Source organism: Nilaparvata lugens, chromosome 7 (assembly GCF_014356525.2).
Source record: "Nilaparvata lugens isolate BPH chromosome 7, ASM1435652v1, whole genome shotgun sequence".
NCBI classification, from domain to species: Eukaryota; Metazoa; Arthropoda; class Insecta; order Hemiptera; family Delphacidae; genus Nilaparvata; species Nilaparvata lugens.
In genome coordinates, this window is record NC_052510.1 from 27,572,005 (window position 1) to 27,640,796 (window position 68,792).

At 33.8% G+C, this 68,792-nt stretch overlaps 2 protein-coding genes across 11 annotated transcripts; one reads left to right on the forward strand and one right to left on the reverse strand.

The window, feature by feature from the left end:
• The first annotated feature begins 8,511 nt into the window (after positions 1–8,511).
• LOC120352349 (small VCP/p97-interacting protein-like) lies at positions 8,512–21,123 on the forward strand. Of its 2 annotated transcripts, none has more exons than XM_039432428.1 (2): positions 8,512–10,021; positions 20,147–21,123. In XM_039432428.1, exons 1-2 carry the CDS (start codon positions 9,836–9,838, stop codon positions 20,162–20,164), a joined length of 204 nt encoding a protein of 67 aa, XP_039288362.1. In that variant the 5' UTR covers positions 8,512–9,835; the 3' UTR covers positions 20,165–21,123. The 2 variants fall into 2 exon arrangements, with proteins under 2 accessions (XP_039288362.1, XP_039288361.1); XM_039432427.1 differs by lacking the exon at positions 20,147–21,123 and adding an exon at positions 10,363–11,918 and having other exon boundaries at positions 9,577–10,021.
• A 251-nt stretch (positions 21,124–21,374) lies between these two features.
• LOC120352348 lies at positions 21,375–58,132 on the reverse strand. Of its 9 annotated transcripts, none has more exons than XR_005571792.1 (5): positions 57,521–58,132; positions 27,827–28,066; positions 26,697–27,280; positions 26,474–26,574; positions 21,375–21,653 (listed from the first exon to the last, which is right to left on the reverse strand). XR_005571792.1 is itself a non-coding variant. In XM_039432425.1 (3 exons), exon 3 carries the CDS (start codon positions 27,276–27,278, stop codon positions 26,721–26,723), a length of 558 nt encoding a protein of 185 aa, XP_039288359.1. In that variant the 5' UTR covers positions 27,279–27,280; positions 27,827–28,066; positions 57,521–58,132; the 3' UTR covers positions 26,693–26,720. The 9 variants fall into 9 exon arrangements, 1 of the variants encoding a protein (XP_039288359.1); XR_005571790.1 differs by lacking the exon at positions 26,697–27,280 and adding an exon at positions 33,939–34,451 and having other exon boundaries at positions 57,521–58,089; XR_005571786.1 differs by lacking the exons at positions 21,375–21,653; positions 26,474–26,574; positions 26,697–27,280; positions 27,827–28,066 and adding exons at positions 37,935–38,073; positions 44,275–44,374; positions 45,675–45,846; positions 47,683–47,812 and having other exon boundaries at positions 57,521–58,073.
• Positions 58,133–68,792: the final 10,660 nt, after the last annotated feature.

Below are 68,792 nucleotides of genomic sequence, written 5' to 3' on the forward strand. Positions count from 1 at the left end.
TGTTATTGGTACAGTGTTCTAGTATATTTCTAAAGCTTCAAAATGACATCTGGTTGGAGGCAGTCAGTTCATATTCCACGGCTGGAGCGTCATCGGAAAAAGAGAGAAAAGTACTGTTTACAGCTGAAAACACGCTTTTTCCACCAAATGCCAATCCCAACAATTAGGAAATCTTTTAACTCATGACTCCTTGAAGGTACAGACTTGGGAATGGTATCAATCTCTTTATAATAATGTGTAGAAAGAGATTATCCATGATGGTAATCTCAAAAATGTTTATCATCATAAAAAAATAAGATGGCTGCAAAAATATGCCGATTTTTAAGAAATTGTCCGTAATTCTAATAATGTCGTGGATATCGGATCAGTTCAGCCATGTGGGAGCTCCAAAATAATCATACTACAATATCCGAAAGATTTATCTAATTCCAACAACTTCTACTATGGTTAATATAGATGTCAACCAGATGTCATTTTGAAGCTTGAAAATATACTAAAATGTAAACTTTGAATTCTTTCTTGCCTAGAGGACTGGTACATAGAAATTTCAGTCTGTTTCCACTGTTCCGATGAAGTTAAATTCTCTTTCTGCCTGGCATTCATTTGTATCACCTTTTAACTTATAGCTCAGCAAGCACAAGTGAGCAGCTTATTTTATAATTCTCGTATTTTGACTGTAGTGCTCTCAATAATGAAGAATTTGAAAATGATTAGAGCTTACACAAGACAATCATCCCGTTGTTCTCAAGATTATTGTTTGTGCTTAGGCCTAATGATTTTTAGAAATTATTGCTGAGGAAATCGAATTTCTTCAATATTTAGCATTTTCTCAATTGATTGACAACCGGGAGTATTGAGTATCGGATTGACATTGAATTATTATCAAGCTAGATGCTAGATTATCATCTATATAGCAAGATTTGTGAAAATTGATCAGCTATCAACAACTTTCAAAACGTTTGAGGCTTGCAAGATTGTCAGAAATCATAATCTAATTTGTTAGGCAACAAAGAATTCAAAGTTTCTATCTACTGCAGAAGGAAAATTCATAAGAATTTTGGTGATTAATGATGTGTTAGAAAATTCATCAAATTTGTTCCGCTTCGAACTATATTATTTTATTTTATCTGATATTATCAGATTAGCTCATTTACTTTAGATTACCAGTTTACCAGAGATTTATAATGGTGTAACAACCGAAACCGGTATCTCGATTTTTTATTAATTTGTGGTTTGACAATATCTTTTCTTTTCATTTAATATAAATTACAAAATACGTTCGCTTGAATTCTAGGTTATGATAGTTGAAAATGATACTAATTCAGTATTCAATTGATTGACCAAAGCATAAATACTGGAAGGACTTATTTGAAGAAAGAGGGAAATAAAGAGAAAGAGGGTGCGAGAGTCAGGTTCTCTTCATCAGACAAACCCATGAGTTTGTGAGCGGGTAAAAGAGAGTAAGATAGAGAGATAAAGAAATTATAAAAGATAGCAAACGATATAAGATAGCAAATGATAGGGATTCAGAGAGCTTGTACAAGAGAGCAAGAGAGTATTGGAGGGTGCATACAAACTCGGCAGTAATGGTCAAAGGAATTACAGAATTTCATGGGACCCTCAAAAAGTGCTATACAAACTCGGCAATTTTTGTAAAGATTGAGCAGGGACTACATAATACACCTATTGTATTTCGTGCTTGCTTGTAGAAACCCTTTCCACTCATCACCACGATCCTTCCCATGAAACGCACATAACACCACTCAATCAAGTGATCTAACAAATAATTATTAATCTCGAATCGTCCTTTCCAGTTTTCAAGAAGATTTCAACAACTCTTATACTGACAGATAACAATTTCTATGAGATTTACAAGGTTCTGTTGAAATCAACACTACAATAGAACATTACTCCATCATTTACAATGTATAATCCTATATTGTTAGTTATAAGATTGCTATTCTTAGTTTATCATTCATTAATTTTATAATATGGAAAACTGATATTATTTCATATGATCTTGTTGAAGAAATATTTATATCTTTTAGGAAATAATTACATGAATGTGGCTTATGAAGTAGGAAATTAAATACGAAGACCTCGATCAACAAGTCACAGATAGGGCAAGAAATATTTCAAAATCAATTAGTTTGATGCAAGAAATACATTGTTTCTACATGGGAGATGGGAGTAGTAATTTTAATTGAACACCAACTAAAATTCATTGCATACTGATTCTCGATCATGACTCTTACTGAATGATTGATGTAAATGTGACGGAGACACTGTTGAAATTAATTGGATCATTCTATATTCTTCACCATGCATTCATTAAACGTATGAAATATATATTCGATTGGTCATTCTTCATAATATTTAATGTTTGATTACCGTGGCTGGCCACCCGTAGCCATTAAATGCTATAAGATAAATGAATGTTTTAATCTTCTGATAATAATAAGTCCTATTACGAAAATAGCGTACTTTTTTATACATTTACATCCATTGAGAGTCGAATACATCTTAAATCGAAAGTTCGATTGTCAAATTTGTAGGGCCCTGACAAGGATAGCCGAGTTTTCATACCTGAGAAAAATAGCCGAGTTTATATAACACTCAAGAGGGATCTTTCTCTTAAAACTGCCGAATTTGTATACTAAATTTGTGAATTTCTGACCGCACTGCCGAATTTGTATACACCTGTATTGGGTTAAGAGACCATGTGGAAAGTAAGAGAAAAATAGAATTGAAGATCATCTACCAGTTATACTTTTTGACTAAGATAATATTATAATGGAATCATTAACATTATATGGTACCATTTCATTTCCGTGAAACTCTTATGTCAATTGGGATAGTAATGAGGGTAAAATATAGATATGTGTAGTTTTCATCTACATTATTATTCAATCTGTAAGATTAACTATTCACTCCATCCATAAGAAATCAAGTTATATTGACTGGAATCATTGATTATAATGGTTGAAAATACTATTGATTTTATAGACATAGATCACTATAGAGTTATATCCGTTCATGGAATTATGTTGTTTAATGTCATTTACTGATGATATGATCATCTCCACTGCATCAAAATGAAACATAAACACAAACTCAAGGAAGGAAGAAAGAAAGAGAGACATAGTGAGAGAGAGAAACAGCGAGTGAGGAAGCCTGTGAAGGAGTAGTGGGCGGAGAACTAAGTTTAGAGAATTGCAAATGAAAGGGAAGGTATCAGTAGTCAATAGTCAGACGCACCAACTCCCGCGAGAACTACTCACGGTCAATCGCTCATACACTGTTGCCAAATCTCCGGTTGCCATTTGTACGGTAGAACCGTTTTTGTATATTTCTGGAAAAATATACATGAGTGATGACAGCCCTATCTGACGGTAGAACGCTGAACTAAAATTTATACATTTCATACATCTTCCCAACTTATGGCAACCAGAAAATTTTTTTTTATCATTTTTTATTGACGTCCATTTACTTTGAATACCCTTATAATCGATTTTATCGGGTTCTTTGAACCTTGAAGATAACTGAATAATTTTGTTTAGGCGTTTTTGAAATTCGGGAGATGAGTTATAATGGAAAAACAAGTGGCAACCGTATATGGCTGCAATAAGTAGGGGCTGCCACTTGTAATGGCGAAATTAGCATTATATGATGCCACTTGTTGAGGAAGATGTACATATATATATATATATATATATATATATATATATATATATAAACACTTTAAAGTTTTATAATATAAATATAAACAGGATACACACAACATGGATAGATTAAAAACACTTAAAACTTACATTTTAGTAAGTATTTAAGTAAACACTTGAACTTACAAATGTAAGTTTTTAAGTGTTTATCTATCCGTGTCATGTGTATCCTGTTTATATTCATATTATATATATAACCTGCCTCTTCAAATGCATCATTCCAACATTCCCAACCCCCCCCCCTCATCAGTTACAAACCCTCACTCTTGAACCTACCACCACCCTGCCATATTCCGCCCTCCTTACCCAAACGTTTGCCCCAACAATCTACATCTCCTTCAATCCATCAAGAAAACGTTGAAAATCCCACTGTCCTCAACCTATCCTCAAGAAATCTTTCACCTACAGATCAAACTGTCCTTAACAAGGGTCTCTCTTTTGCCCCAACTCCTAAATTTAATGACATAAACCTTCTCTCTGATACTGTCCAGTTCACTAGATATCTTAGATGGCAAGTATACTTCAGTGGCAACAACACTTCTGACCCTTCTTGCCCTCTCCCCTCGACTACTTCTGACCAAATCATCAAAAAGTTTGCCCCAAATCCAATCATGAACCCAATTCTCTCACAGTAAGCCACCCTGTTGAAATCTTCTGCAATTTACTTCTGAACAAAGTCAGCTCTAAAAAATTCATTGAATCCCTCATTCCAACCCCCAACCTCACACCCCAAGAGTTCAAATCCATCAAAGACCTTTGCTCTGACCCCAGTATTTTCATCACCAAACCTGACAAAAGCTCAACTGTAGTCTTACTGAACACCACAGATTACATCAATGAAGCTAACCGGCAACTAACCAACCCTGAACAGTATCAACTCCTGCCTTCTGACCCTACTCCACAAATCCAAAAGAAAGTCTTCAAATTTATGATGCAATATGGTTCATCTAAAGGCCTCTCGGACTCAGACATCAACATCCTTTCGCCAGACTCTCCCAACACACCACACTTCTATCTTCTTCCAAAAAATCATAAAGAAGGCAATCCTGGTCATCCCATTGTTTCAAGCATAAATAGCCCAACTGAACGAATCTCTGCCCTTGTTGATTTCCACCTCCAACCCATTGTTGCCTCCCTACCCTCTCATATCAGAGACTCCTTCCACTTCATAGATATCCTAAAAACACAACCCTTCCAACTGACCAACAACTCCTTGTTACCATTGATGTAGCCTCCCTCTACACTTCCATCCCCCATTCTGAAGGCTTAAAATCCCTTGAGCATTTCCTTTCCTCACGACCCACACCCTCCACCCCTGCAACCACCTTCCTAGTAAACCTTGCCAAACTGGTGCTCACAAGCAATGCCTTCAGGTTTGAAGATGAATATTATCTTCAAACCCAGGGTACAGCGATGGGCACCAGGTCTTTTTGCACCATCCTAAACAAACCTATTCATGGGCCTCCTTGAACAGGATTTCCTTTCCAAACAGACCCCATCCCCCCTGAAATGGATCCGTTTCATTGACGACATATTCCTCATATAGCCTCATGGACATGATACCCTCTCCTACTTCCTCAATCAACACAACTCCAATATTACTCTGTCTCCTTCACCTGGAATATTTCTAAATCCTCCATCAACTTCCTAGATGTCAATGTAATCCTTTCCAACTCCAATACCTTATCCACCAATACTTTCACCAAATCCACCCACACTCAACAGTTCCTACACTTTGAGAGTTGCCATCCCTACCACATCAAAAGATCCCTCCCACGTTCCCTCTCAATTCGAGGCCAAAAAATTTTCAGTGATCCCCACCATCTTGACCAGTACCTTGCTAACGCCCCCGCTGTAAAACTTGTCCTATCACTGATTCTTCCATCTCCTTTACCAGTCCTATCACCAACTACACCCACCAAATCCATCAATCCAGTAATTGCATCTCCAAAAATTGCATCTACCTCCTTTCCTGCAACTTCTGTCCTGCCTTCTACATAGGTGAAACCACCACTGCCCTAAACCTCCAGATCAACAATCACAGGACTTCCTTTAAAAATACTACTTCCCTACCCATCCCTACCCATGGCTCTGAGCACAACAAGAACTTTGACCAATGCTTCAAAGTCAAAGTCCTTAACACCCTCCCTCCCACAGCCCCCTCCATAGATGTCAAGACGAAAGAATTGGCTTTTTTTTGGGTGCAAAGAGCACAGACAAATGGAGGCGCACTGATTGAAGGAGCAATATGGGATTAGTTGGTGGGTCATTATGGGTTACAAGCGGGAGATTTCAAATTTGAGTGGGTTATGGATAAGGAAAGGTGTATATTATGAATTGATAGAAAAGGGGAGATTCAAAATTAGAAATCCGAAATGAAGTAGAATAAAATTAGAAAATGGAATTATAGAGTTGAATTGGAATGAAATTTATTTTTATTGTCATTTTCATTTTTATTGAAAATTTATTATATATTTGATAGCTGTGAAATTTATTTGTATTCTAATTTTATTTCTATTAAAATGTATTATATATGTGATAACAGTTCCTACAGTTTGAGAGTTGCCATTCCTACCACATCAAAAGATCCCTCCCACGTTCCAGTACCTCAGTACCAGTACCTCAAAAAACTCCACCAATCCCACCTGAAAGGTTGTTACAGAAACAAATCTCCTCCAAAACAGACACTAATCCAACCACAAAAAATTCCCAAATCCCACAAACTCCAAAGCTCTGTAATACCTACTTCCCGGGAAACGAAAACCTCAAACCTGTCCTTAAAGATCTGTACCATGTCGTTCCCTCCAATCCCTCTACCAAACACCTTTTCCAGCAACCACCCAAACTCATTTACAAGCAGCCTCCCAACCTCAAACGAATTTTTAATAAAAACCAATCACTCACCTCTGATGAATTCCCAACTCCACCTGGTACCCTACCCTGCAAACGCCCCTGCTGTAAAACCTGCCCTATCACTGATCGATCCTTCCATTTCATTTACCAGTCCTATCACCAACTACACCCATCAAACACATCAATCCAGTAATTGCATCTACTCCTTTCCTGCAACTTCTGTCCTGCCTTCTACATAGGTGAAACCACCACTGCCCTAAACCTCCAGATCAACAATCACAGGACTTCCTTTAAAAATAATACTTCCCTTCCCATCCCCACCCATGGCTCTGAGCACAACAAGAACTTTGACCAATGCTTCAAAGTCAAAGTCCTTGCCACCCTCCCTTCCTCAGCCCCCTCCATAGATGTAAATACAAAAGAATTGGCTTTTATTTGGGTGCTTGGAGCTGCTTCCAGTCCTGGTCTTAACAGACAGCAATAGTACCATAACTATCAACTCTACACCAACTGTTCAATTGAATTTAAATAAATTTCATCATAGATAAGAAATTTCACAGCTATCAAATATATATGCAAACATAACATTCTGGTGACGTCAGCAAAGGTAGGGCTCCTACACCAATAAATTTGTTGATTTCAGCTGATCTATATCAGCTCGAGTTTTTATTGGTGTAGGAGCCTAGCTGCGCTGACTTCACCATAAACCACCTGTCTTGCACTATGGCTTTGTTTACGGAGGTAGTGATTGAAAGCAAAGAAAGGTCGAGAGAGAAAATACTTTGTTAATTTGTGTTATTAATTGCATGCAATCATAATTCACTACACAGCTGATTAATCTATAGTAGGTCCAGAAAGTAAGTTCCGTTTGGTAATAAAATTAAATTTTGTACAGATACAGAAAAGTTATTTATTGCACAAAATTCTACAATTCTCAAACTATTTTTTTTGCAGAAATTTTGCAGACATTTGTCATATCGTGGCACAAGTTTTTGTATGCCTTCTTGATAGAAATTTGCCGCCTGTGTCTTCAACCAGTTGGGAACAGTTTCTTCCAGCTTGTCGAAATTTCAGTTTTCCGGTAACAATTTCATGCATTTGTGATCGTGAAATTTGGGGAAATTCCATAGCGAGAGCACTAATTATTGTAAACCTTCGGTTTTCATGGATCTTGTCATCAATCGCGTGAACCAGTTCTTCTGTAACCAAAGATGGACGCCCACTTCGTTCTTCATCAAGCACATCACTACGTCCGTCATTGAACTGACGGACCCATCTTCTCTCCATTGAATCACTCATCGCACTTTGTCCATAAACATCGCAAATTTGCCGATAAATTTCACTGGGATTCACTCTCATTGCATTCAGAAAACGAATCACAGACCTGATTTCACAAGCGGCGGGATTTTCAATCAACACTGACATTGTAAACAAGCACAACTAAACGTATGTGGCTGACAGCGATCTCCAAATGGCGCACTTTTCTTCTCCTTGATACAGAGCGTCTACCGCACAAGTGCGGAACTGCGATCGCAGCGCTGTAGCGGATATAAATTGAAACTGAACTTACTTTCTGGACGTGCTATCGTATTATAAAGGAAAGAACTGGCTTGTACACGTACAGGTTAGGAAAATTATGTTTGATGCATCATCACGTCCAAACTACTGCACTGATTAATTTTGCATATAAATTCTTAATTAACCAAGGATGGTTCTAGGCCTATTTCAAACTTCAAGATTACACTTAATCAAGTTTTCAGTTTGTCATCTTTTAAAATAGACCCTTGCGGAGCACGGGTTACCTGCTTAGTTATGAATAATTCTGATTTTCACGGTAATATTGGCGTATGAAGGAAACTCCTTTTCCTTTTATATTATCCTTTAAATTCAAAATTTCAAAAAAACCTCATATACATTTACTCTGAATTTATGTACTTATAATTTACTGTGATGGTCAGAGGAGGCTGTGGTTTATAACTATGCGAGGTCTATTGTTGACGGAACCACTAGTTACGGTACAGAAATATTGGACTATGGAGGGAATTCCTTCTCCTTTTATATTATCCTTGAAATGCAAAATTGCAAAAAACCTATATACGTCGACACGCAATTCAAAAAGGAACATTCCTGTCAAACTTCATGAAAATTCATTGCCGCGTTTTGCCGTAAATGCGGTACATACATAAAGAGAAATGCAAATCCATCGACTCATTTTTGTGCTATTGAAATGACGTCATCTTTAAATAAAAGAGCTTGCCATCCATATACAAACCAATGATTTAGATAAAAAAGCAGCCATTGAGCAGTGCGTTGCCACTGGAAGCGCATCAGCACAATGGTCGTTATAGTTGAACTAGAAAATCTTCTGACTTGGAGGATATGCGGAGCAGAGAAAAATAGAGATACAGCTGCCGCAATGTTGCCGTGCCAAAGCAGAAGGCGTTCTGTAGTCTTGAGTGAATGTTCAACACTCCATGATACGCTTACCTAGTAACCTCTCTGAAAGCACTGAATCAACTGATCTTGTTTTGATAACTTGGCAACCGCGCTTGTCTCTAAGACTCTATTCATCACTGTAATTATTGGTTGAACTGGTTCTCCATCTCCCTCCATATCTCTGCTCTGCATATCCCTCCAAATCGAAAGTTCTTCTAATTCAACTAGAATTTTGTATGGTGTCTTCTCATCTCCCTTAACATCGTTGTTGGGGTGAGTTTCTTTCCTCAAAATACTCCTGCAGGCTTTCGTAAGGTCTTCCCACGCACGAGATAACTGATAATTCTTTAGTTTGTTCTTGAATATGGTGGTGTGATTCAAGAATTACAAAATAATTTAGATTATTTGACTTAGTCGATCAGTCGACAAAAAACATCTATATGATCATCTCATACTATTCATGAGAAGATTTATTACCAACATCATGGTTCTGCTTTCCTGTTCTGCTTCAAGCGAAGATAATAATTATAGCATGAGTTTGTGAAATGTAGTATCAATAGCAAAAAAAGAAGAAAACCAAGATTACATCTGAATATGAATCCTGAATCCTATTTCAATAATACGTTGAGGAATCAGGCCAAATTAGATCTTTCATAATTAAAGATAGAAATATATTATGAATAAAGTAATATTTAATATTCTAGTCCTAGGGACATAATAATGTTCCACAGATTGCAAATGAATATTTTCATCAAATTTGACAATAACCCTAAAGATGTGATATGATGTTGAATATTGTTGTACAGTTGGTAGTAATTTAGATAATGTTAATTTTCAAGGAAACGCGGAGAAGGCAGTTGGCAGAAGCTGCTGATAAACGCCAACAAGAACAGGAGAACAGAGGAATAAAAGATCCAGAAAAAGTTAAGCGAATGAAACAAAGATCTGAAGAAATGGAGAGACGGCAAGAAGAGGCAGCTCGCCATGGTGGCAGTGGGTCAGAACTCAAGGTAAAAATAAATCATTTTTATATTAAAATGTTAATTGAACGATTGTTAGCGGGTTCTTACTTTTTACTCAAGGCCAAAATATTTGTCTGTCTGTTTATATGTTCTAGGTACAATAAGTTTTGAATGATTTGATCAATCACCTTATTGCAGATCAAGCTCATTAGACAACAAAATAAATTCACTCCGTCCTTTTTCAGGATATAAAAAATAACATAGGTCTTTCTGTTTATCCGTATGTTCTAAGTAGCCTACAATAAGTTTTGAATGATTTGATCATTCACCTTATTGAAGATCTAGTTCATTAGACAATGAAATTAATTCACTCCTTTGTCCTTTTTCAGGATATAAAAAATAACATTGAAAGTCCATAAGAAAAAATTTTGATTTATCATTCAGACAGCTGCAAGCAATTTCTACAATTTTTCCATTCCTTTATAGCAGCTGATGATATTTGCGAGCTATCTCTCAGACTGTGCTTTATGCACCCACACATGATTTCAGCTGATTAATATGCAACATAATTTACAACTTTTAAATCGTTTATAATGTTTTTAGCTTTTAACAACTTTGAGTTTTTAATAACGTCTGTCTATTTTCTGTCTGTAACATATGTGTAATATTAATAATACTACTTGTGATAGCGGTTGCTTTGATGTTAGTATTATAAGTTCAAGGTTTTTAATTTTGATTCTGAATTATTTACCCATACGGAGTAAACTATAAAGTTCTACACATAGGCCTACAATTTTGAAAATTATTTGAAACAGCTTAATATTTCTATTCCAAAGATAATTTGATGGTAGGTTTCATTGGGTGTCCTATTCGGATGAAAAACTACTTTTCTGTAGTTGTGCTTGTGTACAGTTCACCCCATTTGAGCCTCCAAGACACACACATACAGATCAATAACACCAAAATCCACTTTCAAGGTCTTAGGGGGCTTCAAAACTGTTTTTAAGCAATACTTTTGTAATTTTGGTGGAAAGGTGAAAGAGCAAAGAAAGTGTAAAATAGTTATTTGTATATGTAGAGTGAAAAATACCACTTTTTCTCCCTGAGGGGAAAGATTGATGCCTCTGTTGTAAGTTACATAAATGAAACAGTTCACATTTAAATATCATAAAATTTACAAGTTCATTATACTTACAGTCTAGTTGAAATATGTCATTGTACCAAACCAAGATTGCAATGATTTTTCATCAACCCATATAAGATACATTGCATTGCAAAAACTCTTCCGTTGAGTAGAACTCTTTTGCTTTCAGCCAGTTACCTAAGACTCTACTGAATTTTTTCGATGGTAACTTTTTCACACTACTTGGTAATTTGTTGTAGAGAAGAATTTGCTGATACCTATGACTTTTAATGGATTTGTGCAGTCTAACCCTAGGTCTCACAACGTGGTCCTTTTGTCTTGTATTGTAAGTGTGAGTTTCAGAGATTTCATGATATAAATTATTATTTTTCTTAACAAAAACTAGATTATAAAAAATTTACAGCCATGGCAAAGTCATTATTTTGTTTTCCGGGAAAATATTCCTACAAGTTTCATTATAACTCAAATCAAGTATTTTTCTCATTGCCCTTTTCTGCCAAATGAAGGCCTTCTTAGCTGAAGGTGAGTTCCCCACAGTTTAACACCGTAAATGAGATGTGCATGGAACAGACCATGATAGATCATTTCAATGACATTTAAACCTTCAATTTTCTCAAGACAAAAGTAATACGAGCAAGCTTTTTACATACACTTTCAACATGATGATTCCAATTGAGTTTACTATCCATGAATATTTCCAGTAGTTAACCAGGCTGAAATAAATCATCGTCCACATTCAGATTACATTGATTATAAAGTGAAAAAATCAATTGCTCTGTTTTATTTTCATTAATAGTCAGCATATTAGCATCAAACCACAATTTTGATTCCTGAAAGTCCCAATCAAGTTTATTTTCAACGCTTTTCAAGTCAACATCAGCGTGAACCAAGGTTGTGACATCTGCATACAATACAGAGAATACAGAATTATTGAAGCTAAAATCATTGATAAATACTAAAAATAGAAAAGGTCCCTGCGGGACTCCTACTGTCACTTCCAGAAATGTCGAATTAATATTTTCACAGCTAACCATTTGTTTTCGGCCATTCAAATATGTTTGAATAAGCCTGAGCTGAGTACGATAAAATCCGAGCATTGTGTCAAAATTTATAAGTGTTTGAAATTTTGATCCTTGAGGTGTCCTTGAGCGCGCTTCTCCACTAGGAAATACTGAAATGAAGTGCATCCAACGGGTGATTCTCATAGAACATAATCTCATGAACTTATGTCATTGTGCGAAATATCAATGTGAGGACAATATAGTTGGTGATGATGGTTGGAGCTGAAAATTAGGTGTTTTTCACAATACAAGAAGCATTGTTGTCACGTATGGGTACGCGCCACCTTAGTCCTCCGACACACCCAGAACCTGACAGGAGTGAACAGCGACTATCTCATCCATCGACACCGTACACCAGCTACAGGGAAAGACTGTTTTGAAAGAGTCTCGAATTGGCGTGTGCGTTAGGCGCCAAAACCGGACACTTTTACATTCGTACAGAAACGACAAAGTCAGACACATCGAATCTCTGACACTTCCAAAACAAGACCGTTAGGTTACACTTCTTGGACGGACTGTACTATGCAGAGCTGTCTTCTTTTATTCAAACAATGGTCATTGTTTGATGAACCCCCATGTGTAGGCTATTCTTGAAAATACCATTGACAATTTATTTCTGAAACCTATCACTCATTTCTATCTCTCTTAGTAGTTGTCATGCATAATATCAGGCGATGACTTATCTTGTAACTGTATAATTCGTTGTATATCATTCCTATTTTGTGCAGTTGTCTCTCTTTTCTGCAGTTATTTGGAGCATAAATAATAGAGCTGTTAGTGAATTTCTTGACACAAAACAAAAATAACTTCACTTCATAGTTAAATTATCAAGATTAGTGAGTACACTAAAACCTCTCGATAACTCTATAATTCGTAGTTTTGCCATCAAAGGCACTGTAATTAGTATTCTCATAAAGATAAATACACTAATATGCCATTGTAACACTGATAACTCCAGTTATGAGTTCATTGAAAGCTCTATTGATTCACATATAATAATATAACTAGAGACACCCTGGGTTAAAGAAGTCGCTCATGAACAGGTATTGATCTCTGAAATCTTCTAGAAGTATGTCAAATTAATATCTATAACAATATTTTCTAATATCCATTCATAGAGGCTATATTATGAATTAATTATGGGTAATGATGGGATCAGTATCCAAGATACAATTTTTTCGTATTTTGTTCTATCAGCCACGATATTGCAGAGCCTGATATAATTATAATATATATTGATACTGCAGAGCTTGATATATATTCGTCACCCACCAAAATTTGTATTCAACGCCTGGTCCTGTAGGCTACAAATTATAGAGGTTCTACTGTGTTGAATGTAGTCTACTGGAGGGTGAATATACTCGAACATTGATTATTTTGAAGATAATAGTTTTTTTTAGTATTGTTTTTCATTTTGAATTTCCTTTCATTTGAAAACCAGCAATAGACCTTTGAGACAATTGGTCTATCTTTTCATATTCCCTAAAAAACTACCTGATTGTTATAAGCTAATTTTATTATGTGCTTCCTCAACATAGAAATACCCCTTTCTTGGAATATGGGGATGTAGAGGCATATTTATACAAGATAGAATTCCTGGAAGATTGGATATGTGAGCATGTTGTCAATGGAAATGAGTAGAATACTGTACAAAAACTTTGAAAAGTATAATAAAGTTGAATGAAATCAGCTTCAATTATTGTATGGTAATTGTATGGGAAGATTACGATACTTGTGAACTCTACTTAGAAATCCTATTATATTTAGCGAGCAATTTCTGTATATATTTTTATATTTATCTGGTTATTTTTATATCTGGTTATTTATGTCCAACGGATCTCGAAAACGGCTCTAACGATTTTCACGAAATTTGGAATATAGTAGGTTTATGATGTAAAAATTTGATTGCACTAGGTCTCATCCCTGGTAAAACTCGCTGAAGGACATTGAAAGGATCATTCATCCTTGGAAAAAAGCTGAGATTTCCGTCGTCTGTGGATAATAAAGTGAGTGAGCGAGTGCATCTGTGGAAAATCAAAATATCTCATCCCCGAAATTCGTAAACTGACGTATAGCCAGCTGTAAAATATAAACACGACCTCAAAATAAAAATTCAGGGAAGAAACAATTTTGGGCTGTGCCTGTTAGTCCTTCCACAATCATTTTGTTCTGTTTATCAATAAATAAAATAATAACGAGCGAAGCTCGGTGCCCTGATATTGGATTGTGAAACAAGATAATTGTACTGGAATGTATTGAGTAGTTCTGTGAACAGTAGACCTCACGCAGTTTTCTCATCCACAAGTATCTGATGTCACCTGTTTGAAAAGTCAACAAACTCAGTTCACGTTTGAATTTGTATTCCATATAATTCATCCAGTTCTGTGATAATCTTCCTATCTGATGAGAATTATTTTTTTACAATAAAAAATATCATAATCTCTTCAGCATTATTAAGTTCATTTGATTATTTTTAATCAAATATTAAATTAGTTTTTTTCAAAAGTGAGAATATTGATAATGATGGGCACGCATAATAATACCAATATCGGGGCACCGAGCTTCGCTCATTATTTATTTATAAACTATTGTCAAAAAGTACACAATTCTTAAAAATGATTGGGGAAGGACTAACAGGCACAGCCCAAAACTGTTTCATCCCCAAATTTTTATTTATACATTAATTTTTTTGTATGTATACTATGAATAGTCCAGAAAGTAGGCTATGTTACATACACTTCCATTCAGGTTCAATTTTCAGTCCAAAAATTTAAAAACAAAAAAGGTCTAATAAATTTAGATTATTTACAAGCAAATTGAATAACAAAATAACACTCACTAATCACCTAAAATTGTCAAATAATGAATAACTTTGAAAATTATGATATACTCTAGTTTAGAATGATTATCATGTCATGTCAACAAATCAGATTATTTTGATCAAGTCGATTAAAATTTCTAGATAATATTTCTCGCCGATTGATTACACAGCAGGAAATAATTCTGTCTCTCCCACACACGCATCTTCTGTTTCAACAGACGACAAAATTATCATCTGTTTTTCCAAGGATGAATTATTGTTATCCTTTTCATGTTGAGCAAGCAGATAAGCACTGCTGCTTTGCAAGCAGTTACAACACAAATGCACAGTACTGTCTGCAACGCAACGACTGGCATGATAATGGTACATATTTCGAAATCAATTTTACAATGCAAAATGAATTGAATATATTGAAAAATGAAGGATGCCAAAACAAATGTATTTTGCAAGATAAATGAGACGATGCGGTCCGGTTACTACGTACCAGAATGCTACGTAAATACTGGTTCTTTAAATTCAAATATTTCAAACTTCAAGTTTCAAATGCTCTGAAGTGGACTGTATAAAATGAATCAAATCTTTGAGTTGAATAATATATGCATTCAGGAAAACTACATGCATACCGTAGAACATAGAAAATCAGAAAATGTACTCACCAAATCCCAAATCCAATATGTCATAAATCAAATTGTTTACCTACTTCTATTTGAGGTAAAAGGTGGACAGTTGGATAGGATAGATGAGAGGAAAAGATAGGTGAAATTATGCAAACTGAAAGTGCGACTATTAAAGTTGGTTCCTTGCTGTTTCCCAGTTCTAAGATGAAATTTACTGACTGGATATTTAACACTAAGATTTGAATAGGAATAGAAACAAAAATCTAAACTTGCGGTCTGGCATTCACTTTTCACTTATTAATACAAAACGTGAGTAACTTTTCATGTGGAACAAAAATGTAATTTATGTTCACGAATAAATGTATAGGCCGAATTTCCTATGATATTAAATGACACGAATATTCAGGCAAACTCAGGACGAATTTCCTGATTCTTAAAGCCTTGACAGGGAGTGCTAGCAGTACGAGAGCTGATTTCTCACTGACTCTCAAACCGGCTGATGCCTAAGCGATAAATTGATGAGTAATAGTTATTATAAAATTATAGAAACTCTCCTGCCATCTGGCAGTCAATGAGCGAATGAATACAATTTCAAATAGCTTCAACAGTGTTGCAACATAACCTAAAAAGTAAACAGCTGGCAATAATCACAGTTCACCATTGACAGCACTATATGCTATCTGTTGGCAAGAGTTGTAACAACAATGGCCGACTCACAACTACAACTATGATGAAGTTCGCGTTCCAAATTTGATTAGTTAATGGTAAATATTTGTTAGCTGATATTTTGAATAACATGGAATATTAAAAAATATTTATAAATTTTTGTAGTTTACTAATATGAAGTATGTAATGATTTTATCATACAAACATAATTATATATTTCATATGTTAATCAAATCTGGTTGAGTTATTGAATTTAGTTGGCTCAATGACTACTCTATATGCTTCCTCATCTGAGCTTAGACCTTCTAACCTATTTCCAATATAAGTTTTTAAAATAGAGATGCTTCCCATTTATTTATACATTGATAGATACAATATATTTCTCAACTATAAATGATTGGGAAAGGAACAACAGGCTTAAAAAGCCCAAAACTGTTCCTTTCCCAAATTTAGATAGAAATTGTCCAAAAATAGGTTATGTTTACACTCCACGATTTTTGTCCAATTTGAGTCCAAAATATTTATAAACTGGGAATTTAGAATTTAGGAAAGTTGAAAACCAAATTAAATAAGAATACTTCACTAAATCATCACTAATTAATGTTACTTAAATGAGGTTACTTTTCCTCCCTAGGGAGTTTTTCTGTTTTTTAGTACTGAGAGCAAAAAAGTAACACTTTAGTATTATGTTCCAGGGAGTAAAGTAAGTAATATAGACAGCAGGTGGGAGGAAAACACGTTTTTGGGCTCAGAAATCATGAAATTAGGGTACCTTTCTGGTTTTGTGAAAACAATACTTCACTTTTTTGGGAAAATAAAAATACATAGTTTTGAAGTTAGTTAAGTAAATTTTGAGAAGCCGAAGATTCATAGAAATTTATCACCTCTTCATAGTTCAACTCATTCTTCAACCAAATGGAGTGGATGAAGATAAATTTGAGACTGTAAATTCCCTACAATTCTATACCGATCTCTTTGTTTTTTTTACTTGCATTAATTTCTAGCTAGTGAGTGATAATTAACAAAAAAACATAATGGAAAACAGGAAAATACAAATTCCTTTCATTTTAATTTCAACTTACATGTTACTTTTTGATGGTGAATTAATTCTTGATAGAATTCATTGGAGCTTGTAGAGGAGAAATTTCCGTACAGACTGGATTCATTCAAAAATTTAGTAGTAGTCCAGAACGGACTCATCAGTTATTTTAAAAGATATACTCACTTTATTCCTTATAAAACTTTTGGATTTGATTATGTGATATTTTGTCTGACTTGGAACAACAATTCATCTTTGCATTTCAAATATATTGATATAAATTCTAAAATTAACGTTCTCCACTAATCAAGGTTATGTACGGTTTTGTTTATGTTTCCCAAAATATTTTTTCCTCATGTCATCAATATACTGATTAATCAATCATGTGTGGTTGCCTAGATCAAAATTATAAAAAATGGATTCAAATTTAAATTATAACATCAGAAGAGACCATTCTGTATGTAATATAATTGTTGTTTATGGAGAAAAAGAAAAATAGTTCATCTTTTAATCAACAAAGTCTGTTTAAAATACTAAAGTTGTCAGAGAAGACTTTATGGATGTGTTGGGAAAATATTAGTGAAAATTGAAAAAAAAAATACCTGATGTGTCCAATCTGGATGATTACTAAAAAATTTTATCCTGAATTTATTTATTTTATTTATAATTTTTACAAAGAAGCACTGATACTTTGAATACTTTTAAAATGGAATCCATTAAAGTAAAACTGTGCAATATCGATAATTACAGAAATTTTCCAATACTGTCACTTTTAATGTCGAATAGTAACCCATGCTTATTGAAATGAATAATTCAGAACTATGATGATTATCATGATGAGTTTATCAATTGATTATACATCAGTCTGAACAGATTTCATCCATTAAGGTGTGTTGTTTACACCGAAGTTAATAACACAATTTTTAAATATGTCTTATTTATTAAGATTGGTCAATGAATAACAGAGAAATTAATTATTTTCGTACTGCATGCATGACCATGAACAAACAAGATCATCTGAAAAACATTGTAAAATCAGCTGGATGGCCATATGGAGCCATACCGAGTTTCAAAGCTTCATCTTAAATAATACTATTGGTATTGGAAAAAATTAACATTGATGTTTAAATGGTGAAAAGTAGTCATGCATGCAGTACGAAAATAATTAATTTCTCTGTTATTCTTTGACCAGTCTTAATAAATAAGGTATACTCGAAATCTTAATTAAATTTTCTAACTTTGTAGTCTCTTTTAATTTTTTTGTAAAGTGAACGGTTTTCGTGAAATTTTCAATCAAAAATTTACAATTGCCGCTAATTTGAAAATTCACATAGACATTTTTTCATTTTATTTTTTAAAGTTGAGTCTTTATAGCATGAATATTCATGCCAAATTTTAGATCAATACAACATTTCGTTCTTGAGATAAAAATTCCTAAGTGAAAAAACAAAATGGCAGCCATAACAATGACCGTTTTTAGCAATTAGCAGTTGGTCTGAATTTATTCACCCAAAAGAAGTTAGCGCCAAATCATGAGTCTCATAAATTAAATCACCCTAAAATATACCTATTTTGTTTCAACTCTATCATTAGTGATTGTATTGACAACTTAGTAATACTCTAGTTACGATCAAAAAATACCACATATCACTTTGTAAGAAGTGAAAAGGAAAAAACATGGATTTAGTGATTTTTCGCAAAGTTGAAAAAAATTTACAATTTTCCAATTTTCAACGAGCTATAACTCGCTTCCTATTGGAGATAGAAAAAAACATTTAGGGGATGAAAACTGTATAGAATTTAATGCTCTTCAAAAAAGAATAGAACAAAAATATTGATTGAACAATTGGTTTTGGAGATATCGTGAAAAAACTGAAAAAAGTACCAAAATTTCTTGGTTTTCAGGCTGCCAAAAGTTATGCCTTCAGAAATTTTGGTGGGAAACCATAGATTACTCTAATACCCAAATGGACCGATTAAAAAAATAAAATCAATTAATTATTGTTTGGTCCGATGTACTGTTTGATTGGGCTAATAACACATTTCAAAAAATTCGACTGAATAAAACTGTGTAGAATTTGACAACATACTTGTGTTTTTATTCAATTATAACACATTTCCTTTGATCTTTACCGACTATTGATGGGTAACATAAATCTTGTTTATTTCAAGGAATTTTCTGTTAAAAACACAAGTTATTAATCTTTGTTAAGATGAATTTTTGACGATTCAGTCAAGTAAATAACTCGTGTTAACAACTCTGGTGAAAAAGCAGCTTTAGTGATATAATATGAACACTTTGATGGCATGAGAATGAAGAGGAAATTTAAATACTTTTCAAGAAGGTTCAGGAGTAATGCAAGTCCTCTCCTATTGAAAGGTTGAATTCCAATGGTATTATAGGATGAAAACTCAAACAATTGACTATCAAAATACGGGGTTTATTTAAAAATATTATATTTGAATGAAGAATATTCAAATTTCATCTCATGTTTGTTAATAACTTTGTGGTAGGTGATAAGTCGATCTCCGATTGATAAACTCATCATGATAATCATCATTATTCTGTATGATGAGTATGAGTTTTTTGTATCCATTGACTGGACTATTACAGTAGTTCAGTGTGTGGTAACTCGATTTAACTCACTCTATTTTAAAAGACTTATATATTTCCATAAAACTCATCATTGATTAGAAAAATCAGGTTTATTTGAAGAATATAATTCACTATATGTATTTAATTTTATTTATTTGTGGATAAATAATATGCTATTTGAAACTTTTTATGGAAATAATATACGATTATACTTATTGTTCTGTTCCAGTGGCAAGTTACAAGCTGAATAAATGATGCAGTCTCGATGATGCTGCATACTTCTCTACTTCTAGTTTGAAAATCTATTGGTTATCATTATATTTATAGAATAGAATATGTCCTATAATCATGTGATAAGCCGAAATTTTCAATTGTTATTCAAGTCAATGAAACCCTTCAAGAGGCTAGAGAATTGTCAAGTCAATTATTCAATGTTTATTATGTATATTGAAGATTTTATATGTACTTATATTGTGTATTGCAAATCTAGTCAAAAAACTAATGAGCAATTCTCTAATTACAAAAATAAATTATTACAAACATCTTCACATTATTGATCTTTGAATTGATACATACGTATGCAAATCAATGTTGATGTATATTTTGTATACTCTTTCGCAATCGGCTTCGTGTGTGGAATAATAAATAGTAATTATAATAATTATTGTTGATAATATGTAAAAGATAAACTGCCTTATTTTGAATAGGTGAGTATTGAATGCAGATCTTATAATTAGATATATGCAATAATAGTGAGCATTTATTATGTATTCCTAGGTTATTTTTGTTTTTTTTTTTTAAATAAAAATTATGTTATTATGCTGATTATCTGTTTAATAATGTGATTTCAACCATTTATTGAAGGTTACAAATCAAAATTATTTTTACAAGTAGTGAGAATAATTATTTATATTTCCTTTGTAGCCTATGTGAAACTTGATAGCTTAAGTGTAATTTGATTGTATGGTATGAGATTTGGTATTTCTCCATAATTGAAAGAATAAGATGCTAAGTTGTGAATGTCTAATTCTTTCAACTATTTGAAACAGGCTACTTCATCAGTTTACCTGAAAGATCCTCAACTTTTACAGTAAAATAGAATAAAAATAATATTGCAAACCCCTCCTGACTCACTTGAAATATAATATTTTTAAGCTAATCATCATTTTTGTTGAAATAATAAAAGTATACTTCTGTTAAGTTTAATTTTTGCATTGTTCCATTTTCATGTTCTCCCCACCTTATTTCTTATCCATTATAATTTAGATCTATAGCCTAATATCTTAATGCATCGCATTGCTTGCAAAAGTATTTTATAAGTTTTCCTAATGTTTCGATTTTAGTATTTTCTGCTTTTAATGCTAATAAAACTTACATGGTGAATTATAATAACTACAAATTAAAGAAGAATGATAATTCATAAAATTACACAGGAAAAACTAGAAGGAACCAATAAGTTATTATATGAACAATTCTGACTTTCTTTTTATTAAAACAATATTAATAAAGTACATTCATTTATTATAAAAAATAATTAGACTACAGTATCTCAATTTGTTCTATAAGAAAGGCTTCTTTTATAAAAAGTATCCATTTTGTCACTATAACTGAAATATGTTAAAGAAGCAATCAGAGGACGCTTTCAATGTTGCACTAAATTGTTCGCCATCAATGAATAGTGGATCCCCAACAATTTATTCTCCAATACGCCACACCTCCATAAACCTGTTTCCCGACTTTCTGAAATAAAAAAAACTTGCCATAATTTGTACCACCAACATGTTGCACCTCATCTTATTCTTCAGTATTAACAATTTTAATTCTGGGTATAGATTTACATTTATTCCCGGAATTCCTCATATTTCAAAACAAACTGCACCATTGTAATCTCTGAATTTTGTACCCCTTCCTATTGGGGTACAAGATTGAAAACTCGGGGGCTGTACCCAATTTGCTTCCAAGTTGATGAAAACTATACCATAATTCTGTACCACAAAAACATTTTTGTACCACCACCCATATTCCAGTATTAAAAATAGCAAGTTTGGTTGGATTAGGTTGGTCCATATTTGTTATTGTTAGGTTGGGTTTAATTAAATTAGGTTGGTCATACATGAATTGTATTGTGCTTGATTAGTTTATGTAAGGTTAGGTAAGGTCTTGTGTGTTATGATTCGTTTAGGTTTGATAAGAATTGGTTAGGTCTTGTTAGATTAGATCAGGTTGGGTTGTATTGGGCATGGTCTGGTTAGGTTATACTAAGTTTGGTTAGAATTAATCAAGATGGGTTAGTTATCGTTTGTATTAGATAATTCAGGTTAAGTTATATTAGAGTAAGTTACAATAGATTTTGTTGGTTGAATTAGGATGGGTTACATTTTATTAGGATGGATGAAAGTAATTTAGCCCAGTCAATAAAGGTTTTTTTGATCCGAAAATTAAATAAAAGCTGAATCTCTTATCATCGATAGAACCCTCCCAGAGGGTCACTCTCCCAAAAGTCCCCAAGAAATCCCCTTGGAGCTTTCCGCCCCAGCCCCCTAAAACATGAAAAATGCAGGTGGACACGAGAAATAAATTATCTCTGTAACTATTAATTGGAAACAGTTTCATTATTATGCCATTCGATTCATCACATTATGGACTAAAATATTAGTTATATTCATTTTTTCAATAAAATTAATAACAGTTTTCTTGATAAAATAATATATATGTGAAAATGTAGGGGGTTTGTGATTTGATTTTTTCGTTTTCATCGATTAACTTCAAAGCAAGTAGTTTTAAAGAAAAATGAGCCAATTAATTAATGTAGCCACTCTCATTGCAAATCCATTGATCTATATTGTTATGTATTTGCGATTCGATTTGACGCCGCGGAAGGGGAAACAGTCGACGCGGTACGGCGCGGCTGACTCTCTTAGCCATAGTAAACAGCAAACAGGAAATCAATTATCTCTGTAACCATTAATTGGAAAAAAATCTATCATATGTCATTCGATTATGTGCATGTCGCTGGCCCGGCCACATTCGAATTTCACCAAACAAACTATGCCAAGATTTACTACCTATTTTCTACCTCCAATAACAGATTTTCTACCTCAAGGATAACAGAGATATGAGCAAAAATATAGAAAGGTCAATGACCTCTCAGCCCGGCCATCTTTGAATTTCACAAAACCAAATATGCCAAGATTTACTACCTATTTTCTACCTCAAACCAAACTGAAATCTAACCACGCATAACAGAGATATTGGCGAAAATATGTATAGGTCACGTGCATGTCGCTGACCCTGCCACATTCGAATTTATAAAGTCAAGAGTTGTTTCTTTCTTGAATCTTAACAAAATAATCAACAAGAACCAATTCGGTTTCCAAAATGGTAAAAGTACATCTGACGCTCTAATAAAATTCGTCAATACTTTATCTGATAAATAAACTCCAATAAGAAAACTATTGCAGTCTTCCTGGATATACGCAAAGCTTTTGATACAATACCTCATAATACTTTGTTCAATAAACTGGAGTCCTATGGTTTCAGAGGAGTCTCGCTTAAATTGTTCAAAAGCTATCTGAGTAATAGAACCCAGTCCCTAACCATAAATGATCAATCTAGTGTAACTAACTTAACTTCTTATGGTCTTCCTCAAGGTACTGTACTTTCTCCCATCCTTTTCATACTCTATGTAAATGACTTTTTAAATTTGAGACTTCTAAACTCAACTGTGATATCCTTTGCAGATGATACTGCAGCTATTTTTCACGGTAATTCATGGAATGAAGTTCATACCATAGCTGAAAATAATATGCTTTTAATCAAGAAGTGGTTAGATAAGAATACCTTGAGTTTAAATATTGAAAAAACGAATTACATAACTTTCTCTGCAAATAGAGTAGGACAGCCCAACGAGAATCAAGATTTGAGACTCCATTCTCAGTGCAATTTAAACTTGGGTAATTGTGATTGTCCCACCATTAAAAAAGTCAATAATACTAAGTACTTGGGAATCATAATTGATGAAAACCTTAAATGGGATGTTCATATTAAATACATATGTAGAAAAATTAGATATTTATCTTTTAAATTTTACCAAGTTAACAGAATTCTTAATAAGAACCACCTGAAAATGATGTATCATGCTCTAGTCAAGTCAATTCTGCAGTATGGCATAGTTGTTTGGGGAGGCTGTTTCAACTGTCATATTGCTGAATTATTTGTAGCACAAAAACTGATAATTAAAACTATATTAAGCAAACCCAGGCTCTATCCAACGGATATGGTTTTTAGTGATTTTGAGGTCATGACTATACGTCAATTATACATAAAAACCGTAATTGAGTACTTGATAAAATATAGATCCGATTTTCCTCTCACAATAAACTCTACACTTAATTATTATAATCTAAGGGCCACTGCTAACAAATATGTAACCTATAACACTAATATTGAATGTATAAGGAGGCAGTTAATTTACATAGGTACTAAAATAATAAACCTCATTCCAAATCACTTTCTCATGGACAATAAGATCAGCGGAAAAATTAAACTGGATATAAAAAACTGGATATACAGTAATTTCTTCTTCCATTTAGATATATGACTCGAGATTTCTGCTCCAGCATTGTTTTTTCATTTTTCAGTGGACTCGCTTACCTTTATTTTGAGTACCTATTCCTCTGTTTTCTTCCTTCCCCCCATTTCTCCCTTACATTTTTCCCTCATTACTTCTCTTCTCTTCTTTGCCGGCCTATTACATGGGAAACCATAGTTGGCTAGGTATCTTCCTCTCTTTTTTTCTCTTCTCCAACACACCCAACCACAAAGCCCATGGTTTTTTATATTTGTAACATTTTATTGTGTTTTATTTGTTTCAAATTCTTTGTAATTTTGTTTTGTCTTGTTATGTGTGTTTTTAATAATAATAAATTGATTGATTGATTGAATCAAACAAACTATGCCAAGATTTACTACCTATTTTTAATATTTTCTACCTCAAACCAAACTAAAATCGAATCACGCATAATGGAGATATTGGCGAAAATATGTAAAGGTCACGTGCATGTCGCTGGCCCGGCCACATTTGAATTTCACCAAACAAACTATGCCAAGATTAACTACCTATTTTCTACCTCCAATAACCGATTTTCTACCTCAAACCAAACGGAGTTATAGGGGATTGTAAGTTTTCACCCAACCTCCTCGCCTATCACTACATACGAAAACACGTTTCTAGCCTTGCCATGATTGAATTTCTGAAAAACTAAATGAGCCAATATGTAGTACACAAGCCCTGCTATTATATTCCATGAAGAACGGAATCGATAGCTCATCCCTAGACAAAGTTATTGGGTATATAAAGATTACCCCCCTCCACAATGCAGCATGTCTCTGGCCCGGCCACATTTGAATTTAAACAAAATAAATATGCCAAGATTTTCTACCTCCATTAACGGATTTTCTACCTCAACCCTAACGGAGTTATGGGGGATTGTAAGTTTTCAACCACCCCCCTCGCCTATCACCACACACGAAAACTCGTTTCTAGCCTTGCCATGATTGAATTTCTGAAAAAATAAATGAGCCAATAATGTAGTACACAAGCCCTGCTATATATTCCATGAAGAACAGAATCGATAGCTCATCACTAGACAAAGTTATTGCATATTTGAAGATTACCCCCCCCCCTCATACCAGCATGTCGCTGGCCCAGCCACATTTGAATTTAAACAAACCAACTATGCCAAGATTTTCTACCTCCATTAACGAATTTTCTACCTCAACCCTAACGGAGTTATAGGGGTTTGTAGTTTTCACCCACCTCTTCCCCATCACCACACACGAAAACACGTTTCTAGTAATATTTTTAAACTGTCCGAAAATCCCCTGTTTCTTACTCAGCCGCCAATTTGTTACTCACACATACTATCTCAACCAAGGACTCTCAGTTCCAAAATTATTTTTAGATTAATTTCGTACCCAGGAACCGTGCCTTGAATATTGGTAGGGAAACTTGGGATAATTGGTAGTGGTTGATTAAAAAATGAGCATATATTGAACAATGTTTTGAATTGTTACTGATGAAATCCCATATTACAAATAATAATGTTAGGAAATAAACATAAAACAACTAATTACATAAAAAATGCATTGCAAGACGTACCTTTATTTCATCAATAACTATAATTGAACATAAGATACTAAAATTAATATTTAAACTACCTTTATACAATCACAACTAATTGTTTACATTTTGCAAACAGAAAGAATAGAGAAAACATCCTTATTTGCAATGGATGAGAATCGCAAACTATGTGAACATAAGATACACAAATTAATATTTAAACTACCCATATACAATCAAAACTATTCGTTCACATTTTGCAAACAGAAAGAATTGAAAAATCATCCTAATTTGCAATGGATGAAAATCGCAAACTATCTGAACATAATGATACACAAATTAATATTCAAACTACCTTTATACATTTTCAATTTAAACTGTTCTCATATTCTAAACAGCAACAGTATTTCTTAATTTTCAATTATATAATTTCACCTGTTTTTTTCGGTTCTACCTAATAATGATAGTTTGTATAGTGCTCAGTGCTCTTAGTGCAGTCTTGTAGATGATCGTAAGGACTGGATATGCAGTTCCCACTGAAACATAAGAAAGAATTATCATTATAGTATCTTAAATTGTATATCTTGCACTTGATAGAGCCTTGATAGGCCCAAAAGATGAACAAATCTGAGCCAGAAGTGTTTTCTTCACTACTTACTTTTACTTTTTCGTGTCCGGTCTTTCAAATTTTTCCAGCCCAGAAGTGGGCCAGGTCCTCCGCAACTGCATTCCCTCTCCAGAGGTCGTCATTCGTGCAGTGAACAGGGCACAGTGGGCACTGTGTGAGGTGGTCGATGTCCTGTGCCTCTCCGCAGTCACAGTAGATATCGTCCTCCGCTAAGTAGCCCCACCTCGCTAGGTTGGTCTTCACAGGGGCCACGCCAGTTCTTATCCTATTTAGCGCCCTCCAGGATTTCCATGGCAGACTGGTTCCAGTGGTCTCAGGATCCCGGAGTGGGTACCAGTCTGGAGGTTCTGGCTGTGTGAACCTCATGAAACTTCTCCTGGATTTGAGTCGGCTGCGCGATGGCTCCAGCTGACCGTGCATCACGTGCCTCTCATCGAAGGTCTGTTTGAACCTCTCCAAGTATTCGTGGTTGGCTCTTCTGATCTTGGGAGTGTTCATTCCTGCAGCCCTGTAGAGTTTGTCGATGGGAGTTGGTTTCATGCAGCCGGTTGCAATGCGACACGTGACACATTCGAAAATTAAAATTCGAATGTGACACATTCGAGAGCTCATATCTAGAAAATTATCAGAGATATGAAAAAGTGTTACAGAAGCAACTTCTAGGTGAATTCATGAGTTTTAATTCTGTATTTGATAAAAATGTAGGAAGTTTTTACTTCATCTCATTTTTCAGATGTTCTGACTATTAATGTTATTTCCAAAACAGTGTTAGAAATCAATGTAAAATATGAAATAGTCAAAATGAAATATATAACTTCAAATAAATACTACCTCAAATTTTTCATTCATGATAAGGTGTGTTTTTATATTAATATGATTTACTCTTCAAAACCGCTAATTTTATTGAATAACTCAATAGTTTGTTATTCATATCCAGTCTTTGAAAACTAATTATATTATTTGAAAGCTGTTCTAATCCCCTCTTCAATTGCAACCCATGTATTGAACTGTACTCATTTATTTAACTAAGAGTTAAATGTACAACAACATTCAAATTGATAATTTCTTACAAATATAGGCCCAATTGCTAGATGGAATAGTAATTAATTGAGCAGATGTAAACTTTAAGAAATTTGAACAAAATATCAATTGAAGCCTACCTGGTATCAAATTGTATATATTAGAAGTTGACACGGAACTGGGTTGTTCTGGGAAACAGACATCTTTGACTCTTTGGTGTCATCATACAACTCTCATGTCTCGTTGCACCTTCTGACATATGCCACATAGTGTCCAATCTTTGTAATGCTGGACGTCCTCCCACAGAATCCCAAGAACCCTCTTAATGTGTATTTAACATTATCAATATCCAAAACCACAGGGATATCACACGGCTTTGTCTGAAAGTGAAGCACAATGAAATTATAATGTATTTATTCATGAATAGTTTCGGTTTTTATTTAAAGTACACTAATATTGGAACTACTGAATTTGTTTGTGGTATATGAAACGCATAAGATAGCTAATATCAATAGAACATTACTAGTTGTTATTAGTTTTGCAAAAAAAATCAGTTTACCGGTATTATAAGGGTACACTAATATTATTGATATGGATATAATCATAGAAGACAAGAACTTGCATAAGGCAGTTGCACCCAATCTTATGGAGCGGAATAAGAAAACTAAGCTCAAAATATTAGATACCATCGTGAGAAGTGTAATGACTTATGGTGCAGAAGTTTGGGTGACAAACAAGAAAACAAAAAGTAAAATAAAAGCTGTTGAAATGGAGTTTTGGAGAAGGTGCTGTGCATTGACCAGAATGGATAAAGTGAGGAATGAGGTGATCAGGGACAGAATGAAGGTGGAGTCTGATAATATAATGAAATTCATACAGGTTGATGTGGTATGGTCATGCCAGAAGAGCTAGTGCCAGTAAGTGGATTGGAATAGTGATAGATTGTAGTCCGTTTGGGCGGAGGAGGAGAGGAAGACCAAGAAGGTCTTGGAGGGATGAAGTGGATGAGGCTTTGGAAATGAGGAATTTAAGAGATGGTGAGTGGGAAGACAGACTAGGATGGAGGACTCGGCTAAAAGAAGGAAGACAGTAAAGTACTGTAAAATCCTAATATACAGAATGGGTGAAAAGTCCGAGAACGGCTTAATATCTCATACACAAAGATAATTTGACAGTGGGTGTGATTGTGGATCATACTCAAATTGAGAAAACTACTTTATAATAACTTTAAAAATCTGGTCCGCCATATTGAATGCAACTTCATTTTTTTAAATAGGAAGGAGGTCGTGCGATACATGATTTCGATAGGGAATTTGAAGGAAAAATGAATGGTGGAAACCACATATCGATATCTCAAACCGTTTCGGAAACATTCACATTATTAATCAATACTATTCTAAGCAGAAAAGAGAAAAATGTCTGAGAACGGCTTAGTATCTCATAAGAAGAAGTGATTCCAAGGTGAGTGTGATTGGGGATGTTACTCGAATTGAAAATACTACTTTACAATGACTTTAAAAATCTGGTCCGCCATCTTGGATCCGCCATTTTGAATGCTACTTTTTTTTTTAAAGAAGAAGGTGGTCATGCGATACATGATTTCGATAGGGAATTTCAAGGAAGAATGAATGGTGCAAACCGCATATCGATATCGCAGACCGTTCAGAAGATATTTACATTATCAATCAGTACCATGCAAATCAGAAATGAAATACATGAGTGGTATTGATTAATAATGTGAATATCTTCTAAACGGTTTGAGATATAGATGTGCAGTTTCCGCCATTCATTTTTCCTTAAAATTCCCTATCAAAATCATGTATCACATTATCACCTACCTATTTTAAAAAAAAATAAAGTTGCATTCAATATGGCGGACCAGATTTTTAAAGTCATTGTAAAGTAGTATTTCCAATTTGAGTAGGATCCCCAGTCACATCCACCATCAAATTACCTTTGTGTATGAGATATAAAACCGTTCTCGGACTTTTCACCCTACCTTTATACAGAGTGATTCATAATTATGGTAAAATAATTTAATACGTGATAGTAGAGGTAAAAATAAGAAAAAAAGTTCATATAAACATATATCCATAAACGCTTCATTAGCGAGCTATACAGAGTGAAAGATTTCGCCCGGAATTCAGTTCCTCTGGTGAAATACACCGATGCTGAATTGTTTGACGACTAGTTTTTGAGAAACTTATGCTGGATTCATATGGAAAAATATCTGAAAAATTGAATAAAACTAGTCTGGAAGCTGTAGTGTGAGTAGTTTTTGAGAAAAAAGTTGAAATATGCAAAAAATCTAAGTAGAAAAACACTGACTTCTACGTTTGATGCCCGATAACTTTCTTTAATGACCAGTAAACAAATAATTCCTTGCAATAAAAATTGTAGAGAATTTAATTCCGAAAAGAATGATGTAAGCTGTGTAACCTAAATTTAAATAAAAGTTGGATAAAATGTATTCTTATGTAGTACATTACACCACAAAAATTTGCTGTTTTATGAGGAGAGAACTAATAACTCATAGTTTGTAGCTGATTGCAAATAAAACATGGATTTTAATAACAGCTGATTTATTATGTTTTGAATAAGAAAATATTTAAATTATCAGCTGAAAATTATTTTCAGAAATATTTTAGCTCACTGTTGAACAAAAAAAAAAAAAACAAACTGTAAGTTAGGCCTACAGTAACCGCTCTGTGTTTTTGTTTAATCTATTAACCAGTTATTTGTAACCATTCCACTTTGCTTTTGAGTTGAATGTTAACTTTTTAAAAAATGGCAGCTATAATCTTAGACATTATTCATACTCCGAATTAGCTGACATGCATTTAATGTATGGAATGGGACACTACTGTAATAGTACTGATACTGAAGCAAGACGTTTGTATAAAGAGAACTTTCCTAACCGAGTATGTCCAAGTTCAAGGTTTTTTGCCACTATTCATCAAAGTCTGTCTGAAACAGATTCTTTGATATCCAAAGAGCACATTTATGCAGGCAGACCCCGATCTACTATGACTGTTGAGTTAGAAGAACAAGTTCTTAATGAAATTTATGAACATCCAGAGAAGAGCACAAGAGAATTGTCAGTGCAGTTTAATGTCAATCAATCTATCATTTGGAGGATACTAAAATAGCAACAATTACATCCATACCATCTCCAGAAAGTTCATACTCTATTTCCACGAGACTGTATTCCCCGTGCTGGTATTTGCCGATGGTTTTTAGTAAAACTTGTTCACCCAAACTTTTTAACAACCGTTTTATTTACCGACGAGGCACACTTTACAAGAACAGCTATCGTTAACGTCCACAACCAACATATTTGGGCAGCTGAGAATCCTCATGCCATCAATCCTAATCTTCCACAACATCAGTTTTCAGTAAACATTTGGGCAGGAATCATAGGAGATCATCTACTTCTGTTCGAGCTTCCTCCAAGGCTTAATGGCATGATCTACTAGTCTTTTGGTATGAGTTTAATGTCATTTAGATATGCTACTTTCATACAAAAAAAAACTTTTCATAAAAAACCGAATATTTTATTTGCAATCAGCTACAACTTATGAGTTATTAGTTCTCTCCTCATAAAACAGCAAATTTTTGTGGTGTAATGTACTACATAAGAATACATTTTATCCAACTTTTATTTAAATTTAGGTTACACAGCTTACATCATTCTTTTCGGAATTAAATTCTCTACAATTTTTATTGCAAGGAATTATTTGTTTACTGGTCATTAAAGAAAGTTATCGGGCATCAAACGTAGAAGTCAGTGTTTTTCTACTTAGATTTTTTGCATATTTCAACTTTTTTCTCAAAAACTACTCACACTACAGCTTCCAGACTAGTTTTATTCAATTTTTCAGATATTTTTCCATATGAATCCAGCATAAGTTTCTCAAAAACTAGTCGTCAAACAATTCAGCATCTGTGTATTTCACCAGAGGAACTGAATTCCGGGCGAAATCTTTCACCCTGTATAGCTCGCTAATGAAGCGTTTATGGATATATGTTTTATATGAATTTTTTTTCTTATTTTTACCTCTACTATCACGTATTAAATTATTTTACCATAATTATGAATACCCCTGTATATAGGCTATGTTTATGTATATACAGGGTGTCCCAGATAACGTGTAAACCCCGGCTACCATAGATTCTACATGCAATTTGCAACAAAAAATGTTCAAAGTTTTCTCCTATCGACCTTCGTTTTCGAGATATATAGATTTTTCGATATTTTTCAAGTAGGCGTACTTCCAGTCATTAAATCGTCAATATCTCAAGAACCATCTTAAGTTAATTTTAAGGACATCGTAGAAAAGAGGACAAAATTTCACATTGATTTGAGGTATAAAACATGCCAAAGTCGATTATTGAGTAGTATTTTTAGCGGTTAAAGTTGAAAAAGAGTGATTTTTGAAGTTTTTTTGAAAACTTCTGGCACATTTTTCTCGATTTTTTTTTCCAGGGTACGAAATAATTTTTATAGCACAAAAACTTCCTTTTTTGATTATCTTTCGAATGAGACCAAATACAGGTGTCTAGCTCAAATCCTCGAATCAGAATTTCAGTTTAAATTCGATTTTTTAATTAAAAACGAGACTTATCTTGTTTGAGTGTGAATAATTGTCTACAATTTGATAGCTTTGAGTCGAGTGATTGAGGGCGTAAAAATACTTTTTCTATAGGAAATTTGGCTGAGAAATTCAATGAAACTGGTTAGAAGTTCGTATCTGCAATTGTTATTGAGATACAAGTTGAAAAAAGTTCAAAGTCGAGGAGGAGGAGTTCAAAGAAGGATGTTGTCGATGAGGGAAGCGTCTTCTGTAAAGTCTCTCCGCCTCTTTTGAGTTGTAAGCACATTCTGCATATACCAATAGCATGTCTGTATACTCAATTGTGGAGAATTTCATGTTGATAACGATAATAAACACGGACACTTGATAACTTATTGAACTTGAGTAAAAATAAGACTTATCATACTAATAAACTAAAAAAACTCAAACAAACTACACTCGAAAACAATACTCTAACTAAAATATAAACTTGGAAACAGAAAACAACAAAACTGAAATAGTGAATTGGAAAAATCAAACACTCATGAAAAAACTAGACTTAATAACTCAGGAACACAAATGAACGAACTGGGAAAACTTGACTATTGACTGGAAAGACAACATTATCGACCGACTGGAAGCACGTTACTTTTCATACAATGACTGCGAGAATTGTCTCTATTGTTGGGTGAGCATTAGAAAAACTTTCTATTCTATCAGAGCAGCTGATTAATGAACAGATTGATTTTTCCTTTTTCACTCAATTGAATCTCAATGGTATGAATTTAAAACATCGAAAAGATGTCTTTAGGGTGTTCTTCTTGAAAATTTTCATTTTTTAACACTCTAGTTTAGAAATTTTTCTGGAAAATTTATACTCATTCGATAGTTTATAAAATGGCAAAGTTTTTTCATTATTGGAAAAATATTGTTACTGTGAAAAAATCAAGAAAAAACTGTTTGAAAAGTTTAGATTTTAACTCGACTTTGAACTTTTTTCAACTTGTATCTCAATAACAATTGCAGATACGAACTTCTAACCAGTTTCATTGAATTTCTCAGCCAAATTTCCTATAGAAAAAGTATTTTTACGCCCTCAATCACTCGACACAAAGCTATCAAATTGTAGACAATTATTCACACTCAAACAAGATAAGTCTCGTTTTTAATTAAAAAATCGAATTTATACTGAAATTCTGATTCGTGGATTTGAGTTAGACACCTGTATTTGGTCTCATTCGAAATATAATCAAAAAAGGAAGTTTTTGTGCTATAAAAATTATTTCGTACCCTGGAAAAAAAAATCGAGAAAAATGTGTCTGAAGTTTTCAAAAAAATTTCGAAAATCACTCTTTTTCAACTTTGACCGCTAAAAAATACTACTCAATAATCGACTTTGGCATGTTTTATACCTCAAATCAATGTGAAATTTTGTCCTCTTTTCTACGATGTCCTTAAAATTCACTTAAGACCAATGGTTCTTGAGATATTGACGATTTAATGACTGGAAGTACGCCTACTTGAAAAATATCGAAAAATCTATATATCTCGAAAACGAAGGTCGATAGGAGAAAATTTTACTGAACATTTTTTGTTGCAAATTGCATGTAGAATCTATGGTAGCCGGGGTTTACGCCTTATCTGGGACACCCTGTATATAAATTATATATCTACTTACCACAAACTCTCCCAAAATGCCACTCTCATTGTTTGGCATCGTCGGATGGTGGAGCAATTCGACCGTGAGGTGGACTTTGGTAAGTGTCCTTGTAATTGTACAGGTGTTGACACCACCACACTCCAAGCAATTCATGTGCTGTGGTTCCATCACGAACTTCTCTTCAAACTTGTCAAACACGAAATTGTCTGAGAGAATGATCATGTTTGTTTGTGAGAATGTGTCCTCTTTTTCATAGTCCTGACTATATTTTTTTCTACTACCATTGGCATTTTCGAAAAATCTTCTCAATAAGACAAGTTGCAGTTGTCTCAGTGCTCACCAATCTGATATCTCCTGGTATATTTTGTACCTTTGGATTGGTACTCAGTAGAATTTCCATTCTTCTCCTGTAGACTGAGGCACTGATTCCCTGAGTGGCCAACTTGTGGCATAAATTTATGAATTCTCCAGTTATTGACTGGTCCACATTTGTGGTATTCTGTTTACGGATTTCTGAGGTATATTGTTACACTGAAAAATTTAACTAATTGATTTTACAATCTAAACTTCAAAAATTATTATACAGATCTGATAAGCATGAAGATAATTATTATTAAGCTTCATATTATTTCACAATTGAATCCACTACAGCTTTTCTTTCATTATAAAACTTCAATCATGTTTATTTATGAACAATCATAACTGTCAACTGAGTACAGTACTTTGTATTGATAACATTATTCGAATCAAAGAATTAAGAATCTATTCTCTATCAATCATTCTATTACATCCTTGAAAGTATACTGATAGTAAGATGTATTTAATTGAATAGAAAAATCTATACCAGTTTAACTATCTACCGATGTACTGATATGAATTACATCTATACTATATGCAAGTATTATTTACTATCGAATCATCATAAATAATTATACATCCAGTTCAAAATAACAAACCATACAATATCAATTTGGAATGGCCTGCTATTAATTGATTTGTACAATGAGCAATGCATTGATATGAGAGAGCTTTGTTAATTTACTCTATTAGGCCACTACCTAGTTCATTCATACTCTCAACTATTGGTTAATATTTTCAAACAGCTAACATCTATATTCCACCCGTTTATAACTACAGTAGGCCTGCATTATAATTATTATGTATGTTTAGGTTAGAAGTTTAGCACGTGATCGCTAATTTATTGTCTCTATCAGTCACACACCTCCACCCATTCACTCACGTTGGTTACAAAAGCCTTTCCTTGGTTTTGAAAGCCAACTCACTTTCCATAGAAAAGAGGTTTCTGTAATTCAAACATAGTAAAAACAATAACAAGCTACAACAAAAACCCCTCCACTATCACAAAGGCTATTCAACAGCTTATATTTCAAAATACATTCAGTTGATGAAATTTATAGAAAATGTTGGTTTTAAAAACAACAGCCTTCCGAATGAATAATTATGGTTCTATTTGGGAAGCTATCAAAATTTTGTGGCTCAATGTATACAATAGTTCCGTGCTACTCAGCTATCAAATATTAGCTCATTTAGTTTTTTAGTTTTTTTCCTGGCTTGGCTGGACACGTGTTTTCGTGTGTGGTGATAGGCGAGGGGGTGGGTGGAAACTTACAATCCCCTATAATTCCGTTTGGGTTGAGGTAGAAAATCTTTTATTGGAGGTAGAAAATAGGTAGAAAATCTTGGCATAATTGATTTGTTTAAATTCAAATGTGGCCGGGCCAGAGACATGCTGATATGAGGGGGGGGGGTAATCTTTAAACACTCAATAACTTTGTCTAGTGGAATATAATAGCAGGGCTTGTGTACTACATATTGGCTCATTTATTTTTTCAGAAATTCAATCATGGCAAGGCTAGAAACGACTTTTGGTGTGTGGTGAATGGCGAGGGGGGTGGGTGAAAACTTACAATCCCCTATAACTCCGTTTGGTTTGAGGTAGAAAATCGGTTATTGGAGGTAGAAAATAGTACAAAATTGGTAGTAAATCTTGGCATAGTTTGTTAGGTGAAATTCAAATGTGGCCATTCAAGCGACATGCACGTGACCTTTACATATTTTCGCCAATATCTCCATTATGCGTGATTTGATTTTAGTTTGGTTTGAGGTTGAAAATAGTAAAAAATAGGTAGTAAATCTTGGCATAGTTTGTTTGGTGAAATTCAAATGTGGCCAGCCAAGCGACATGCACGTGACCTTTACATATTTTCGCCAATATCTCCATTATGCGTGATTTGATTTTAGTTTGGTTTGAGGTAGAAAATAGTAAAAAATAGGTAGTAAATCTTGGCATAGTTTGTTTGGTTAAATTCGAATGTGGCCGGGCCAGCGACATGCATGTGACCTATACATATTTTCGCCAATATCTCCGTTATGCGTGGTTAGATTTCAGTTTGGTTTGAGGTAGAAAATAGGTAGTAAATCTTGGCATATTTGGTTTGGTGAAATTCAAAGATGGCCGGGCTGAGAGGTCATTGACCTTTCTATATTTTTGCTCATATCTCTGTTATCCTTGAGGTAGAAAATCTGTTATTGGAGGTAGAAAATAGGTAGTAAATCTTGGCATAGTTTGGTGAAATTCGAATGTGGCCGGGCCAGCGACATGCACGTCATTCGATTCGTTAAACTATGGACTACAATATTAGTCGTATTCATTTCCTCAATAAATCAAACAGTTTCCTTGATAAAATAATATATATGTAAAAATTTAGGGGTTTTTCGATTTGATTTTTTTTGTTTTCTCCGATTAACTTCGAAGCAAGTAATTTTAAAGAAAAATGAGACGAATAATATTAATGTAGCCACTTTTATTGCAAATTCATTTATGTATACTGTTATGTATTTGCGATTCAAGTTGACACTGTGGAAGGGGTAAAAGCCGATGCGGCTGACTCCTTTCACCAGAGTAAACAGAATAATACTGCATCCCAATCAGCAAAATCAACTTGAATCGAAATCAAAACAAGCTCGTTTTGTCAAACGTGAGGGCTTGATTCAAGATTTCGTTCACATGCGTTTTGCTCGAAATGAGTTCATTTCAAGAGTCCGTTTATACATCGTTCAAGCTAGTTTCGAGCTCGAAATGCTGGCTCTAATCAGGCTGGTGCTGCGAGCTAAAATCAAGGGCGCGTTGCGAGCTCGATTCAGGCCCGAGATGCACGGTCGAATCAGGATTGAGATGCAGTCTCGACTCAGGCTTGAAACGCATGCTGCATGCAATCCCCCCATTCAAGGCCACCTGGCACACCTTTCACGAAATGCAAGCTCGATTCTATTGTGATTATAGCTCAATTAGAGTCTGATTCAAGCTGGATGTTTAGAGTGAATCAATCCTGATTCAATGCATACTGCCTTCTTGAAGTGAGCTTGTTTCAGCTTCGAATCATGAATCTGATTCAAGGCCAGTGCAATCCAATATCAATGCTTAATCATAATTCAAATTTCATCCAGAATTTGAAATAAATCTGTAATTCTTATTATTAATGATTCAATTATTCTTCCAAACTAATGCTCTCCAATCTTACTATTGCCTTAATACTCTATTTCTATACTCAGTGGACATCCATACATTCTATATATAGATGAAATCTATATATTCAAATTGAAATATTCCTTAAAATTCTCCTGTGAATGGCAAATTACTTATTCATTCTCTCCTGTCAGGGCAGTCTATAAACTGTCTCTGTAGCTGCATTGATTGAGTCGAGATCGACCTCTGCTAACCAATAACAGCTTGCAGACTGTCCTGAGAGGGAGCAGTGCATGAGTCACTCGCCATTTGATGAATTAAATCAAATCTGCTCTAGTTCAAACAGCCCTCTATGCTTGCAACACCTCAAATGGAAAACAGTTCATATACATCTGAGTAACACATCAATAATTTCTTTGAATATCTATTAAAATATTAAATATTAATATTTATATAAGTTTATTTTCTTTAAAGCTTAACTTCAGAGTATGTCATTATGAGCGAAAAATGTAAATAAGAAAACATTATTTTCAATAAAATGCAATGATTTTTATTAATTATTATAAAAATTGAACTTTCAATTTATAACTAATTATATATTTTTACTTTGAACTGCTATCGTCCTCGATTTGAGCTTCATGAGGCGTAGTCTCTCTGATCTTGGTCCTGTAAAATATGAAATGTACAGTTTAGTGGGATAACTTAATAGGTTATTATGAGTAAAATATAAAATTTCTCGGTAATCAATTCTCAGAATGCTGATTATGTAGCTTATCAACTCATACAGAGTGTCCCAAAAATACATACATCAGTACTACCACAACCACGGTATTCTATTCAAGATAAATTCTGAATCCTCCATAGTTTTCATGTAATCCGGCATTTAATTTTTTAAGAATAATCACCATATTTATCTAATGGATGAATATTTTCCTTAAAAATTTAGTATGGTATCATGTCTACATTAAAGTTTTAAATTTAAGTTTACTGTCTGAATCATTGTTCAATGGAAATGTGTATCATGAGTAAAATTCAGAGCTTCCAATTCTCAAGAGAATTATGCCTGATTTTGTAGAATCCTATAATAAATTACTGAGATATAGTTATTTTTGTCTTCTAGCTTTGTCCACGTGTCCTCAGAAAAGCTTATGGGCAAAGAACCATATGGTTCTTGCAGTGATATCCTTGCCATTTCAAAAATATAATGCAAAAGACTTTTATAAGTTGGAGACTGTTATACATACTGTAACTTTTAGGATAAGTTATTGGTCGAATACTCTACCTTTTGACATACATAAATGAATTACATAAAAATATAAATGACTTAGGCCTTCATAAGGACATCTCATTTACATTTATGACAGTTTGGCACACTGTCAAACGAGAGAAGGGGAGCATTTCGAGCATCTTTTGAAATGAAATGTAAAAAGTACCAAACAGATTACTAAATAACTAACCAGTTTTTCAATGTGTTCCGTTATTCATTAAAAAAAGTGTGGTTTTAAGTTTTATTACTTTTATCAATCATTTATTTAAAAACTATAACTTCAATCAGCCGCCATTTTTGATAAAAGTATCATAGAACATTTTTATTGATGTCATCATTCTTGTTTTAAAAAGGCCTTCAAAATTATGTACCACACAATGGGTGTTTACATTTTAAATATTTGAGTTACAAACCCTCATTTCTTTAAAAACTAAAACTTAAATCAGCCGCCATTTTGGATACAAGTATCATAGAACATTCTTATTGATGCCATCTTTCTTGTTTTGAAAAGACCTTTAAAATGATTAACCACACAATGGATGTTTACATTTTAAATATTCCATTTACAACCCCCAAATAAACCCCTTATAAGGGGTTGGAACTCAGTTGTACATTAAAAGGTAGAGTATTCTATCAATAACTTATCCTGAAAGTTACAGTATTATATCTACAACAGTCTCGAAATTATTGAAGGGTTCCCATACATATGACTCACTCTGTATATGTGCAGATGTATCGTTGAATTTCAAATGTTGTTGAAAAACTATGTTTGAAGGAGGTTCCGTCTTTCGTCTTTGGGTAGCAGTGATTAGATATTGGATGCAAAAGAAGACATTGGAAAAGAGTATTGGGAGCAAGCGGTGAAGTGGACGAAACGATGAGTTCTTCTTTGATTCAAGTAACTGATTTGAAATTTCTCCAGATGTATTGGGACTACTAATTTATGATTATTCCATACTTTTTCGAATAGGTTGGCAGCCGTGAAGTGCTGTGGAAAACAGTCATCAAGACGTAGTCGTGATAATTTTAAAAATTTAAATTATTCAAGTGTTGATCAAACCGTTTTATGAACAAGTTAAGTATCCTCAGATCTGAGAGTGTCTAGTGTAGTGAAAATCTCGTTTTTCGTGTCATTTAATAACGGTTTTCATGCATTAGGAAGTTTGCAAAAGTCAGTTTCTAGGTTAGATTGATCAATTGAAATAAGAGGAATACGCACGTTGATGTAACGAAAGATGGACTTTGATCAACCTGCGTCAAACCTTGAGAGCTGAATTTACCAAACAAGCAAAGGAGGGAAGATTATAGTATACTGGAAACAATAATAAAAATAGTAGTATACATGATAGGGCTAGCAGATAGGATAGAGAATCGCAGCAGCTGAACTGAGTGTTACTTTGTTATCTGCCGTGACCTACCGCACTAAATTCACTGATAAGCATTATTCAATACATCTGTAACAGTAAATTAGAGTTCCCTCAATTCAAAACTGTCAATAATCTGAGATAATCCATTTTATAGTGTCTACCGGTGATTTTATTTCTTTTTACCGTTGAGTAAGGCAATCCAAACAGCTCGAAGCAATGTCTACTATTGAGGAGAAATTAGATCAAATATTAGGTAAACTGCAAAAACTGGATACTTTGGATAATAAGGTGGATACAATAAATAGTAATTTTCGGAAGGAAATAGAAGAAATCAAAACGGAAATTTTTCACATAAAACAAAAGAAGGCAAAGAAGGACACGCTGAATGATGTGAAAGAAAGAAAATTCAACCTGTTGCTGTTTGGAGTTCGAAGTGAAGAGTTTTTCGCTATGAATAAGGAGGTTATTGCAATTTTACAGTTTCTGGTTCCTGATACTAATGAAAATTCCATGAGAGACTTATGGAGAACGAACAGGAATAAAGTAGGATCACCGGTTATTGTAAAACTAAATTCAATTGTAATTAAAAATTTGATATTGAAAGCAAAAAGAAAACTGCAAGAAAATGAAGGATTCAAAAGTATTCAAATAAAGGAAGATTTTACTCGTGAGATAAGGGCTATCAGAAAACAATTATTCCCACATCTAGTAAGTTTAAAATCAGAAGGAAGAAAAGTGATTATGATAGGAGACAAATTGAAAGTTGATGGGAGGGTTTTTTCCCTGGATGACCTGGAAAAGCAAGAGTCTAACTCCTCCAAGAGAGCAAGAAGCGAAGAGAAATCTCCAAAGCCGCAGGAAGAAATAACCAAGAATTTCCATGATCGTCAGTCTGCAAAGAAAGGAAGAAAACTCAACAGAAATAAGAGTTTAGATAGATTTGTCATGAAAACACTGAGAAAAATAGAGAAGGGGAGAAGCTGAAGGAACCAAAAATTACAAATCAAGATGAGAATTCAGCAGGAGTGGAGCAAACAGAAAACCAGAAAGAATAGCAAATTATGGGAACTAGGCCGCCAACCAACAAAATCCGAAAAAAGAATGATTGTAATAATTTAGAAGATAAGAGGAATAGCATTTCCCCAGGACGGTTGGTCACCGAGGGGAAAAATGACCAATACCCCCCAGGGTTAATTGTAGGTACTTTGAACGTTCGTACTCTCAGAACCGAAGATAGATTGTGTGAATTGGAGGAAGCACTAGAGAAGACAAATATTGATATTCTAGGAGTAGAAGTGAGAAGGAACTCTGAAAAAATCGTACAAAGGAAAAGTGGATATATTTTCTATCACTATGGAGAAATGCAAGGCCAAAAAGGAGTGGGATTCATCATTAGAGAAAAACTGAAATCAAAAATAATTGAATTTAAAGGGATTACGGAGAGGCTGGCTATTTTGAGAATAAGAGTCGGGTGTTCAAAGTTATTGAACATATATCAAGTTTATGCACCGACTGCAGAAGCAGAGAAAGAGGAACGTGAAGCATTCTACGAGTAGTTGTCCACAGCAATCAGACATGAAAAAATAACTGGAAAAATACGGCAATAATTTTAGGAGATTTCAACGCTCAGGTCAGTCGACAAGAAGACAATGAAGCAAATGTAGTCGGTGAATATGGATATGGGAGAAGGAATGAAGTAGGTCAGTTGTTAGTCGATTTCTGTTTCCAGCATGGCTTGAGGGTAATCAACACTTTCTTCAAGAAAAGAGCTGGGAAAAAGTGGACTTGGATTTCCCCCAACCAGCAGACCAAAAATGAGATTGATTATGTGCTTACCGCTCAAAGTGGATTTATAAAACGGTTCGAAGTGACAGGGAAATTTCAATTCACAACGGATCATAGAATGTTAATAATCGAACTATCACAGGATTGGACAACAAGGAGACCAAGAACTGAATGGAACGGATCTATGAGCAGGACTCCAGTGATTGATGACAATGGTTTGAGGGAATTGGAAGACAGTATGCAATTGTTAAGTCAAACTCATCTTCAGGCTGACTTTCAAGAGAGTTATAATATATTAGAAAATGCTATAAGAAACACTTTTAGACTCTCACAGACTTCCAATTTTAGCAAAATATCACAGAGTACACGGCAAACAATAAAAGCACGGGAGGACATGAAGCGAAGAAAACAGAAGAATACAAGAGAAAAATTATAATACAATTTATTATGCAAAAAAGCTAGATTTGAAATTCGCAGAGATATCAAACGATTTGAAGACAATATTATCAACAGAATTTTAGAAACTGATGGCTCCACAAAGAAAATCAGGAAAACCCTTTCAAGTGGTGTAGAGTGGAATACTGGTTTGAAAGACAAGACAGGCCGTATGGATAGGAAGAGAGATGGCATAATTGAGAAGGCATCAGTGTATTATGAGGAGTTGTTTAAAAGTTCCTGTAGTATAGCAACATATAGCAACGGTAGTATATCATTACTGCAGTAAATAGAGTACCCGATTTTCAAGAAAATGTATTATCAGATATTATAAAACGACTGAAGAACAATAAGATGGCAGGAATAGACAAAATTTCCAATGAAATGATAAAAGCTATTTCGACAAATATTTTGAGGGCTCTTGTTGATTGCTTCCATAGAATATTGGAAGAACAAAAAGTTCCATTACAATGGAAATTGGCGGACATAATACTCTTGTTCAAAAAAGGCGATATTTATAATATAAATAACTATCGACCAATTAGTATAACCTCTTGTATTGGAAAGTTATTTATGAAGGCTATGTCAGATCGCATCCAAACCTAGTAAATCATCAGCCAGTTGAGCAAGCTGGATTCAGACGAGGTTTCTCAACAGTTGACAATCTACATATTATAAATCAATTAATAGAAAAATGCTCTGAGTATCGAATTAAAGTTTATCTGGCCTTCATCGATTATAAAAAAGCTTTTGACAGCTTGAATCATAGTTTCCTGTTCAAATCTCTGCGTGATCAGGGTGTCCCTGAAGTATATCTGAATATTCTGAAGAATTACTACGAAAACAGCACTGCAAGAATACGTCTTGAAAAGTCAGGCAAATATTTCAAATTAAGTAGAGGAGTCAAGCAAGGGGATCCCTTGTCACCTATATTCTTCAATTCAGCTCTTCAGGAGGTGTTTAAACAGCTGAATTGGGAAAGGAGAGGAATTTCGATGAGGAGAATACTTGAATCACCTGCGTTTTGCCGATGATGTGGTACTGATTGGAAAGTTGCTGCAAGAATTGAAAGATATGATATGGGAACTGTCATTAGTGAGTAGAAAAGCCGGACTTGAAATCAGTCCTGAGAAGACCAGCCTCATGACAAACGCAACCAGAGGATTAATTGAGCTGGATGGAGAAGCTTTGAGTTGGGCGCAGGAAGTGATTTATCTTGGGCAGTGTTTTTCATTTGATGAAAGAGAAGTGAAGGAGATTAAACGAAGACGAGCTGCTGCTTGGAAAAAGTTCTGGTCTCTCAAGTGCATCATGAAAAATAAGGATGTCAGCTTAACGTCCAAAGCCAAGGTGCTTAGATCATGTGTGTTTCCTACTCTGACGTACGGTGCGCAAACATGGACATGCAAAGCGAGTACTATCGACGCAATTCGGAAGTCTCAAGTGTCAATGGAAAGAAGTATTTTAAATATTCACCGAATGCAGAGAATTCGCTCCACTACAATAAAAAATAAAGTCAAGTTGGAAGATGTCACAAGTGTCATAAGGAAATTGAAGTGGAAATGGGCAGGCCATCTTTCTAGGCTACAAGATGGAAGATGGACAAGGAAAGTGACTGAATGGGAGCCGACGTGGCGACGGAGAAACGTTGGCAGGCCAAGGGCGAGGTGGAAGGACGACATTGTCAGAATAGCTGGAGGCAACTGGATGATAGCAGCAAGAGAGCGAGAGAGATGGCACAACCTGGGGGAGGCCTATGCTCGGTGACGGGCTTAGTTTCCAGAACAAAAACATAAAAAAGACTATTGAAGTGAAATAATTTTATTTAAAAATCATTTTGTATATTGAAGCGTCATTAACTTATTGTATGTTTTGGAACAAAAATAAAGGCTTTATTTATTATTATTATTATTATTCCATACTTTTTCATCAATAACAAAAAAATCACGGTTAGAAATGATCCGCTAAATAATTTACGTTGTAATTTTAAACAATAAAAAATTGTTCACTCACCTTCTCAACACCCTTGTTCTGGCTTGTTGAAGCCATTATGACGACAACGATCCATATTTCACTTCAGTTGCAATGTCACCAAACAACGTTTGAACAGCAACTGTAACAAAATTGGATAAGAAAAATATAGCAATACATTGATAGATACAGTCATAGTGATAGTATATCAAGCAATAGGCTACTAGATCACCTTCTTACATAATAGGTGGCAAATTAAAAATTGCATCAATATTATTGAACTCATGATGAAATATACCTCTTGGAGATTACCAATACATCTTTGATTCGCAAAATGTAAATGCTCATCTTCGCAAATGTTCATCTTTGAATGAAAACAAATGTTTTTTTTCAAACTTCAACCCATAAGTCAGAATTTATTCAAGAGAAACACAGAATCCTATTGATGCAAAAATACTGCAAAATTGTCACAAAAAAATCTAATAAAATATCATTCTCGTATGGTATGAAAATGAAAATATTTTAGCAAAACCTTGATCTCCCGCATCAATGAGCAAGAAGCAGCATACGTTCAGCCTTACAATTGTCCATAAGAATTATTGTTATGCTCTTAATTGTAAAACTAGTTATAGCCTAATAGATAATTTTATGACAAAAAATAGCATTTCAATAAGAGTGTAGATAATTTTGATTCAATTTTTTAAATGCTCTTGTCTCAAAATTTCAAATTTTAGAATTATTGGTTCTTGTTCTAAGGTACAGTTTCAATGTTGGATATGTTACAAGGAGTTTGACGAATGAGTGACTGGCAGAAGTGTGAACCGCGGCTAGAATGCCACCTTTAATCTTAGTGTTGTGATTACCAGAATAGTCCAGTCACTATATATATATATATATATATATAGTGCTTGCAATTTAAATTGTAGTTCTGATTTCTTAATATATTGTGCGGATACAGAAGAAAAATCCAGAACCAATTTTTTCATGCAGAATATCCTTTACTAGATACAGAGTGGCCCAAAAACTCGTATTTTCAGTTATTTGTTCAGTTCTCAGCTATTTCCAACATATCCAGTAATCGGACAGAAGAACTCGCTGTAGCCTTTTTTAAGATTATGAAATTCTGAATAAATGATATTATTCTCAACTCTCCAATGAGTACTGAGTTGAATTTTTCAAGAACGAGTAAAATTTTGAGAAGAAATTAATTTTGATGAATTTCAGTTTTTGATCATCAATATCATCCAATTACAGGTATGGTTTGAAAAACAAATACGGCACAAATATGGTTTGAAAATACATCTACTACAGTGCAGAGTAAATATGGCCTAAAACGCTTACCTTGCTAACATATAAATTAACATACAATAAAAATAAGTAACATCCATATTTACATAACCAAAAATGTCATATATTCGACTATAAAGGAATAGCCTACTTACTCAGTATGCATTTCGATATCTCACTCCCATGAAATGGAGTTTTTGTGTTCCCGTTTGATGCACGGCCAGTATATGAGAATTTCATGGCCAGCTCATCAATCATTAATCTTCTCAAGATATTATTGACACATTGGCCAATATTAGCGCTCCCCACTGTCCTCATATGCTTTATCTACAAAAACTCAAAACAATTTTATTAGTACTGTGTAAAATGATCAGTCATAAATGGTTTGCGAAATGAAGGACATTAATTCCGCAAAAACGTTATTTTTGAGTGGAGCTAAGTTCTGTTTAACTTATAGTAAGATTATTCTAGGAAAGAAGCTGAAAGAAATCTACGATGTCTCTCAGATGACGTTCCAAAAAAGATGCAGTAAAATGCGCGCGTGGGGGCCCTGCATTCTTAGACTCCCTATGTTCAATACAAATTAACAGAAAATTTCTTAACTATATTCACTATAGCCTATCTTCCCTATTAGTTGAAGAGATCCAAACATACAGTTACAGTATTTGACAATTCAATGTTATGTCTTCATGTAATCACGATTTCCACGGTTTGAGTTAATACTAAAGAATAACGGTCATTAAATTTTCTCAGCATTGAACTTACACAAGTTCTATCCTTTCAAGATACAAGGTTATTATTAAATATTCAGTTATATTCCTTCCAAAAGCTTGCGAATTCTAATAAACATTGAAGTTGAGAATATTTTACTTGTTCTGTTAAATATCCAAACAAATTTTGCTTTGGAAATAATCGATTCATGTCATCATAATGTCTCTAAAAGAAAAAGTTATAAATTTGATAAGAGATCCATTTCTATTCATTGGAAATTGTTTCGGTAGATGCGTTCCTTTTTTGAATTAAAAGTTTAAAATACTCCACTGAAACATTTTGTATAACAAGGCATGAGCATAATGTACCTAGATTGTAAACCACATCGTCTTTGACTTTGGTGTAGGCTACTTATTGGATAATACACTAGATGGATAAATCAAGACATACCTATATAATCTTTTTTCGATGGGGCTATTCTTGAATAGAAATAAAAAATAAAACTCCAAGGACCCTTTTTTAAATTGTTTATTTACGAAATGTTTCGACCATGATGCCATTATCAAGTAATTGAATAAAATAAAATGAATAAAAAATAACATTGAATAAATACTATTACAAGATTCTTATTTCTGATCATAGCTAGTACATTCATATGATTTTTCAAACTATGACTGTAAATTTTGAATTTATATTCAATAATGATAATAATAATAATACTGAGGATGATGCCCACATAAGCTCATAGGCTTGTGCGTGGGTAATAAGTGAGAGGGATGATGATGAGAGGTGACTACTTTTTAGTTAGTCAAGACCGTCGGCTTATCGTCTCCTCCGAAAGACCATATCTATGTGATTGTGCTGTGGTCAAAAACTTTTGCCCCCGGTCGAGATTAGAACTCGGGTTCTCTTTATAATTAGACCGGTTCATTATCACTTACTCTAACGAGCCATCCAGTTAAATTTGCATGATTTTATAAAAAAAAGGATTATTGATGTCCAATTGAACTGAATTTATTATATTATCTCTGTTTAATCATGGAAATATAAGTGTAAAACTGAGGCCCTGAAACCTGCACTGAATGTTAAAGAAGAATTTCACATTTATGCGCCGGCAAAATTAATAAGAGATAAAATAATAAATTTAATTCAATTGGACATCAATAACCCTATTTTTGATAAAATCATGCAAATATAAATTCAAAATTTACAGTCCTAGTCTGGAAAATCATGTCAATGTACTAGCATAAGTGATCAGAAATAAGTAGCCTGTGATAGTATTTATTTAATGCTATTTTCTATTCAATTACATGATAATGGCATCATGGCCAAAACATGTCGTACCGTAGGTATATAAAACTTTTTAAAAAAGTGTACTTAGATTTTTATTTTTTATTTCTATTCAAGAAATATTTATTATATAAAATATTAAATATTGCTGGAGTTACTCACAAACGATTTTCTCCTCCCATTCTGACTGGAAATTGACCATCTCTCTCAATGGAAGTAAAGATTATCTGATGATATTTCCTCATCTATGCAAGCTCTTGTTATTTTACTGCTGTTTGGTCTCGCTTCTTTGCTGTAATAGGAACAATAACTGAAATTAGGTCATGATTTTTTTAATTAAAGATAGCAATTAAATTAGAAAATTTCTAGTAACTTTGGTATGACTATTAAAAAAATGAGTTGATTGAAATTAGGGATTCAATATTAAAAGGGAAAAGAAAATATCAAAAATTTCCTGATAACATAAAATGAAGCTTGATTGATTGATTGATTGATTACTTTATTTATGTAGATTACAATATATACTGGCTTATACACTAAACTTATACAATAGCTTACAATACAGCAAAGTTTTAGATGAATTTACATAACATAAACTAAGAAAATAATTATTGAGCTGTACAATGGTATGAAAAAAAATCAATTTGGAATAACTATACAAGATAATATTGTAATGCATCTACATAAATTGGCGGAGCTTTGGACATATCAATGTCCATTCTTTGGAAAGAATATTAAAAATATCCATCCCAGTAACTCTCTACCAAGTGATCAAAGATTATAAAAACAAGGAGTGTCCTATTCAGGAATATTGTGTCCCAAATTCAAATCCCAAAAGCAGTGAACAACTAGTGTTCAAAATTTGAATATTTTTCATAAAATGGGATAAACATAGAACATTTTTGAAGAGAAAATAACTGTGGATTCATTCAACTATAGGTATTGCCTTAATAAGCTATCAGACTGAGTAAAAGATCAAAAGCGATTGCATGAAATTTTGATTCATTCTAATTCAACATTAAAAATAGAGTTGATATTATTTTAAATAATTTGTAGATAAATAAGAAGTGGGCAATATTTGTAAATTGTTTAAAAATTGAGAAAATTATAAAGAAAGACGAATTCATTTCCAAATCGATTTGAAACTTCTGACAATACTGGATCTGACGACATCAAATAAGAATTACCAAAACAATTTTGTTTCCAATACAATAAATTAAGTTGGTAATAAAAAAATATGGTTGTAGTTTTCATTTACCTGCACTGACACTGTAGACTCAGGAGCAGACACAGTAACGAAGAGGAACGAAGACAAAAATGAAGAACACAGGAAACAGGAAAAACAACAGATAGAAACTCAATAATTAAAACAAACCTATACACTACAACTAACTATCTCACTGGATTACTGGAGCGCACTGTGCGATATGTCATCCACTTTAAAGTTTAAACCGTAGTGAAAAGTGAACTAACAAACAGAAATTCTCGAATGGAAGAACTCTTGTCTTGTCTCAGAAATTCAAAACCAAACCATCATCCCCTCTCCACTTCGTACCTTAGAGTTGGCCATTGGATACATTAGCATGTAGTGGAGAAATATAGTGATGACTGGAGAATAGAAAGTAGAAAGTAGGTGCATGTGCGTTTGTGTATGTGTGGGACTGTATGTGTGTGTGTGTAAGAAAGAGAGAGAGTGTGAGTGAGTGAGTGTGTGTGTGAGAGAGAGAGAGTGAGTGAGTGAAGGAGAGTGCTAGAGGGCGAGTGTTGGATTCCTGGTTTCAGCCCAAAATATCACTGACATAAAGCTGACTTCCCTTTTATTTGAAAATTGAATAGGGTAGTGCAAATTCCTGACTATGAAACAAAACATTTTTTGTTGCATGTTCTATCTTTCAGCAGAAAACTGGAAACATGCTCCATGGACTGCTATATAGATCGCTGATTGAGAAGCTCTATCAAATATAAGAAGCAGTTAATATTTTAATTGAATTAAAGTTACGTTAATCTCTAGCGTAATTTTGGGAGGATTTGAAAACATTTTCACCAAAACATCCTAGACCTTAGTAGAGCGTATGTCAAATTGTAACATTTTATTAAAAAGTTCTCAAAAATCTTACGTATTTAACATTTTATCACAACCCCCAAGCAGCGATTAGATTTTTCTTAAATGAAGGGTTCGCCCTTCATTTAAGAAAAATCTAATTGCTGCTTGAGGCTTGTGAGAGGGATTCTCACAAATGGTTGACTTTTTGTGTAATTTGAAACAGATAAGGTTTGCTACCAGACAGAAAATCTATTTCCAATTTTTTATTTTAATCTTGTTGAAAAATAGTGATCATTAACATGCTTGCATTTCTCAGCTTAGAATCAGATTTCTGACAAATTTCTCTATACCCATAATATACATTTCATATTATGCAATTCACGATTATATTGCATAATTATATAATGAATGATTTGAGTTTCATTCTATAATGTGTATAATTTTTCATCGAATATGCACTTTATTGTATAAATACCTTTTAAGGAATTCATCTGTAGTTCAGTATACTCGTACTGAACTATTACAACTGTTGTAACTATTACAACAGTTTTCAATTGAATTTTGTATTTCGTGAAGTGGGGGAATATCAATGCCACAAATCAGGGAATTATTCATTGGCAAATTTTCATTTCTAATTAGCTAGTCCACGGTGTAGAATCTTAATTCAGATAGCAACTAGGTCTATTGCTTGGTAGGATTGAATGGAATTATTAATTATCAATTGGAAAAGAGTTCAGCAAGTGACTTCTTCATTTCTTCGTCATATTCTCTGATGTGGTGCAATCTTTTCAATTTTTGAGGAATAAGACGTGCCCCTCAAAAAGGTGGAATGAACATAAAAAATGAAAGAAGAGTTGAACAAAAACATATTTCATATGGACTGAATGGAGGTTTCTTTGGAATCTAGTAACATAGCATGAAATATTATAATATATAATCTGAAACTTAGAAGTCTGTTTCTCTCATGACTCACTTTTACGCCAATTGTCTAATCATCATCCATGTCTAGTCTATTCTTTATTCAAATGTTATTTACACTCTTATTATCTCAGTCACTGAATTCACTCCATAACCAATGTCTCAGTTTTAAAAGTTTACTTAGTTTTTTTTAAGTTTATCTCCCTTTTCTTCTTCCGATTATCAAGATTTATTGACTGATCCTCTAACCTTCAATTATGATTATTATACAATTTCAGAAGCTTCAATCAATTAATAATTAATGTAATTAGTGATTCCATTCTGGGTTGATTTCGATCATGAACTTCAATAAGAGTTCCAGTTCTATGCCAATCACCAGTTAAAATTTTAATCTACCAAATCCGTAGGCCTATAAGCCTACATGTTGTTTGGTTAATAAGCGGTCAACCCTTCAATAGCTCTGATCAGTAATAAAATATAGCTCAGCTACTTAGTAATAAGTAAGAGAAAATATAATTGTCTACAAAGCCTTATACCGTGAATAAACAGGTTTTCTATGTACTATCATCATAAAAAATTGTATACATAACAATCGACTGAACAATAACATCGATTTCATTCAAAGTCAACCCTTAAAGAAAATCTTGATTTCATATGAAGATGTGTCAAATAAATTATTCTCTTGTATTTTTACTTTCCTTGCCCTATTACCATAGGTAAGGAAAGTATTGCTTTCCAAAAAAAATTAAGGTACCCCAATTTCAAGTTTTCTATAAGTTTCAAGGTCCCCTGAGTCCAAAAACATTATTTTTGGGTATTGGTGTGTGTGTGTGTGTGTGTGTGTGTGTGTGTGTGTGTGTGTGTGTGTGTGTGTGTGTGTGTGTGTGTGTGTGTGTGTGTGTGTGTGTGTGTGTGTGTGTGTGTGTGTGTGTGTGTGTGTGTGTGTGTGTGTGTGTGTGTGTGTGTGTGTGTGTGTGTATGTCTGTGAACACGATAACTCCATTCCTAATTAACCGATTGACTTGAAATTTTAAACTTAAGGTCCTTATACCATGAGGACCCGACAATAAGAAATTCAATAAAATTCAATTCAAGATGGCAGAAAAAATGGCGGATAATTACTAAAAAACCATGTTTTTCACGTTTTTCTCAAAAACGGCTCAAACGATTTTCTTAAAATTCATACCATGGATAGCTATTCATAAGCCCTATCAACTGACATGAGTCTTATTTCTGGGAAAATTCCAGGAGCTCCGAAATATTATTGAGAAAAATGGCGGATAATCACTAAAAAACCATGTTTTTCACGGTTTTCTCGGAAACGGCTCTAACGATTTTCTTCAAATTTATACCATGGATAGCTATTTATTAGCCCTATCAACTGAAATGAGTCTCATTTTGTGGGAAAATTTCAGGAGCTCCGTAATATTGTTGAGAAAAATGGCGGATAATCACTAAAAAAACATGTGTTTCATGATTTTCTCAAAAATGACTTGACCGATTTTTTTCAAATTCATACCCTGTATAGTTATTTATCGGCTCTATTAAATGGAATGAGTCTCCTTCCTGAGAAACTAATGGGGGGTCCACCCCATCCTTGAGAAATGGACTTTGTAGCCTCCTTCTCATGCATGAGGTAGGTAGGTAGAGCAGTTCATAAAAAGAACACATAGTCGAGATATTTCATCTGTAGAACAGCTGTTTTGACGACTTTTAAAAAATATTGAATTTCACAATTTATACAAACGAAAAAGTTACTCTGAAAACAACTATACACATATACAGAAGTCTGATCGTAGTTTCAAATATGTTGCCGCCAATCGTCATTATGTTATTCCCCTAAATCATTCTCGTTTAAGAATGAGGCTTATAGTTCAATGAGCAAGGGAAGTTGTGTGAGTGTACCACACCAGATTTTTTCTTCTGTAAAAGGGGACTCAATTAATGAAACATTAGAGTCACTATCTTCAATATAATATTAGGGCATTTCCAGCAGCTGAATAACTTTTATTGCTGAATACAATGAAAACATACTGTACTGAATCAGACCAATTCAGCATTCAAAAAAGGCGCTGCACTAAACTTTAGTTCGAAATTCCAACACATGAACACTACAGCTTGGTCTCCTCTCCCCTGTATTGGAGGAGATTTTGGAAGGGAATATCCAAAAAGACAATGTAAAATAGGCTACTCTAGGATTGTTTGACACTCGCAATAGAAGCAAAATTCAAGGGAATGCATAGCAAGCCATATTCAAGATCAATTCAAATCGGCTTTAACTGACAATGAGTATTCAAGGCAAAGTCAAGACATGTTTGACCCATGCAATAAAAGCTAAATTCGAGCAAATACATAACATGCCATATACAAGTTGTATTCCAACCAAGTTTGTTAGCCTTGAAAAACAAGGGTATGCTGCTTTCAATTCTAGTATGGAAATTCAAGGGGATTTCGAGTTGAATGTCAAGCAAGATCGTTTCCAGCTGGATTCAACTTCAGCCTTGATTGACAAGTGAAGGCTGCTTCTAATTCAAGCCTTGAATCAAGCCTTACTGCTGACTAGGATTCTACATTGCATCCCATTTACACTATGGCGCTCGAAACAATTAATTTTGTCCATTGTTTTGACATTCGCTGTATCTAGATTTTCACTTTTCAATGCTCTAAAAAAATATTATAATTTCCTTGATTTAACTATGCTCATGATAAAAATCAGGATTTCGTTGTCTGCTCACAGAATTTATTATATTAATTTGAAGTGTGCCTTCTCAATACGAGTCAGAGGTATCACAATTTGATAACTCTAGTTTCAGATATTGATGTTTTTCAATGAAGTTTCATGATATATTATGTGTCCGACTCCTCCATCTTATCATTATTTTGTGAAAAATGAAGATTCACATAATTTAAACACTTGATAATGGAATGAATATCATCAGATCACGTTGAAAAAAAAATATAAGGTTAGGCCTACCTGAGATACTATATGATAACACTGTACTCCTGATAAGTTGAAAATTTTCAAGCTGAAAGTAGATTAATTTGTTGCTCATTCGGTTCAAATATTAACAAATATTACCAATATTATCACATATAGTGCGAACGAATTACTCTGAAGCTTTCTATTCTCACTGAACATGAATTAGAGAGGCAATACCAAGCCAGAATTGCAGTTCCACTCAAATCATTATTATCAGAGCTTTCAAATTGATGCTGTGTAAATTTAATTATGGATGCTATCCCCACCTCACAATTTCCCTATTTATCCTGATTGTGATTCAGAAAAAAGTAGTTGATCACTATAATCACAAAAATCAATGTACAGTACCTATAATAAATAGTAAAAATAACAAAATTTCTAGTAATAATGCAACTTTTTCTAGGTACAAATTTCAAGGCTCATAAAATGACTTTTTCTCAATCACAGGCAGAAATTCGAATGATCATCATAATAGTAATTTAATGAAAATTGTTTGTATTGAACATTGTTCGACATAAGATAAGCTACATCTTTAAGGTATGGTAATCAACGTATTTAGGATTACAGTATCATGTTTATGATATGAATGGAAGCGAAACTGTGATAGAAGATTAGTCAAACTGAAATATAAACTGTGAAATATATAATGCATAGTTCTGATCAACTCAAATTACAAATGATAGTATCAAGACAAAATGAATTGAGCAACTGAATTTCAAAGTTACTATCCACTGTTCAAATTGCACTGTGATTTCCTTTTACTTCCAAATGGATTGAATTGCCTCACTCTTCAACGTAACAATTATTATAAAAAATCAATGGAATGTGAACGTCATCCAAATAGCATTTAAATTTTAATTTTCAGATCATGAAATTCATAAAAAACTAATTCTTGAGAGAATATTGATGAATTGCAAACAGTGCATGTAACATTGATACAAAGCAATACAATGAAAATCAACATCGATTAATTTAATACTGGACTTATCAAATTTATATTATTTCAATTTATATTATTTATAAAGCTCATAAAATGTAAAACCAACATTTTAAATTTTCTCTACTGGAGCAAAACATTGATAGAAAATAATGAAGAGCCCATTATAAGCACAAAATACTTGTGTACAAGAATTCACTTGAACTAACTCATCACTTCAACCCTTCAATGATCACAATGAACTAGAATGGTATAAAAAGCATGAAATTGATAATCAGATACATTTTTCAAATAGCTTCACCCAACTAAATCTGTGAATGCCAAGTCATAAGAAATCATGTTCAATAGATTTAATTTGAATGCTTCAAATAGAAAATGATCTATTCTTTTGGTGCCCGAATCAAAATCAATATCAATCCACATTAATCGACATCAAGAAAAGCTTCTGCCAACCTTGTGATTCCAGTATGATTCTGCTCATGTTTTACTTCCATTTATAAAGTTCTCATTAAGGCCCTTGTGTAATGAATGACAAGATGCGAGTGGAGGTGAAAAATCGATATGTTAACAAAAATGGTAATAGAAGATGATGAATCGTCTTTCAATTCATCTTATATGGTATGCTACTTTGTGCATAAATGTGAAACACTTTCATGATTTTCCTACTTTTCATGCATGCTTACTCTTCCTTAATTTGTATGTTTGCATGGCTTTCATCTTTAGAATCTACTGAATAGACTGATATTGGACTGTCTAGATAATGTAGATTCAACTAGTAAGAACAGAAGATAAGCTACTTTACAGAGAGAATCATAGAAAGTTTCAACTCAACAAGCCCAATGTATACTTTTTTGATGTCTATGCCGTCATATATAATTGGCTCAACTGTAGGTATATTATTATCAACCTGGTTGTGAGAAATTAACTGTAGAAAACAGCAAACACTGCATGCTATGATTTTTCAGGAATTTTCCACTATTGAAATCTATGATTTATCTCAGTTTTTGACATTCATAACTTATGATAAATTTTAGCATAGAATTATGATCATACACACATATTTTAAATATGTAGCCTATTATATCATGCAATAGTATGAATATTTTATTGGTTGCAAACAATATCTTTATCTGTCATAGAATGCATGATTTAGCACATATATAACAACAAAATGATTTTAGAGAATTAAAATGTGAAAAATTTGTTTTATCGCATGTCAAAACAATAGACAAGATTGATTGTTTCGAGCGCCATGGTGTAAATAAGATGCAACTTAAAAAGCAGTAGGCATACTATTTTACTGTTTACTATGGTGAAGAGAGTCAGCCACGCCGTACCACGTTGACTGTTTCCCCTTCCACAGCATCAAATCAAAATTACAAATACATAACAATATACATCAATGGATTCACAATTAATGTGGCTACATTAATTAATTGTCTAATTTTCTTTAAAATTATTTATTTAAAAAATCAAATTGAAAATCCCCTAAATTTTTACATATATATTATTTTATCAAGGAAACTGTTCGATTTATTGAGGAAATGAATATGACTAATATTGTAACAAATCGAATGACATATGATAGATTTTTTTCCGATTAATGGTTACAGAGATAATTGATTCCAGTTTGCTGTTTACTATGGCTAAAGCTGCGTACACATATTCGTGCTTCCAACCCGCACCGAGCACGCTCCTCCCTCATACTGCCCTCGTACCACCATCGAACCACAGTCGCTCCGCCTACGCACCCATCATGAACGTTATGGAAGATGTTAGATCTAGGATTACATAATAGTCCAATGTAGCTTAAGTGTTGTTGTTTTTAAGTTCCTAAATACAGCTGTAGAGAGTCAGCCGCGCCGTTCGGCATCAACTGTTTCCCCTTCCATGGCATCAAATCAAATCGTAAATACATAACAATATACATCGATGGATTTGCAATGAGAGTGGCTACATTAATTAATTGGCTCATTTTTCTTTAAAACTACTTGTTCCAAAGTTAATCGAAGAAAACAAAAAAATTAAAACACAAACCCCCTAAATTTTTACATTTATATTATTTTATCAAGAAAACTGTTAATTTTATTGAAAAAATGAATATAACTAAAAATATTGTAGTCCATAATGTGATGAATCAAATGGCATATACTGAAACTGTTTCCAATTAATGGTTACAGAGATAATTGATTTCCCGTGTCCACCTGCATTTATCATTTTTTAGGGTGCTGGGGTGGAAAGCTCTAAGGGGATTGCTTGGGGACTTTTGGGAGAATGACCCTCTGGGAGGATGCTATCGATGGTGGGAAATTCAGCTTTTATTTAATTATCGGATCGAAACTGCTTTTTTGGACCTTCATTGACTGGGCTATAATAAGATTGAGAGAGTCATGTTTTGGTTGCGTTGAGTATGGGTAGTTTGGGTTAGGTATGTTTAGGTTGAGCTTAATGGGGATAGATTAGTCATGGTTAGTTCAAGTTGAACATGGTTTAGTTGGGTTAAGTACAGCAAAAAATGATTAAGAATGAAAATTGAAATGATTGGATTGTGCAAATCTTTTTATTTTCGCAAATATCTCGAAAATTTTCAAGTTTAGGCTGTCAAGGGACTAGGCCTAAACATTTTTTCTTCAGTAGGCTATTTATCATTCTTCAAAATCAAAGTTTAAAATACCTATCAAACCACCATGTAAACTAGTTAACCTCTTTAGAAGCAAAAAAAATGCACTTTAAATATTTAATAAATTAGGCTACTGAAGCTACGAACTTGAAACCGGTTTCATTGGATTTCTCGTCAATTTTACAAAAGATTGCACCATTTTAAAAGCTGTTGTAAGTTAGGCATACAAAATAAAAATAATTTTTTTCAACTTTCTGCCATGTTTGTTCCGTTAATCCTTTGAAATAAAAAAAAATGTGATGGGCCTAGCCTACATGGTTGAACTTGTCTTGAACCCTCCCCTATTGATCTATGTCGGTCTATCTTAATGCTGGATTCCGTTGCCCATTATACTGAAGTGCCCCCACGATGATATTCCAGCCCATTTAATTTTCTATCAACTATCCAATTATACAATTTAATATAAAAAGTAAATGGTACAATCACAACAATATTACCTACCTTGGTTGTAACCTATTCGAGTTCAAATTCTTCATCCACATCCTCGAATTGTTGATTTTCATGTAACTGTAAATCCAAGTCCAACGCATTTACAAATTCCGGGTTGTCGATATCCTTGAGTACTTTGCTAGTACTATCATTGACACTTTTTGTTTTAATTTCTGATATTGTTTGAATTATTGATACTATAGAATTCGCTTCAACGACAGTGGTAGTTTTAGTTTTCATAGTTGAAAAATGTTTTTTCAACATTGCATCTTGATATTGTTTTAGGCGAAGCTTTTTTTGCTCCTTTCTAATAGCCGAAAGCAATGCACGGAGTATTTTTCTATCTCTTATAAGCCTCTGTGATACCAGATTTGAATTGATTTTACCTATTTCAACTGACATTATTACTATATTAAATAATCCACACACATCAAAAACTGGTTTACACTTTTACAGTAAGAACGAACGATTTTCAAGTTAGATCTAATAACAGATATGGTGAAAATGTGAAATAAACCGGTGGGTTTATTTAACCTGACAAAACAATGAACTGTGATAAAACAGAAGGTAGTTCCCAACTGGGTCGACGACAAAGTGGGTCATTTTTTCGACCGAATTTGTCGCCTCATGACACGACAAATGCGGTCACCTCAGGAATGTGGCAATATAATTATATCGAGACTCTTTTATCGATACATTGTACTTTATCGATATCAATTTCCTTGATGCTTCAGCTACTAATACAATCAGCTTTGTCAATCTAATGAGGTCATTGAACCTGTACTGCACTGTGAGTGAGCCTACTAGGATGGATGCATGTCTGGACAATGTGGTGACCAACTTACCAGAGAGTTTGTACAGAGTTTCTATAAAAAATTATGCTTTGAGTGACCATGTGCACAGAGAACAGGACAGAGAACTCATCTAATGTTTCGCTAAATGGGTGACCAGCAGTGTGGAGTGGGTGTGGAGGGGGGTAAAGTGGGTGACTAACAGTTAGTTCTTCAACTCGCTACGAGAGATCAGTACCATCGACAGGCCTTCCCCGCTAATTCAGAAATCCCCCACCAACAGTTGTAGTACTCTGTCACCTCCTCCTCTTGCTCCGCTATTGTCATTCTACATCCACATTCAACAAAATAAAAACAAGTCACGATTGGCAATTAATATTACTAGTAGATGATCGGCTTGCTCTGCTCTGCTGTCTTTTCAATTTTATGAAGCACACACTAGTACAGTAACTTCTCAGAGAGGAGAAAGGAAAATATATTTTCTGTGTGATACTACAGTACTCCATAATTTCCCTCTCAGTATTATCTCATGCTGCTGATATCAACATAAAAGCTGTTGTTCCTTTTCCAATATAGGTAATTCATAATAAGTTTGGAATTATTTTATTTCTATGAATGCATAAATAAATAAATGAATGAGTCGATTCTATTACACATTGACAAATAATCTGATAATGAGATCCTTCCAGAATAATTTTTATCAATGATTAAATTGAGGCTCCATCAATTATTGTTATACTTTTTTTCAATTCAAAGTGAAACTTCAAATCAAATAATTTATTATTAAATCACCATACCATCTATTCATATGATTAGTCCATTAATAAAAATTAAAGTCAAATAAAATTATTCTTTATATCTTCTGGATTAATTGTAACTTACTGGAAACTGGGTATACAGAAAAAATATTTCATGCTTTTTTCTATTTGACTACTTGCTAGACAGCCATATTTATTTCTGAGTACAAAATTCATAAACTCAAATAATGAATAGATCACGAAGAAAACAGAAACCTCCATAATTTATTTCCTTTCAATAATATATTTCAAAGTAAAGAAATATAAAGTACCTAATGAATTTGTTGACAGTGTGTGATATAATATATCCCAGAATTAAAATTCAATTTAATTCAATGGAATTGACGAATGCAAATTATATAAAAATCTGCATAATAAATAATTTACACATTCTATGAAACTTATTTAGTAATAGGCTATATCAAATAATAAATAGTCTATTATTTTTGCAATTACTATAACCTACTATTAGCTATCACTATATGAAAAATTACTAATAACTATTGATACTATTCTAGCATATTATGATAATATACGGTTAAAAGAATTTATCTTTTTTCTATCTGTATGAACTTGTGACCCCCGTGGTTCAGAGAACTCACTCAAGAACTGTTTTGCATTGTAATCTTTAAAACCCTCAACTTTTGATTATACAGAGTTTATGAAAATTAATAAAGCTGCTAAATATTTCTCTTACAATAATAATTTGACAGCAGTTTCCATTGGGAATGTTATTTGAAATGAAAAATTACTCTAAAAATATTACTCTGTCGCTTCAACATCTTTGACACTCATATGGATCCAAAATCATTTTTTTTAACGTTTGATACATGATTTCTATACATAGTTCCAAGAGAAAATAAATAGCCAAAACCGCAAATTGATAATTATATCAACCCATTTCATTTTGTTGATACAAAAGTTGTAAAGTATAAAGAACCAGCTAAAATCATATGTCAGCGTGTGTGATAGCTCCCAAATCAACTTTAGTAGACAGTCTACCAACTTTGCTCCCAAATAACCTCAGATGATGTTACGAATGAATGAATGGAAAAACTGTAGAACTTCTTGATCTGGCGGATTCTTTTCCTCAGGTTCGTCACAGTCATCATCATCATCATCATAGTCAGTTCAAAGAATTGTGAATGTGTGACAAAAGCGAGAATGGGAAAGTCCAGTCGTTCACCTGCCTGGTCTACAATAATGACAAGCTCTTGGAATTCAATTTCCGACATGTGTTTCACCCTCTATTGACTGTCTACCACCCTATCTTCTTCCTACCTGAATTGCCATTATTGACAGTCTGAAAGTCTATTGACCTTTCTGCTGAAACTAAAGAATTCCTTGAAAATGACCGTCTGCTTCCTATACACACTGCACTTTGTATGTGGAAGTCAAGAGAAAACTTTGTTGCTGAGAGGTCCGAAATTCGTTAAATAGAGGTAAATAAGCAGCAAAAACTCTAAAATGTCATGGGACCAGGTAAAAATTCGTTGTGTAGAGGATTTCGTTAGGTGGAGGTTTGTTATAGAGAGGTTCGTATTATTAGTTTGTTCAATATCCTACAGTTTATAATAGACAGGCCCTTATTGACAATTACTTGCGAATAGCTCCTCGAATAACAATGTTTTGAAATACTATTGTTCACGTAGGCTTCAGCAACACCTTTCTGCAAGAAGGGCGTTGGCAGATGTGCGTGTGTCAAACTGGTTGGAATCTACAATCTACAAATTGACACCCTGGCTCACTAGAGCAACTGTTCAAAGGTAGTTTACAAAGAATAGCTGTCACGAAAGGCAATTCATTCATTTTAAACAAAGACAGCTCATTATTTGTCCGTTGCAGTTGAGAACGGATTGGAATGTCAACATACAATACGATAAACAATATAAAACTTAAATTTCGTATTAGGTGGATAAAACTATTCTTTTAGACTCAGTATGAGAAGCAGAAGGTGATATAATTGAAAAAATAAAATATCCCTAATTCCAGGTGCTAAAAATTTTATTGTCTAGGCCTACTAGGAGTGGATGCGTTTGTAATCGTGTTATTATGGTTCACTGCAGTTATCCTACAAAACTTGTCCTGCACACTTGCACAAGCGCCAATTACAGAGCGGAGGTGCTCAATTAATTAAATTATTAATTAATTAATTCACACCTAATTTACTAAATTATTTATAATCAATTAATTAAATTGAGGTGACATGGTCAATCACTTTATTATACAATTTTCGTTTGGAAAACTATTTATAATCCTTGAAGATAACAGTAAATCTTTTAATTACCATTGTATCATAAAATCAGGAAACGGGTATTCTACTTTATATGGTTATGAAATGTTTCATAACTATTAGTTCGGAGAACAGTAGAACTCGCTACACTCACTAACATTAAATTTATACTCACACACGTCTGCCTATTCACACACAAACACACATACAAATTGGATTTAGAGTATGATGATATATTTTATAGTGTTGACGAGTTCTTTGATAATGGAACCTTACAATAATATAAGAAATTACTCATACTAAAAATGATTGATGTGGTAGCCTACTTTATGGCATATATGTTTTTTGTTCTATGTTTTGATTTTATTTTTGACGATTTACTATTTGATACAGTTAACTTTTTGTACAACAATGTGTAAATAAAGAATTTGATTTGATTTGATTTGATGAAGTGGAGGATGATCTCCGGAGAATGGGACTGGTGACATGGAGATGAAAGGCATGTGACCGTGATGTGTGGAGGGCTCTTGTGCGAGAGGCAAAAGCTCACATCGAGCTGTAAAGCCAAAAGAAGAAGAATTTATCATGAGTACCACGACTGGAGTCCTGGGTACACAGTAATAAAATTTTGAAGGAAAATCAGGCAGGTTTCCGAAAAGGGTACTCGACAGCAGATAATTCATTTAATCTTATTTCATTGGCGGAATTGAAAACAGCAAAAAAGGTGGTAAATTATATGCCTTCTTTGTGGACTACCGGGCTGCATTCGATACAGTGAATAGAGGAGCTTTGTTTTATAAATTATCATCTATGGGAATGTCCACTAGGTTTCTTTCAGTAATAAAGAGCTTGTACAGTGGCACAAACTCGAGTGTGTGGTATAAGGGTAGTTTTGTGTTCTACAATTTGAGACAAGGTAGAGCGCTCTTTCTCATATAGATTTTCAAGTACACCTGATAACAATGCTCCTTGTATTTTGGAAAATGAACCATATATTTTAGGTATATTTGGGCCATTCTGTATCTTGCACAAGGAAATCTTGCATGACAAAATTGGACTTCTCTCATGTATCCAAATTTGATAATTCAGATCTACAATATAAAATGCAAGCACAGCCCCTTTTGATGTCTATAGTGACTGAGCTATAGTAACTGTAGTTTTTTCAAACACCACTTGTGAAATAGGTGGGGGGGGGATCGGGGCGATCCGCGCCTGTCGCCACCTTCTATAGAAGATAGATATGTGACTCACGTTATAACATTATAATTAGTCCAGTCAATTTAGACATGAAAAAGAGGCAATATTTTATATTCATTGTAGTTCTGATTTTTTAGGGTTTGTATGCATAAGAGAAGTCCAGAACCAATTTTCGCATGCAAAATTTTCTTGTACAGAGTGGCCCAAATACCTAATATGTCTGGTTCATTCTCCAGTTCTGAGCTATTACAATCAAATCCAGTCATTGGACAAAAAAAATCGTCTCTCTCCTTTTTTACTGTACATAAAATTCAGAATAAAATGAAATCATTCAGACCTCTCTAACTTCAATCAGTTCTATCCTACAGTTTTTCCAAAACGAGTAGAATTTCATGGAAAAATCAATTTTGATAAATCTTATAGTATTTAATCAACAATATCTTCCAATTGTCACAATTCAAAAATGTATAATTCAACATCCTACTAGGCGTAATTTTTTGCTCTACAATCTGAGAACAGGTAGAACGCTCTATCTCAAAGATTTTCAGGACACCTCAAGGATCGAAATTTCATTCATAACTTTTGATACAATTTTCGGATCTTCCCGTACGCTCTTTCTTTTCGGCTTGTGAAGGTAGTTGGAAATCATATATCATGAGTCAAGTTCCCAAGAGAAATGGGAAATTTTTTGTTGAGTGTACACTATACTTCAACCCATATTCCATACACAAAATAATGACAATTTATTTATTCAATGCTGCATATCTTATGAAATAATTCAGATATAAAATCAAAATCTAGTCAAGGATGTGAGGAATTTCCTCCTCTTCTCACTCCAATCAACAATACTTTCGATTTCAATACCATTAGAAAGTTGCAACCGATTGAAAAAGTGACGATTAAAGTTTTACCATTTTTTCGCAATTCCACTGTTAATCAAGAGTCTCTTAAACGAGGATCATACATCATAGAAACTCATGATTGGTTCTAAATTTTATCCTATAGGAGCTCAGTTACCTTAAATATTTATCTTCAACTACTGTTTTCCATCTTAGAACTACCGAGATCGTGAATATGAGGAGAATATCTTCAATATCTTGATATTTTCAAGTGATTGAATCGTACCGTGCGTCCAAGTGAACTATGAATAAAAATGATAAAATCAACAGCATTTTTTGCGTTTCAAGTTTATCAACACGGTCGGAATTGATTAGCAGATTCAGCCACAAAGTTTCTTCTAAAAGGTCATGAAGATTATTTCAAAATCGATTTACGATTTTAGTTTTGCTCTTTATTGCTCTACTTATAATTTTGTATTATATCAAGCAAAGGAAATACATTTACGACAATAATACACATACATAATAACAGGGGTAGGTAAATCTTTTTAAGAGTATCAATCAATTTCCTCCTTATAATATACAATGAAACTGGATGTTATTTTACTGAATGCTAAGAAGATTATAACTCTTATAAGTTTATAATGAGAGAAATTCATTGAATTTTCAAATTACTCCCTCTTCCCCAATCTCCCGCTAGACGGCTAGCCTAACAGCATTTAGTTCATATGCAAAATTAGAACTTTCCACTATGGGTACAGTCCATGAAAAAGGTTGACAACCATTGGCTATTCAATGAAAACAAAAAGCAACTGAAATAATATATTTTAAGGTTAACAATCTTTGGCTATTCAATGAAAAAAAGTAACTGAAACAATATTATTGTTAATGAGCAGTTTTGACATCATTTATTAAAATCATTTTAGAACAATAATAGAGAAATATAATGCTGCATTACACAGCATCTCAAGAACATGTCATGATTAAAATTATTCCATGCTCTTTCTCAATTTTTAAGTTCAAAATCGCAATATTATGGATTAAATTAGATTGATTTAATTTTTTTCAATTATTGAATTGAAGTACATAATGTAATAAAGTTTGGATTATATTATATTTTTATAATGGACAACAGTTTATCTGGCTACTCATTCACTTATTGTTTTATAGTTCTTGTTGATTAGAAATAAAAATTAATCCTCTTTGTCACTGGAGACGCAGCGTTCATGCGATCTGGAGAGTTGAGAGTAGCAAGTGATTAGAATAAGAAAAATGAATGTCTAGTCTATGTATTATTAGCAAAACAATGACATGCATGCATGCCTCAAGCCATAAACCCTGTCAGCAGTTGTTTTGTTGGGGGGAGAGAGTGGTGTGAACTGGTTTGTTGGAGAGGGAAGTGTAGGATGCCAATGACTCCCCACTACGTCCCCCTACAACAATACTGATCAAGCTCAGACAGAAATCGTCATTTGCGTATACAAGCTGTATCTGGTGGATTGGAACGAAATTATGACACCTGGTCTTCCAGAAGATAGCTTTAATAAATTCTTCAGCCATTTCAAGTACCTGTTTGACAGTGTCTTTCCAGGAAGGCTACAGAATGCAAAAAAGTGGACCAAGAACATAACAAGGCCGCATTGGATGAGTCAAGAATTAACTGTCCTCAAGAATTGGGTCATTCTTGCTTATGAGCACCACAAGAATCTAAGGACAGCTGATTCTAAACAGTTATATATGTCACTGAAAAAGGACTTCAAGGAGAAACTCTTGAGAGCCAATAAAGAAATGAATGCCCAGCAGATAAACTCCTCACAAAATAAGTGCTCTGCAGCATGGAAGGTGATCAAGAGAGAGATGAGTTCTCAGCAGAGGACCACAGAGCCTGATATCTTCAATTCCTTCTTTGTGGATTGCTACAGTTCGTGCTTCTATTAACACCCCTGATATTTCGGCCATGCAGTTCCTAAATGCTATGCCCAGGCCAGAAACAAAATTTGTGCTCTGCCCAGTAGTATCTTGTGAAGAAGTGTTGGATGTTGTGAGTAAGCTGAAAAATTCTGAAAGTAAGGACTTCTTCGATTTGTCAGTGAATCTCATAAAAAGAGTCATCATTCCAATCCATGTACCTCTAACTTCCTACTTGAACTCATGCATTATGGAGGGTGTTTTTCCTGCTCTACTAAAGATTGCTAAGACTGTACCCATTTACAAGAAGGGTTCAACTGATCTACCGGGTAACTCCATGCCTATTGCAATCTTACCTGTGTTCTCCAAAATCTTTGAGAGCATAATCAAGAAACAGTTATGCTTGTATTTTGAGAGTGCTGAACTGTTAGTGAATGCTCCATTTTTGATGTGAGCAGCTCTTCAACAGATCTGATGGAGAAGATGAGTGAGTCCTTTGATGCTGCATCGATGTGGTTCAAGTCAAACTTCCTCAAGCTAAATGAGGAGAGAACCCAAAGAATAATTTTCAGTTTGAGGAATATTGTGGATCAGGAGAGAAGTGTACAACCTCTTGGTTTTCATCTTGATCCAAAATTAACCTGGAACCCCCACATTGAAGTCATCTGTAAGAAACTATCACGGCGGGTGATTTTCTTATTAAGGCAGCTTATGCTCAGTGTGCCAAAGGACTATGTCAAGACAGCCTATTTCTCATTCTTCCAAGCAATCATGTTGTATGGCCTTCAACAATGGGGTGCAGCTAGTGGAGTTAATAGAATTCTCCCACTTCAAAAGAAGGCCATGCGAATTATTACTGGCTCAGGAATTATTGACCACTGTCGTCCTCTCTTCTGTGCCGAATCCATCATGACAGTGATATGCCTCTACATCTTCATATCACTGAAAAAATTCAAGATTTCTGTGCAGAGTATGCAACTGCGTAGTGACATCCACAACTTTGACACCAGGGGCAGGTACCAGGTCGACATACCATTGGCAAGGCTGAGCAGAGTGAGAAATAGCCCTAGCAACCTAAATGCCAGACTTTTCAATAGGCTTCCGGCAGCAGCTAGGTCTCTACCAACCAAGGAGTTTCTCTGGGGCACTTATAATTTTCTTATACAAACTCCTATGTATGAAATGGATGAGTTTTCCAGTGTTCCTGAAAGGACTATCAATGTGTTTTACAAAAGTACCTGAATCTTACTGTGATATTTCTGTATGTTGATACACTGAACTCTATATTTATTAAAAACCAATTTTAGTACCTTGTAAACTTTGATGAACCAATTGCTGTATTTGATGGCTTAAAGGCAATAAAATCATTTATCATTTATCATAAAGGTAGCCTTTGATAAGGCATAAAATTGGTTGTACAAACTGATTAACTGACTTGTGTCTCATAATTTGAATTTGAATCTTTGATTCAGGTTCATGAAGTTGAATTCTATTTTACAATTTGATTCAAATGACAAGAATCAACAAAATTGAACTTGAGACTCAGTATTAATAATGTGGTTTAAGGTAACAGGATATTATCAACAATAACCTAATTTTATGGAAATTGTTGAGTTCTAGTATTGATGTTCAAGTTCTACTCATTGTTTCAGTATTTTATATTAGAATGCCGTTTGCATAGTAGGCCTAGATAGGCTAGCTAAATTGAGATATAGATTGAGTTGATCGAGTTTGAGTGAATAGAATTGAAACTTGAATCGGTTCCTAATGTAATTCTTCAAGGAATTAGTTATTCTTTGTTTACAATAAACCAGCAGTTCATTGGTTACTTTCATAACTCATTCGTCGTTTGTCTGGTTAGAGCTGTAGCCTACTCTGATAGGTACAGTACTGTAATAGAAGAGGAAAAGCGATTGAGAAATTTCTCAAAAAATTATAAGATTTAATTACTTTTACATTTAGTTGTACTGTGTGCAATAATAAAAAAGTATAAATGAAAAATAGTACCTACCTACTTATTTAAACAAAAAATCAGATTTGATTCCAGCTTGAGATTTACTATAATATGAAGCTGCTGGGCGGCTCACACCAAAGTTGTACAGTTATTGTACAAAGTTTTAAAAATGTAATCCTTATTTTATTTGATTGAACGGAACTTGACAAACACATTTGTTCATCATGGTGTATGATAAGTCATGTTCAATCTAATAGAATCTATGAGGATTAAGTTATTAACATCATGTAACTTTGGTGTAAACGCAGCTTTAATGTACTATGCAAACGGCCCTAAGAAACGCTCACCTACCAACCTACCTTCAATCTTCAATGCATTGCCAAGGTTAGGCCTACTAAACAATTGTGCGTGCAACTGTATAGTTAACAGTCACATCATGTGCGCTGGATTATTGTAAAAGTAAAAGCGCTCATTCTCGATCAAACATGTCTGAAATTTAGTAGATACTCATAACAGCGAAACTAAAATAACAGCGAAACTAAAACTTAGTCCACAACTAAAATAAACATAAAAATATGGTAAATATATATATAAAAGCGAAATGGCACTCACTGTCTGACTCACTCACTCGCAGAACTAAAAATCTACTGGACCATAAAAACGTTCAAATTTGGTAGGTATGTTCAGTTGGCCCTTTAGAGGCACACTAAGAATGGATTTGGAAAAATTTCCAAAGATACGCCCAAAATCTGCGTTTTTTAGCGTTTTCTCAGCTTATTTTTATCGAGAACAAATGAACAGAAAATTTTCAAATTTAGTACAGAAGCTCAGCTAGGGTGTAATAATGTTGTTAGGAGGAAATGCGATAACGTCAAAGATACACCCAAAATTAGAGTTTTTCTAGCATTTTTTTTTTTTTTTGCTTTTTGTTGGATTTATCGAGAACAAATGAACAGAAATTGTTCAAATTTAGTACAGAATTAGCTCAGCTAGGGTGTAATAATGTTGTGTTGGGAGGAATTTGCAATAACGTCAAAGATACGCCCAAAATTAGCGTTTTTCTAGCATTTTTTTTTTTGCTTTTTCTAAGATTTATCGAGAACAAATGAACAGAAATTGTTCAAATTTAGTACAGAATCAGCTAAGCTAGGGTGTAATAATGTTGTGTTAGAAGGAATTTGAAATAACGCCAAAGATACGCCTTAAATTAGAGGGTTTTTTGTTTTCTCTGCTCTTTCATCAAGTAATAGACAGAAAATGTTCAAATTTGGTACAGAGGTTTAGCTAGGGTCTAAACATTTTGTGATTCGGTTACTTTAATATTTCATTGAAGATACGCCCAAAGTCAGCGTTTTTCCAACGTTTTTCTCAGCTTTTCTGCGTTTTCTCAGTACTTTGACTTTCTGATAGAATGAAAGCATGCTCAAATGAAAAATGCAGGCGAAATGAAAAATTGGAAATGGTTTGTGAAGCTAATGCAATTGAACTCCCAAATTGAAAAAATGATTGATTTGTCATTGTACAGACCCAATATAATAATGATTTTAGCTATTTTAACAACTTTT

What these genes read in the sequence shown, in the direction of transcription:
- LOC120352349 (XM_039432427.1), top strand. Translation starts at nt 9,836, where the DNA reads ATGTTAATTTTCAAGGAAACGCGGAGAAGGCAGTTGGCAGAAGCTGCT. An exon ending in GCAGTGGGTCAGAACTCAAG is followed by an intron (nt 10,022 to 10,362) that starts GTAAAAATAAAT and finishes GTCCTTTTTCAG; the next exon opens with GATATAAAAAATAACATTGA.
- LOC120352348 (XM_039432425.1), bottom strand. Translation starts at nt 27,278, where the DNA reads ATGAGCTCTCGAATGTGTCACATTCGAATTTTAATTTTCGAATGTGTC.